The sequence below is a fragment of the Vombatus ursinus genome, unplaced genomic scaffold (genome assembly GCF_900497805.2).
Source record: "Vombatus ursinus unplaced genomic scaffold, bare-nosed wombat genome assembly UNPS02010193.1, whole genome shotgun sequence".
Classification (NCBI taxonomy): domain Eukaryota; kingdom Metazoa; phylum Chordata; class Mammalia; order Diprotodontia; family Vombatidae; genus Vombatus; species Vombatus ursinus.
This window is the reverse complement of record NW_020949971.1, coordinates 8,937,556-9,009,644: the sequence shown is the minus strand read 5'-3', so window position 1 is coordinate 9,009,644 and position 72,089 is coordinate 8,937,556. Positions and strand designations below refer to the sequence as shown.

The 72,089-nt window shown below is 43.1% G+C and overlaps 2 protein-coding genes across 3 annotated transcripts in view; one reads left to right on the top strand and one right to left on the bottom strand.

Moving 5' to 3' along the window:
- The window catches only part of IL2 (interleukin 2), a 6,697-nt gene extending 6,672 nt beyond the window's left edge, over positions 1-25 (top strand). Inside the window, exon 4 of the mRNA XM_027853745.1 lies at positions 1-25. This exon is cut by the window's left edge and continues 80 nt beyond it. Coding sequence (XP_027709546.1) covers positions 1-25 — 25 coding nt within the window.
- Positions 26-22,588: 22,563 nt separating this feature from the next.
- ADAD1 (adenosine deaminase domain containing 1) lies at positions 22,589-65,486 on the bottom strand. Of its 2 annotated transcripts, none has more exons than XM_027853750.1 (11): positions 65,309-65,486; positions 63,551-63,739; positions 58,944-59,111; positions 57,820-57,888; positions 46,803-46,928; positions 44,552-44,675; positions 43,117-43,287; positions 40,950-41,179; positions 36,819-37,056; positions 33,068-33,200; positions 22,589-22,848 (listed from the first exon to the last, which is right to left on the bottom strand). In XM_027853750.1, the coding sequence occupies exons 1-11, from the start codon at positions 65,481-65,483 to the stop codon at positions 22,735-22,737; spliced, it is 1,737 nt and encodes a 578-aa protein (XP_027709551.1). In that variant the 5' UTR covers positions 65,484-65,486; the 3' UTR covers positions 22,589-22,734. The 2 variants fall into 2 exon arrangements, with proteins under 2 accessions (XP_027709551.1, XP_027709550.1); XM_027853749.1 differs by having other exon boundaries at positions 43,117-43,254; positions 65,309-65,483.
- Positions 65,487-72,089: the final 6,603 nt, after the last annotated feature.

Here is a 72,089-nt window from a genome sequence, read left to right as displayed (position 1 = left end):
AAAACTCAGAGCATTAACTCAATGATTACTTACCTAATTGTCTAGGTGAAGTTATTTATTTAAATATTTAAATTTTATAATTTATTTCTGAATGTGTGGTTTACTATCTTTTACTGCCATTGGCCTTAGTTGTCAGAGAATGAACACAACAGATCTTATGATCCTAACCGTAAGCCCTACGGGCTTGAAAACTACTTTAAGTTATCATCTCAAAAATTATTTATTAAATTATAACTTGTTCAATGTAATGTCTGTGTAGGTCAGTAAAGTTATTTAATAAATTTGATGATGGATAACAAGTCTGGTTACTTTGTGTATTTGTCTCGTACACACAGAAGGCGCTCGGATATTCCTTGACTTTTTAAAAAATTAACTTTTTAAATAAAACATGGATCCGTTTCACTTTCCACCAGTTGGGTATGTTTGGGATAAGGAAGTGGGTTTTCTTCTCAGGATCTTGGCAATGAAAGGCAGTAAAGACACAGGACAATAACTTGAGGGAACAGCAATGATAAATGAAGGTTACAGGGAGAAGAGACCTAGGCATGTTTGCAAGCATCTGGGAAGGAACCAGCACAGAGGGAAAGTCTAAAGTTGGGATAAGAAGTGGGGGAAGGAAATGGAATGATTGATGGGACATACATCTAAAGCAGGGGTTCTTAACCTAGGGTCCATGAACTTGTTTGAAAAACATTTTTATATCTGTATTTCAATAGAATCGGTTTTATTTGTAACTCTATATATTTATTTTAACCATTTAAAAACACGATTTTGAGAAGCTCACTGGCTTCACCTGATTGCTAATGGGGTTCATGACACAAAAATGGTTAACAATCCTTGACAGAGGGAAAAAGATGGTGTGGAATTTAGAGCACAAATTGAGAGGGTGGCCTTCAGAAAGAAGAGATTCCTCACCTTATGAGACAGAAGAGGAGAAACCAGTCAACAGAAGCAATATGGTTGAGCAGATAAAAGTACTGGACTTGAAACCAGGAAGACCAAATCCCACCTCAAACACTTCATGCCTACATGACCATCTCTAAAATGAGGCGGTTAGACTCCATGACTGCGAGGGTCCCTAATCCTAAAAAGATGCAGAGAGGAATTACTGTATGGGAGGGGAGAGTTCATGATTCGAGGAGGAGGCAAGGTCCTCAGTTGTTCTAGGCGTGGGCTGGGATAGAGCTGGGGACCTGAGAGGAGATAAGGGCATTGAGATGCTCCTGAAGGGTGCTGGAGAGTCAGTTAGGGAAGACTAAAAACCTTGCAGCAATACACACCAGCTGAAATAACAGGAATGTATAGAGGATGCCTGTAATCCTGCCGGCTAAAATGAGGGGATGTTTGGAGATCTCTCATCCTCCTCTGCCAGTTGTCATTCTGCAAACCAAATCTCAGCTATTTTGTAAGTGAGGGTTCTTAACCTTCCTATGTCATGGACCCTTTTCTTTGGCAGTCTGGTGAAACTGATGGGCCTCTTCTCAGAATCATATTTTTAAATCCATAAAATAAAATACATAGGATTACAAAAGAAACCAGTAATATTAAAAGACAGTTATCAAAATGCTTTAGAACCAAGTTCATGCAATCCAAGATAAGAACTATTGCCTGGGGCCCTGGCCCAACACAGAGTGCTTAGATGGTAAGATGGCCAAGGAGAATGGCAGTATGTTATAGGAACCCACATGCTTGGACTGGCTGGAGAGAGTGGGTTAGGGAAGTATGCCCTCCTTCATTATAATCCACACAGCTCAGCCTAGGTAGGGCAGGAATGGCAGCCCACAGACCCGCTGTGAGGACCAAACGAGATGGACATGAAAACGTTCTGAAAAGGGGCCAACAACTGTAAGGCACTATAAACAAATGAAAAGGTCTTACTTCAAAAATTATCTTTCTATCATTTTAGAAAGTTCAACCAAATACTGAATCTCCATAATTCAACTATGCAATGTGCTTGTTTTCATTATTTCTAGAGATACAAGAGCATAATTGACTGAAAACTGGGGAAATGTTTTCCCTGTAGTTTCTTCTTGCCCATCTCCCTTGACATCCTATCTTGCCTCAGTCTTTAGAAGCTACTGCTGGCTCTACCCACCCAGAGAGACCATAACTCTGGCAAAAAAAAAAAGAAAAGAAAAGAAAAAGGTCTGGATCCAAAGCTAAAGTCAATTAGAGCTGTGACTTTAAAAATCCTCTCACCAAATACTGACATAACATAAGTGTTCTTTCACTGAAAGACTGTATTATTAGGAAAATTTCAAGCCAGGTCTTCATCTTCTTTCTCCATTAATGCATCGTCCTGGTCAAATTCCAGCACCATCCTATGCATGCCACTACCACGGTTATTTTCTCAACCCACACTTTCAATTTGGTCATCTTGTTCCTTATCTTCTTTAGAAAGCAAGTGTGTTCAGATCAAGTATTAAAACCCTCACTCTGTTTTTTAGGCAGGAGCTAGAGTGTGGGAAGAAATAGATAAAATCAAATATTCCCAAGTCAACCTGTTTCAAGCCTCCCTTAGATATTCATCGATTCTAAGTACTCTGTGCCAATCCTTATCACCTTTACCTCACACTCAACACCTGCCTGGAGTATGAGATGGCAAACCACTCCAGCATCTTTGCCAAGATAACCTCAACTGGCGTCACGACCGAAGATGACTAAACAAGGACTGTGATCTACTGGGTTTACGCCTCTGCCTTCCCTTACATAACCCTATTCTTCATCTCTATCATAACCACCATAAGCCCGCAGAGCTCCTGCAGGCTGTCTCCCCAGCACTAGCCACTCTCTTCCCTCTTCCCCATCTTGGCCCCTTGGTGAACCAATTCAGCTCCACACCGGCCTCCTCTCTTGACCTCCAGAATCTCCAGCCCCCTCACATCATTGATATCTTCCTTCTATACACCCAGCCAGTCTCAGCCTTGGTCACTGCCCTCGTTCAACACCTTTGTGCCCACACACACGCTGCTGAATGAAGATGGAGAAAACCAAACAACCATTCCAGCTGGGTCTACTACATATCTGTGCTACACAACCTCAACTGGGCCCTCACTGCAGCCAGGCAATCCTCCGACGCCCCTCTTATCAGCTCCCTCTCCTGCCCTCCAGAGGGGCTCTTCTGAACTTCAGTCAGATGCTTCTCTTGCATTCTCCTCCTTCACCACTGTCTCACGTGGTGAGGTAGCTTTACTCCTTAGCAAGGCTAACCCCTCCTGTTTAAGTGGTCCCCGTCCATCCTGTCCCCTCCAACAGATCACCCCTTTATCATTCCTATTCTGAGAGATTTTCAATCTCTTCCTTTCTATTGGCTACCTCCCTGCTGCCCACAAACATGCCCATGTCTCCCCTATTCTGGAAAAAAATCCCTCACTGTCATACTCTGTCTCTCCTGCCCTTTTAGCTAAACTCCTGGAAAAAGCCACCTACAACAGGTGCCTCCACTTTCTCTCCTCTCGCTTTCTTATCAGCCCCTTACAATCTGGCTTCTCCTCCCATCATTTCATTCTCTAAAGTTACCAGTGATCTCTTAGTTGCCAAACCCAATGACCTTTTCTCAGTCCTCCTTCTCCTTGACCTCTCTGCAGCCTCTGATGCTACTGAACACTCTCTCCATCCTGATACTCTCTCCCATTTCTCCTCCTACCTCTCTGACCACTCCTCTTCTGTCTCTTTACTGGATCCTCATTCCTCTCTTCTCCCTCTATAATGCTTCACTTGATGATCTCATCAACGCCTGTGAACTTCATGACCATCTCTGTGCTGATCATTCTCAAATCTACCTTTCCTACTCCCATCTCTCTTCTGACCTCTAATCTCATATGTTCAACTACAAAATGGATCTCCAATGGGATGTTCAATAGACATCTTAAGTTCAACATGTCCAAAACTGAACACATTATCTTTCTCCCTAACCGTGCCCATCTCCTACCTTCCCTATTAGTATGAAGGGCAGCACCATCCTCTCAGTGTCCCTCAGCCTCACACCCTAGGTGCTGTCCTAGACTCCTCACCATCTCTCACACCCCATGTCCAAACTGTTGCCAGTCTGTCAAGTTCACCTTTGCAACACCTCTCCAATAAGTCCCCTCCTCTCCTCTGACACTGCCCCCACCTGGACCACTGCAACACCTTGCTAATCGGTCTACCTGCCATGAATCTCTCTCCATCCTCCGTTCAGCCACTAAAGTGATTTTCTTACAGTCCAACCATGTCACTCTTATTGAATGAACTCCAGTGGCTCCCATTGACTCTAGGATCAAATACAAAATGCTCTGTTTGGCATCCAAAGCCCTTTATAACCTGGTCCCTTCTACTTTCCAGTCTCTTTACACCTTACTTCCCAAAGCATACTCTTTGATGCAGTGACACAGGCTCCCTGAATGTTTCATGAACAACACACTCCATCTTTCAGCTTAGGGCATTTTATCTGGCTGTCCTCCATACCTGGAACACTCTCTCTCTCCTCCACTCTGACTACTGACCTCTCTGCCTTCCTTTAAGTCCTGACAAAAATCCAATTTTCTACAAGAAGTCTTCCCTAACCTCCTTAATTCTAGTGCCTTCCCTCTGTTAATTATTTCCTATTTATCCTATATAAAGCTGCTTTGTATATATTTGTCTGCATGTTGTCTCCCTCATTAGATTGTAAGCTCCCTAAGGGTCTCTTGTCCCTCTTTGTATCCCCTGTGCTTAGGACAGGGCCTGGGTCAGAATAGTCCCTTAATAAATACTGATTGATTGATTGATTTCCCTTTCACTGTCATGCCAATTTTTGGCCTCTGTCAGTGTCCTTGTCTCTAAGACCTCCCTACCACATGCTAACTTGCTCTGATCTGGGAAGCAAGAAAACTTAACCTATAACAGACTCAGGATCTCAGCTATATTTGATAACTTGGACAATGGCCAGAAGTTGCATATTCAGATAAAAATTAACTGCCAACATTTCCCAAGCATTTCCCCCATTAGAACAAAAGGCCCCTTCCCTATCTCCACTTCTTGTTTTCTAGGTGTTCTAAAAAAAAGACACGACGCTTCCTAGCTTCAGAAAAAAAAAGAGGATTCATGGTGACTTTAAGAGAGGAGCTCTTTTGTGGTGGCAAAGAGCTGGAACTTAAGGGGGATGGCTGAACAAATTATAGTCTACCAGTGTAAAAGAATTCTATGGTACCGTAAGGAAATGATCAAGGGGAGAGTTGCAGAGAAGCCTGGTAAGACTTGTATGAACTGATGTGGAGTCAAGTAAGCAGGGCCAGGAGAACAATTTACACAATGTCCTACAAGTGTTAGTGCACTATAAGCTTTTCAGAGCTATTTTTAAACTAACCAGAGCTTAACATGGTGCTAAAACTTGTGGGAAACCCTATATAATAGCTAGATTAATGAACAGGAAAACAACTTGGAAAGATTTTAAGAACTCTGATCCCCACAATGACCGTTCAGGTTGAAACACGCTCCCTGATAGAGAGGTGCTGATTGAAACATGTATTTTTGGGAAATGGTGAATGCAGGAAGTGCTTTTGCTTCGTCCAGCATATTTGTTGCAAGAGCTTTATTCTTTTTTCTTTTCCAGTAGAGGAAAGGGATGTGGGAGGGAAAGAAAATTAATTTTTTGAAATTGAAAAAAAAAAGACATTTTAATTTTAAAAAGCAATGGCTTTAGGACCATTAATCAGCTTATAGCCGAGGGTCATAATTTATTTAAAATCATAACCTTAGAAGACTATGTTATTAGAAAAAAATTAATTTTTCTTGGTTTTGGTCTTCTGTCCTGTACTAATACAACTTCCTTCTTGTCAAATTCCATAACCACCCTTCTGCTCTGGCCAGTTATCCAGCAAAGGGGCCACTACTATTAACATAAAGCACTTTTAGTTTGTAGCAGCATGTGTAACCCTCAGCATTACCAGAGAGACCCAGCCTAGAAGAAGTGACCACTTTGCGTAACGGTTGCCCAGAGTTCACCAACGGCCATGCTGTTGTACTTGAGTAGGGTTTCATAAAAGCCACGCTAAGCCATGAGTCACAGAGAATGCGTGGTAATCGTGCTGGCAGTCTGGCTGGATGGACACTGTCTCGGACTGTTTAAACAGGGAGCCATGCCAAGGTGGGGGTCCCAGGGCCAAAGCATGGCGAGGAGCAGAGTCACAGTAACAGAAGAGATCAGGCACCAGTGGAAATGAGAGACAGCCAAGCAGGCTGGTAACCTGCCCCACTCAGTCCCTAACACCTTCCTTTCCCTCTTACCTATGCCAGCTTGATGAGCAGCTGTCACCTGCCCAACATTCACTTCTTGGTTCCCCACCCTCCCAAGAGATGACAGTCATAGATCTTGAACTGGAAAAGCCCTTAAAGGCCACCCACTCCAACTACCTGATCGTACAGATGACGAAACTGAGGCCCAAGACATGTTTAGTGACATGTCCAAGGTCGTAGGATTTGAACCCAGGTGCTCTTTTCATTAAAGCATGATGAGTAAAGAAGAGTGGGGCCTGATTATTCTGTTCACTATTACTGGCCACCCTAGACATCTGGCATTCCAAATAAACAGTCCTCTAACTAAATTCTGCCGTTTCTTTGCTAACAAATGCTACCCAAATGAGTGTGGTCAATGACGGCAGCTGGCAACATGCAGAGAAGGAAAGGAAGATAGAGCCTACCTGGGATTTGAAGGGACAGGAGACATTTTTCCCCTCCATGGAAGATGGAGTAAGGGGAAGAATCAATGGAAGAAGAGTGAATAAAGGAATCTTGAGTATTCTCTAGACATAGACAGAGATCCATAAGGACAAGAGAGCCCAGCCAAAGCCCCCACAGGCTAAGGCTGAGGAATCAGCACTTTGGTATTGCTGTAGCTAGTCAGTCCCTCTGGGGCTGCTGCCGCCCTGATTGGTTTTCGAGTTCTCCAATGCCATGGGGACCCCGTGGGGCTCACTGTCCCTTCTGGCTATTACATCTGGGACCTGCATTCCACTTAAACACCGATCACTCTAAATCCACGACGCCATGTTCAACCATTGGAGGATACTCTCCCTATAAATCAGAACACATTCTCTCTTTATGAAAGAGGCAGTATGCTGTAGCTCTCCTGGTGCTATTGCAATGGAACTTCTGCTGTTTGATGGCCTGGAGGTGAGCCAGAGTCAAATCTGTGGGGGTCCTATTTTTAAACTAGAAATATACTTGCATAGATGAGTACAGTTGCCCTTTGCAGGCACAGTGGTCAAAACTGACAATCTGGCTAACTAAATAAGCATATGCTCCTAAAATCATGTTGTAAATGTGGCATAGTAAAAATTTATTTGAGCGAGAGATATAGTCAGACCCACTGTGCATGTTTAGATTCCTTAAGAGTTTTTCATGCAACGAAGGAGTCAGGGGTGGGGGTGGAAAAAGGATGTTTAAAAGATATGACTGCTAATAAAAACAAAAGTCGACAATCAGATCAGTTTGTTTGTTTGTTTTTAGAATAACTGATAATCAAAAAATACCATTTGCTGACCGCTGGGTTCAGAAATGTGTCCCTATGATTAACATGGCATCACCTAGAATTGACAGCTAAATTTGACAAAGCAGTTTCTTGAAGTCCCCATGTTTGAAACAAAATATATTTGGCTGAGCATTTTTATCCACGGTCTTGAATAAAGGCATAGATGGCTTATCACATTTGCAGACCACATAAAACTATTCTGTACCTGCCAGAAAACGAAGGATAAAATGGAATAACGAGTTCTAAAGGGCAACTGAGCTCGGGGATGGAGCCCAGGGTGACCTACTTTGTAAATCTGAGCTTAACTACAAACAAAAAAAGATGGATGTTCAATAATAAAGAGGCATTTGAAACTTTCTTAAAAAGAAAGCCACACCTGAAGAGATTATTTGTTTCTTCAATACCCTAGACCACAGAAATGTGGGCTGAGGGTGGGGGAGGGAAGTGGAGGACAAATGCAACAGCCCAGGACAACAAAGGAAGAGCAGAGGGGCCAGGAAGACCAAAGTTTTCTTTCTAAATATACACAAAGAGGCAGCAGTGATGGCAGAAGTTGGGGGGGGGGGGGTAGGTAACAGTGAAGAGGAAGATCTGGGGTACTACAGACAGAACCTACCAAGACCCCACCTACAGGTGAACCTATAGGTGAATCAGCATTGTTGGTAGGATTACACTACAAAATGGGAGGGTGCATGAAGAGGGGAGGGTGTATAGAGGAGATAAGGGGAGTATGTGTTACACCCAGGTCAAATCAAGGGCTAACACTGAGGGGAAAGTGAGCCCTGTGGTCTCAAGAAGAAAAGAACCAAGGAGAATGGGTGAGGAGGAGGGGGAAGGGCTGAAAAGGGGGAAGGGGAAAGAGGCCTTGCTCTGGTGGAGGGAGGAGTTTCCCAGATGATTGCTCCTATGAGTGAAGGGAGATGGGGAACTTGCAACTGGATGTGGTCTGGGGAATTCAGTGCTTGAAAAGACCACTCTTCCGACCTCAGGGAGTGGGAGAGTGGCAACTCCTGGGGGCAACCGGCACCTGGGGGAGTGGAAGGGCACGGGCCCAGGGAGGAGATTTTTGAGGAAAATGAGGAAAAGAAGCTAACTGTGGGGAGGATATAGAGCAGTGGTGGGCAGTGCAGCCAGAGACTGGGACGGAGGGAGGGGGGAAGGTCCTATCAGAAAGCAGGAATTGGCATTGTTCTGGGAGGCACGATAGAAAAGGTAAATCCATGGGGCGAGCTCTACAAGGCAGGAGCAGAAACTCCTAGAGAGGAGAGTCCGCAAGGGATACCGTGGAAGGTTTGGTTCCTTGAGGAACACAGATAATAGATAGACACCAGGTAAATAAAGGGAATAGGAACCAGAAAATAAGGGTCTAAAGTAGACAAAAAGAGAAGATGGACAGAAAACTTCCCTGTAAAGGGGTGCAATAAATGAAATTTTTAAAACTATTGAACAGAAATAGTTGAAGAAGAGGAAAGGAAAGAGGAATTTACCTGACTGAGAGGGAAAAGGGGGGAGTAGGGTTGAGAATTAAAAAACCCGATAAAAGCAAGAAAAAAAGGAACTAAAAAGTAAAAGCCAAAAGGGAAAGGGGTAACAAATTTGAGAGGGGTCTGGGGGTGACAGGAAGAGAGGCAGTGGGATAGAGCCACCTTAAAAATGATTAAGCTAAAGTTACTGAAGGAATATAGTGCTCTATTTATAACAGAAGCGGCAAAAAAATCATAACTTGGGAAAAAAATCCCAATATTAGAAACAGATGGAGGAAAACATAAACCTAATTCTCACAAATGGATTAAAGAACCAAATGAAATGAACGCATTACAGACTGCATAAGATAACAAAACCCTACAATCTCTTGCTTAGAAGAAACATTTTAAAACAAAGATGAATACAAAACAGAAGTGAAGGGCCAGAAAAAAATACATTAAGTGAACCCAAAAAAGTAAGAGTTACAATAATGCCATCTGACAAAGCAAAAACAAACATTCAAAAAATTTTTTAAAAGCATAAACAAGGAAAGTGTATCATGTTAAAAGGAATCATACACAACAGGCCAATATTAGTAATAAACTTATATGCTACAAATGCCTTAGCATCCAAAATGATAAAGGAAATACTAACTGAGCTACAAGAAGACAGACAGCGACTTCAAAATCTCTCTCTTAGTTTTGGCTAAGTCTAACAGAATGGTAAAACAAAAGGGAAAATATGAAACTGAACAAATGCTGGAGTAACTAGAGTTAAAAGACCTATGACACCTTCTAAATGGGACTGCAAAAGAATTACATAATTTCTCAGCACCACATGGAATCTTTACAAATACTGGCCATGTACAAGAGCAGAGATATTGCACACAAATGTAAAAAAATAGTTAATATGTCTTTTATAGAAAATAACACAATTAAAATAGTCATTGGTTCAGGGACCACAAATAAAAGATACAGAACTGAAAGGAGGCTTAACAATGAAATCTTAAATAACAAGTGGGCTGAAAACAAGTCATAGAAATAATGAAAAATTATATGGAAAAAAAGGATAATGATCAAACAATATACCAAAATTTCTGGGATGCAACTACAGCAGTTCTCAGGGGAAAAAAATCACATTCTTACAAACATATATTAAAAATAGAAAAAGAGAAGATTAATGAATTGAATATACATTTTAAAAAATAGAAAGCTAAAAAATGAACAAACCTAAAATAAATGCAAAAAGAGAAATGTTAAAAATTAGAAAAGAAATAGATAAATAGGAAACAAAAAATGGAAATAATAAATAAAATCAAAAGCTGGCTCTTTTCAAAGACTTAAACCTTTAATTAATCTTATTAAAAAGAGGTCAGAGAATTAAAACAACAAAATAGAAAATGAGCAATGTGAAACCACAGCAAAACCAGAAGAAATGAAAGAATAATCAAGACATATTACGCATAGTTATATGCTAACAAAACTGACAACATAAAAGAAATATAGGAATACTTTCAAAATATAAAATACCTAAACTAACCAAAGACTAAATAGAGATCTTATATAACCCAATCTCAGAAAACGAAATAGATCTTGTTGTAAAGAAAATATCAAAGAAAAAACTCCTTGTCCTGAAGGGTTCACAAGAAAAGCCTATCAGACTTTTAAAGAACAAGTAGTACCCACACTTCACAAATTATTCTCAAAATTAAGAAAGAAATCACCTTAGTGGAATCTGTTTATGAGAGAAATACAATCATAATACCTAAACCAGGGAAAGAGAAAATGTAGAAGGAGAATCATAAACCAATATCATTAATGAATGATTTAAAAATATTAAACAAAATTCTGTGAAACAGGATACAGTGATTTATCTAACAAATTATTCATTATTGCCAAGTGGTATTTTTTTTAACCAGGGATGCAAAGATGATTCAACATTAGGAAAATAATCAACATAATTAATCACACTAAAAACTAAAACATCCAAAACCACGTGGTTATTTCAGCAGATGTGATACTCATACTCACACTCATACTTTTACACAGTATAATACTCATTTGTGCTAAAAATTTTACAAAGAATAAGCATAAAGGGATTTTTTAAATAACATAAAAAGTACCTACCTAAGACCAAAAGCATCATATGTAATGGGGACAAAATAGAACCTTTTCCAATAAATACATGAGTGAAGCAAGGATGTCCACCACTCTTCCCATTTTTTTTTTAACGTGATTCTGGAAATGCTACCAACAGCAATAAGATAAGAGAAAGAAACTTAAAGCACAGAGATATGTAAAGAAGAGATAAATTCTTCCACTTCTGCTGATGATAAATGATATACTTGGAAAATCCTACAAAATCAGCAGATATTGATTGAGACAATTAATAGCCTCAGCAAAGTTGTAGGCTATAAAATAAACCCTAAACAATAATCAACAGCATTTCTTTATTGTAATAACAAAGCACAAGAAGAAATAATAGAAAGGGAAATCCCATTCCAAATAACTACAAAATGCATAAAATATATGAAGATTGATCCATCAAAGAACAGAAAAGACTTGTACAGGTTTAACTTCACATGTTAGAGGAATATGCAGTGCTCATGTCTAGGCTGTGTCAATATAATAAAAAATGACAATACTACCAAAATTAATTTATATTTTTAATGCAATACTAATCAAATTACCAAGCGGATACTTTATGGAACTTGATAAGATAATAACAAAATTCATCTGGAAAAAGAAAAAATCCAGAATATCAAAGCAAATGATGAAAAAAGTAATATAAATTGACTAGGAAAAACTCCTTGTTTGACACAAACTGCTGGGAAAACAGGAAAACAGTCTGGTAAAAATTAGGTTTAGAGCAACACCTTATACCATATTCCACAACATATTCTAAATGGATACACAATCAAATTTAAAAAATTAATAGCTCTAAAAATTAATTTAAATTCATAAATACCTCTCACAGCTATGGGCAGGAGATATATTCTATAACAAAAACAATCATGAGATTTCACCTCATACCCTGCAAATTGGCAAAAATGACAAATTATAGCAAAAGTCCATGTTGGACAGGCTGTAGAAGGATAGACACACTAACACATTGTTGATGGAGTTATGAAACGGTACAATCATTTTGGAAAGCAATTTGGAATTCTGTAAATAAATTGACTAAAATGCCTGGACCCTTTGAACTAAAAATTCCATTACTAGCCTTTACTTAAGGAAGCCTTAGATGAAAAGAAAGTCCACACGTACAAAAAAAATTTATAGTATCACTTTTTACGATAGCAAAAAATTGTTAACAAAATGTATACCTATTGATTGGGGAATGGCTAAACAAATTGTGGTACAAGAATATAATGGAATACTACGGTGCTATAAGAAATGTCTATGATGTATGTGATGAATACAGAGAAACAAAGAAAGATCTGTGAACCGATATAAAGTGAAGTAAGCAGAACCAAGAAAACTTTGCTTTAAAAAAAAACATAAAAAAATCTAAAAATTAAAAAATAAAGTCTAAAGACAAAAATTATTATTCTAGGAGACATATTCCTACTTTACAGAATAGATGTGTCATTATACATAAGTCAAAAGAGACCATGTCCCTGCCTCTTACCTCTGGGTGATAAATTGCATTGACTCTCTATCAAATATAAACTGCTCTGCTTGACATTAATGTCCTTCACAACCTAGCTGTAACCTAACCTTCCAGCCTTATTCTACATTACGCACTGTCACATATGCTTGCTCTGATCAGCCAAAGTGACCTCCTTGCTGTTCCCCACACACTATGCTCCATCTGCCATCTCTGCTCCAGTCCTGGCCTCCCTGTGTCTGAGATGCATTCCTTCCTCATTCTCACTTTTTTGTATCCTAAGTGTTTTTCAAAACTCAATTCACCAAGTACCATCTTCTAAATGAAACTTTTCCTGAATCTCATCCAGGTGCTAGTGCCCACCCCTGCCCCCGATTACTTATCTTTATTTGTATATATTTACATATGAACATGCTGTTTATTCTAATAAACAATTGGGAATAATGTGAAAATTGCCTCTGACCTCCTTGAAGTATATACCAAACAGCACTATCTTTGGGTCAAAGGATACATGAGTAATTTAAAGAAAAAAGTATCCCATATTAAATACTCACAGCATACTTTTTGCAATAGCAAAAAAATTAAAAATAAAAGTGGATGCCCATGGAATGAGGAATGGCTAAACAGATTCAAATACATAAAGATGCATGAATAAAATCGGATATTATAATATTACATATTAAATATTTTAATAATATATTGTCAATATATTATACATATTTAGATAGGATATTATTAAATATGGGGAATTCAGAAAAGCCTAGGAAGATTCATGAATTGATGCAGCGTGAAATGCACCCATAAGGTTAAACAAGGCATTCACAGCTGTCCTTCCTGATCCCAGCTAAACACAGTGGTCAGGCACTTTGGGTGTGATGAAGACTGCTGATCCTGGTCACGTATGACTCAGCATTAAAGGACTCTTGACCTTTGAAGTGATGGGATTCCTTTACTAGCAGAAAGAGTAGAAAGAGATGATGACTCAGTGAACCTTTAAAAGGGAAAATGGAGCCTGAAGATGTCGGAGTAAAGACCGGGCTCGCCTGAGCTCCCTCCCAAACCCCTCCAAATATCTTTAGAAAAAACTCTAAACAAATTCTGGAGCAGCAGAATCCACAAGACGACGAAGCGAAATAAGCTTCCAGCCCAAGACAACTCAGAAGGTTGGTGGGAAAAGGTCTGTCACGCCTGGGCGAAAGTGGAGAATGGCCCAGCACAGGCTGTGCCAGCACAGTCACTCCCAAGGCCTTGGGAGTGACTGAGGGTGCTTCTGGAGCTCTCAGCCCACAGAGCGTAAGGGGGCTGAACGACCGGTCAGAAGGAGATTACAGGGAGCTCTTTGCTGGCACTGGGGGCAAGACTCTGTTGCTTTGCCCATACTCAGATCCAGGTTGCAGTCCTGTGGGGAAGTCCCAAGGTAAGGAGGAGCACTAGTACAGCAGAGTTTGCAGCCACAGTGCAGAGGGGACCTCCCTCACAGTTCCAGGGCAGAAAAGAGTGCTTGGGGTCACTCACACACCAGGGTACAGGCCAGGAAAGGAGTAAACACCTCTCGTTAGATCATACCACCTTGGAAGAACCAAAAACTTACAGGTCCCTAGAAGCATCTCTGAAAACAGCTGCACAAAACCCCTGAAACTTGGGACAGTGCACCCTCCACCTTGGAAGCAGAGCCATACTTGAACAAAGAGTTAAAAGTCAAGTAATGGGCTGGGAAAATAAATAAACAACAACAAAAAAAGAAAACCTGACTATAGAAAGTTACTATGGTGATAAGGAAGATCAAAACACATACTCAGAAGGAGACAACAAAGTCAAAGCTCCTACATCCAAAGTCTCCAAGAACAATATGAATTGTTCTCAGGCCTTTGAAGAGTTCAAAACAAATTTTGAAAATTAAGAGAGGTAGAGGAAAAATTGGGAAGAGAAAAGAGAGTAATGCAATAAAGTCATGAAAAATAAATCAACAGCTTGGTAAGGGAGACACAAAAAAATATTGAAGAAAATAATACCTTAAAAAATAGACTAGGCCAAATGGCAAAAGAGATGCAAAAAGCCAATGAGAAGAATGTCTTACAAATCAAAATTGAGGGGCAGCTAGGTGGCACAGTGGATAGAGCACTGGCCCTGAAGTCAGGAGGACCTGAGTTCAAATCCAGCCTCAGACCAAACACTTGACACATACTAGCTGTGTGACCTTGGGCAAGTCACTTAACCCCAAATGCCTCACCAAAAAAACAAAAACAAAAACAAAAACAAAAATCAAAATTGGCCAAATGAAAAAGGAGGTCCAAAAGCTCAATGAAGAAAATAACTCCTTAAAAATTAGAATGGAGCAAATGGAAGCTAATGACTTCATGATAAATCAAGAAACAAAACCAAAAGAATGGAAAAATAGAAGACAATGTGAAATATCTCGCTGGAAAAACAACAGACATGGAAAATAGAGCCAGGAGAGATAATTTAAAAATTATTGGACTACCCTGAAAGCCATGATAAAAATAAGAGCCTAGATATCACCTTTTAAGAAACTATCAAGGAAAACTGCCCTGATATTCTAGAACCAGAGGGTAAAATAGAAATTGAAAGGATCCACTGATCAGCTCCTGAAAGAGAGCCCAAAATGAAAAGTCCCAGGAATATTATAGCCAAATTATAGCCAAATAAGCAAATTCCAGAGTTCCCAGGTCAAAATATTGCAAGTAGCCCAAAAGAAACAATTTAACTATTATAGAGCCACAGTCAGGAAAACACAAGATTTAGTAGCTTCAACATTAAAGGATCAGAGGGCTTGGAATATGATATTCTGGAGGGCAAAGAAGCTTTACAACCAAGAATCACCTACCCAGCAAAACTGAGTATAATCCTTCAAGGGGAAATTAGACATTCAATGAGATAGGGGACTTTCAAGCATTCTTGATGAAAAGACCAGAGCTAAATAGAAAATCTGATTTTCAAATACAAGACTCAAGAGAAGCATAAAAAGATAAACAGGAAAGGGAAATAATAAGGGACTTAATAAGGTTAAACCATTTGCATTCCTACATGGGAAGATATTTGTAACTTATAAGACATTTCTCATTTGTAGTTAGGAGTATAAATAGAGGGCATAGGTGTGAGTTGAATATGAAGGGATGACATCTAAAAAATAAAGTTAAGGTGTGAAAGAGCAATGTACTGGAAGAAAGAGAAAGGGAGAGGTAGAATATGGTAAATTATCTCTCATAAAGAGACAAGAAAAAGCTTTTACAGTGCAGGGGAAGAGGGAAGAGGTGAGGGGGAGTGAGTGAACCTTATTCTCATCAGAATTGGCTCAAAGAGGGACTAACATACATACTCAATTGGGTACAGAAATCTGTCTTACCCTACAGGAAAGTAAGAGGGGAAGGGGATAAGAGAAGGGGGAGGGGGTGACAGAAGTCAGCGTAGATTGGAGGAGGGGGTAATCAGAAGCAAAACACTTCTGAGGAGGGACAGGGTGAAAAGAGAGAATAGAATAAATAGGAGGGAATAGGATGGAGGAAAACACAGTTTGCAATAGTAACTGTGAAAAAAATTTTGAAGTTTCTCTGATAAAGGCCTCCTTTCTCAAACATATAGAGAACTGAGTCAAATTTATAAAAATAAAAGCCACTCCCCAATTGATAAATGATCAAAAGATATGATCAGTTTTCAGATGTAGCTATGTATCACCATATGAAAAAATACTCTAACTCACTACTGATTGGAGAAATGCAAATTAAAACAATTCTGAGGTACTATTCTCATACCTATTAGATTGGCCAACAGGACAGAAAACGTAAATGACATATGTTGGAAGAGATGTAGGAAAAATGAGATGTTGGTGGGAGTTGTGAACTGATTCAATCATTCTGTAGAGCAATTTGGAACTATGCCCAAAGGGCCTTTGACCTAGCAATACTACTGGTAGGTCTGTATCCCAAAAGCTACTTTAAAAAAAGGAAAAGAACCTATATGTACAAAAGTATTTATAGCAGCTCTTTTCTAGGGGCAAAGAATTAGAAACTGAAGGGATGCCCATCAACTGGAGAATGGCTGAAGATGTTGTGGTATGTAATTATGATGGAATATTATTGTACTGTAAGAAATATTGAGCAGGATGCTCTCAGAAAAACCTGGACTTACATTAGCTGATGCAAAGTGAAATGTACTGTGAATGACTTAAGCAATTCTCAGAAATACAATAATCCAAGATAACTCTGAAGGACTTATGATGAAAAATGCTATCCATCCCCAGAGAAAGAACTGGCGGTGTCTGAATACAGGTTAAGGCATACTTTTGAAAATTTATTTTTCTTGAGGGCTTTTTTTTGTTGGCCTGTGTTTTCTTTCACAACATGACCATTAAGGATTTGTTTTGTATGACTACACATGTATAACCTATACTGAACTGCTTGCCTTCTCAATGAGGGGGAAGTAGGGAGGGAGGAAGGGAGAATTTGGAACTCAAAGTTTTAGAAGCGAAAGAATTATTTTTACATGTAAGTGGGGAAAAATAAAATACTAAATTAAAAAAAGAAAAAAAAAAGAGAAAGGGAAATGCCACCAATTCTTCACTCCTCTTAATTCCTTGGAACAAGAAGCTCTCCCTTGAGGAGGGAAGGGAAGGGAAGGGAAGGGAAGGGAAGGGAAGGGAAGGGAAGGGAAGGGAAGGGAAGGGAAGGGAAGGGAAGGGCACTCTTTCCCCCATCCCAGAAAAAAAATGGCAACCCACTAAGCCCATGCCCCATCTAGGTGAGGCAGATTCTGGGTTGGAGGCTGCCTCTTGAGTGAACAACTATTAATCCTGAGATGGACACATCCAAGCTTAGAGGCCATCTCGTGTGTTCACAAGGTTTGACAATCCTAGGTCCCTTGGTCAGAGCTCACTGATGACAAAGCAAAGTGTCTTCAGCAACTATTTCAGCATCTTGGAGCAAATGACCAGAAGACATCTAGCATGAAGGGGATAAATACAGAGATAAGGTGACATGTAAAATGCCTACTCAGCTAGTCCCACAAACTTCTTTAACTTCTGATGAGGCTTTAGTCTTAACTTCTCAGCAAATTATTGCTGCCCCTTTTCCCTTGTTACTAAATCCTGTTTTAAGACAGTCAATGCATGCCTGTCTTTTGTGTTTAGCATACTAAACACTGAATAGCCTTCTATTCCATCGTTTGGGAGGACTGTAGACATAAATGATAGCTTAAACCTTATGCAATTTTTCTCCAGGACACTGTGATGGGGACATAGTGAGGTGAAGTCACACACAGGACTGAATTTAGTCCAACCAATGTGCATGGGCCCAGAGAAGAAAGGAAGTCCAAAGTGGAAGGGGCATTAGGCATAGTGTCTCCAACTTAGCAATGGTTATTAGAGAAGTAAGCAGAGGAGAGTAATATATACAACAAATACCATCATGCAAATGAGAACACTAAAATAAAGCCTTATGCTTATGCTTATAATCAGTCCTGGCCCTAAAGAAGATATGAGGAAATGTACCTCCTTCCATTCACTGAAGAGATTTGGGACTGAGGGAGCAGAACATGGCGCATGGTGTCTCTGGTCACGGTGTTTGTTAATTTGGGGTTTGTTCATTATAAGGGGAGGTCGGGGGTATGTAAAATCAGAAATGACTGATGTAAAAGTCAAGGACATTCATTTATAGTTATATTTGTGCATGGATATGTAGAGGGGGGATGGGAGGGGAAAGGAAAGGAAGGGAGAAACACAGTAAAAGCAACCATTTAAAATTCAGTAGCAAAGAAAGGAGATGATTCAAGTCTTCCAAGGGACGTCTTTAGGAAATGTACACGCAATCAGGTAGGTAGCTTGGTAAGTACTGAGGAATGAAATTTAAAACCTGTGTCTCAGGATGAGGTATACATTTGGGTTTCACATGGGAGGGGTTTAGGACACAGGTAGGTTATGCACTTTTTGAATTTGACAATAGTGTTATTATAAATCATTACTTACAATAAATAACACAAAAGCAATCTTTAGGATTTAACTTAAATTAGATAACATAAATTTAGAGCCCCTTTCGAGGCCTTCAAGTCCAAACTCCTCATGTCACAGATGAGGAAAGTGACACAAACCAAGGCTAAAAGACTTTCCCAGGTGTCAGGGGCAAGATTTGAACTCGAGTCTTCCCGACTCCAAGCCTACTCTATCCACTGCACTGCTGAGCTGCCTTCAAAAGCATCTCATGGAAATGCTAGGTAATGAATACATTTCCATACTTGTCTACTGTGAAAGCAATATGAAATAACGTTTTAATTCTGTTGAATTAAAATTTGCAAAGCTGTTAGTATAAAAATTCCAGACATAAGATTTTTCAAAAAACCCCAAATAACCAGTCAATGATTACTGTCGATGAAAAGTGGTTCTCACATTTTAGAATGCTAGATTCATTTCAAAAGTATGCCTGCTGGTACCCTTACAATGCCACATTACTGCAGCTGTGAGCCACCTGGGCTGTGAATTGACAGAACAGCATTTCCTCCCAACTCATGCTTCTGTTGCAGCTGATAGGAGTTTATCTATAGTCTTTTTTTTTTTAATAAACACTTGAAATTTTACATTTTTAGATTAAACTAAAAAAAACTTCATTTTAAAAATCCAAGTTAATTTCTATCATTTGTTTTGTTGATGCTTCTAGGAGTGGGAAGGTCTATTATACTCAGTCAGGATACAAGAATGATATGACTATAATCCCAAAGGATAGAAGACACTATGCACAGTCCCATGTACCATCCTTAGGTCAGGGTTAAAAACACTAAGAAATGTTCAAAACCTATTTTAAGAGATTTCAACTTGTACCCATGAACACTTCCAGTAATGTAAGATAGAAAAAAATGCTGCATGGATACTCATTTTTAAAAATCATTATTAAAATATTACAGAAAGGCTCATGAATGTTACTTAGGAGTTTCCAATGCATTCATCCACACAAATTCACATTTAACATGCCTCTATAATACAGCAATTTCACTGTATTTTAGCCAAAATTTAAGACTAGGAAAAATGCGAGCAAATAAGAATGATATAATCAAATCAGAATTCTCTTTACATTTAGACAAGTTAAAACTAGTACTTTGGGGAAAGCATTCCTTAAAATATCTAAGTTTTAAATGGTGACACCAACCTTGGGAACAGGAAACATTTTCTGCCTTTTTATAGTCTCTGTCCATGGAAAGAGAAATCCAGCCTTGAAAAACAAGTTAGGTAACCCTCAAAGATGACTTGGTTGTAGTATAATTAATGAAAATACATTTTTTCAGGCAAGAAAGTATCTAAGTGATCAGGCTATCACTATTGTGTCTGCTATAACCATTAAGCTGAGCAGAGTAAGATTATAGTTGATACTTCACAGGATGCCATTTGGATCAAAAGGTCTAAAGAGGAAATTCACATATTTCCTGTTTACCCAACAATAGGCTGTCATATCTTAAATCAAGCCATAATTACTTTTATCTAGATTCATCTATTTCAGTTCCTTCTCAAAGAATCAAACTTGTTATTGAAAGCCAAGCAATATTTTCCCTTCTTATACAGTGAAAATTGAAGCTGACTAACGTGGGTATTTTCAGCACTTATATACATTTCTGGATTCACTGGTAAGCATAGAGAATCAAACATACACATACACATGCACACACACTACATTATGGAGAGACATAAGAAAAAAATCGTCTAAGAGTTCTACAATTCTGTATATAAAAAAACTGACCTTATCTAAAACAGAATACTCTTATTTCTTGCTGCACTTATCACTTGCCATACTTGTTACAAAAACCTCAGTTTCATTTGAGTTAACCCACATCTAAAGCCACACATTTGCAGTTTCCCGGCTGAATCTGCTTTGCCTGACCACTGTTCTAATTCTCACACCTTATTTCAGGGGGCCAAGGAAGATGTGATGTCAGGAGAAGAACACGATGTCAAAGAGAAGAAGGACTTGTGAATCCTTCACAAATACACAGTTCAAGAGAATTCATGACAGAACAGAAGGGTCAACTGATACTCTATCACACCCTTTCGCATTCCATTGTGTTGTTTAATGTCCACAGCAAAAAAAAAAAAACAGATAACAGTAAGAAAGGGGGCCCATGAGCAATGCTCTCAATTGGCCTTTCAAAAGATAAAACTGAGTAAATGGAGAAGACAGACAAGAATTTCTCCAATGAAAGGAAAACATACCGTTAACAGAAAGCTGGGAGCTGAAGAGGAGAGAAAGATACCAGCAGTTAGGGATTTTGTCCCAAAGGAAGAAAACCAGATCAGAGAATAAAGGACAAGGATCATTTGATTGAAATAAAACTGGCAAGGACCAGAAACTGTAATAATAATCCAAACCATTATCATCCACTGGAAAGAGGCCAGGGCTTTGGAAGAATGAGGTGCCTACCATTTCAAAAGAACATCTTTTGTCTACTCTACCATGTTTACCTAAATTTCATCAACCCCAAAAACCCTTTACTACATGCATTTTTACCAGTGAGTCTGTGTGTGTTAACAGAGGAGAATGGTGAAGCAGACCCTCCATAAAGCAAGCTCATAAGAAGAGGTATAGACCACGGATGACAGACGCTATGGAGCTAAGGAAGGTGAAGTAAAAGGGAAAGAGCAACAGGCCCTGACTTCAGGGTAAGGCAACTTCTAAGACGGGCCTATCCAGCACATGCACATACATATGTTAGATAAGCCCAATTGAAAGACTTCACTGATCTAAAATCGGGCTCTGCAGCTTGTGCGGCGGTGGGGACGGCACCAAGAGGGGAAGATTTGGGGGGAGGGTATACTTGGGCTGCCCTGGCTTCAAGGTTGGCCTCTGACACATACTGGCTGGGGGAACCCAGGGCAAACCCCTTAACCTCTAGCTACCCAGGAACCACCCAGCCTGGAAACGACAGGAAAGATCTCCATCGATCAGCCATCTGAAGCTCTTTATACCAATGAAATCACAGGGCCCAGCCAAAAACAAAAGTCTGTTACAGTATGTGGTATATGTGAGTTCAATTACCTCAAGGAACATGGTTCCCAGACATATGTGGGTGTATGTACATATGCATATGTGCATATATAGACGGCTAGACACACCTATATCCCTAATCTACCCATTGGGAGTTCCTAATTAGATTTCCTACTGGCATCTCAACCTACCTAAAACAGAACTTAAACCCAACTCTTTGCTGAATTTCCTTATTTCTATCAAGGACAGGACCATTATAGAGGAACTCCTGGGCCGCACATTTAGACACATGCACAAAGAATGGAGATCTCCTCCCAAAGGCTTCTAGGCCAGCTGTCCCTGCTCCCACCCATCTGACTCTAGCTTCCTTTCAAAGGGTCCTGTCCTCTCCTTAAGGGCAGGAACCACCTTTGTAATCCCAACTGAGCAGCCACACAGAAAGCACTTAATGTGTTTGCTGACTTCACAACTTGACCCCAACCTACCTTTCCAAGCACACAAACATCACTCCTTGACACTTCTTCCTGTAACTCACCTATCCTGTCTGTGCCATCCCTGGAATCCCTTCATGCTCACCTGACCTCAGAACCCCCATACACCTTCAGAACTCAAGGCACGAGGCATCTTCTGCCTGAGCCCTTCCCAGATTGCCCCAACTACTACGCCTTCCCACTCCCAAAATCGCCTTGCATCTATCATACGATTTTTGCCACCATATCCTCAGGGCCTACGCACATAACACAAATCAGTTGATTAAACAAATTGTATACTTTTTTTTAAATCCCTATTTTGTGTTTTTTTTTCTTTAAATAAAAGTTTATTGGAAAACCAATATATTGCAATAATGCACATTTATGGTCATCAGAAGAAAAGGTAAATGTTAAAAGTTAAAAAGGTGCCAAGAATAAGAATTCTCTTTTAGGCTTCAAGAGGGTGATGATTTTAAAATGATTGCAAAAAATAAATGCAGAAAGTCTACATATTGAGTAAAGTAATTGCTTTACTAAAAAAAAAAAAAACCTAATGGTTCAATGTAAACTGACATGAATTTTTACAAATTTTCAGCATTTGCTGGACATTGCTATTGTAAGACACTGATTTGAAAGCTGAACACTATCGATATCTTTTCTTTTTTAAAAACATTTTTACTCGTCAAAACACACCAAAAAGATACAAGCATTTGTACATGACAGATGGTCACATGCTGAACTGTTCAATGCAGGAAGACTTCACAATCCAGGATCCATACCCATGCTGCTGCAAGTACGACTTCAACAAGGTTTTGGCTTCCTGGTAGGACCCAGACATGCACTAAGGAAAGAAAAACATGCTGCATTAGAGGGTGATCAAATGGTAAAGGGGGAGAAGTTGGTGACTGGGAATTTCAGGGATGTTGTGAGAACATTAAGATCTTTAACTAAACAAGGTAAGCCTACTACTTCTTTAATTTAAAGGGAAGATGAGAATGTTCTTGGAAAATTCTTTTCCATTCAAAAAGATTTTTTAAAATATACCCATGCTCAGAAATTTTCTCATTCCCAATATAAACATACATCCTAAAATTACTCTTAGCTGGTTTTTAATCTGGTAAAGACTACCTTGAGAAAATGAGTCATTCCTCTTTGGGGCATTTGGCCTAATTCCTTCTGAGGCCCATGTGACTGCTGGTCACCAGCCACAGCTCATTTCCTCCGGCTTCCCCTAGGGCCACCACCAGCAGATTCATCTCCTCCTTCTTGTTACCAAGTGAACAGGCAAACCCTGTGGGAATTTCCACTAAGTCCCACCCTCCACCCGCTTTTTGTCATAAAGGACCACAGGAGTGCTGAGGGTGAGATGATGGGAGAATTCTGAGCTCAAAGATTTAATAAATAGATCAGAGCTCAAACTCCCTAGCAACCAATGACTGATACCCTTCAGATACCAACCTACCCCATCAATCTTTTTGGAATCTAACTAAATAGAAAATATTCTGGACATATAATGACAGATGATTCTCACAAAAAAAATGAGGACAAAAATAAGGATGATTCTCACCAAAAAAAAAAAAATAGGGTAATTCTCCACAATGAATCACTCACCTAACAAAGAACTGAATGTAAAAATTGGTTTTTGGTGCCTTCAGGGAATTTTCTGCAATTATTTCTTATAGAACTTAGAAAAGCAACCTTACTAATTTAGTACAGCTACAAAAAGTATGAAGGATTACAAAATCACACTACTCACTCCTGGAGAGAACGCCTAGGCAGACAGAACCTTCTAGCATTATTAACAATGCTTTAACATACCTATTCCAGCACTAAACTCAGAAAAGCTAATTTTCCCCATAAAACTGGGGAGTTCCAACAAATTAACTAGAGCTGACTAGATCTGAGACCTTGAACATGTCAACCTCTCCAGGCCTCAGTTTCATCTTACAGATGAGAAAATTCAATGAGATAATCTTTATATATTCTCCCAACTTTAACCTTCAATGATTTTAATACACAGAAACCATAAAAGCTTTGGCGACTCTGCTCATCTAAAGGATAATCACAAAAAGTTTTTAAAGCTATCTTCCTACATATTGAGAAATGTCTCAGGCAGTTCAGAATGAAGAGAGGAAATGGGGTGGAAAGAATTGTCTTGTGAATAATTTGTGCATTTTTGAGTTTCTTCTTAGACTAATCAGTTGGACATTAGAATTAAGTCATCATCTCCCAAAGGGATTCCAGTAAGTGAAATAAACTACGAGACAGAGAAACCGAGTGACTACATTTACATTATCCATGTAAGAGCTAATGAACCAAGCCCAGGTTTGACGCTGGAGGGTTAAAGTAGCCTGAGAGATTTAAGGCAGCACAATTACCATCTTAATACCTTAAATACATTTTCTTACTTTAAAAACACACCTGATTCCTCGAAAAGGGATTCATGACAAGGCCAAACTGCCATTTTTTTACTTAAAAGTAAGAGATGAACATCATTGTGGATACACGCTTGCAGAAACATGCAGGCGCGCGCGCACACACACACACACTTTTCATCCATGGAGCATTGTGGAAATAATGGCATAACCTCCCAAGGAGACTGCTTTCAAAGACATCTAAGTTCTGGTACTTCTTGGCATCAGCTGATATTGTCGAATATCCCCCCACCCTCCACCAGATCCTCTCTTTTTCCTTGGTTTCAGAGATGCCATACTCCCCTGGTTCTTCTTCCTCTCTAATGTGATCTCTCTCTCCTCATAATCTTCCCTACCCCTTAATGTAGATATTCTTCTAGGGTTCCCATTTTTGGCCTTCTTCAAATCAATTCAAGCATTGATTAAGCCCCTAATGTGTGCCAGGCACCAGGGACACAAAGACATTTTAAAAATTAAACTGCCTCTTCTCTGCTTACGTTGTACTTTTCTTTTCACACCACACTCTCTCCTTGGACATCTCATCCATTCATCTACCAGGTTTCAACTACTACCTCTATGAAAACAAATCCTGAATCTCTGTCTCTAGCACTCTCACAGCACAGCATTACGTTAACATCTGTCAGGGACCTCAAACTCAGCGTGGAGTAGTGGACACAGCACTGAGCCTGGAGTCAAGAAGTCCTGAGTTCAAATTCTGCCTCAGACATTTGCTAGCGGAATGACCCCTGGATAAGTCACTTAACCTTTATTTGCCCCAGTTTCTTCATCTGTAAAATAAGAGGGGTGAACTCAATGTCCTCGAAGATCTCTTCCAGCTGTAAATCTATGGTACTATATCCCAAACAGAGACCACCACTCACCATCTTTCCTCCAAAACCTGCTCCCCCCCCTTTCTGTCTGGGGCACCACCACATCTCTCATGTCTAGCGTTACCTTTCCAGTCTACCTTCTCAGCCACTTCTAATCCAATCCACAGCATTTGTGATTGTCCATTGTCTGATTGTCTTTTTTTCTTCCTTCCTTTCTTCTCTGTCCTCACTGCCACCAGCCCAACTCACACAGCTCTTCCTGGTCACCCATATGGACAATTACAACAACCTCCCTAAAATCAAAGGTTTTTCCATCTCTATCCTCCTTTTCTCCAATGAGTCTCTGTATGTGATGGCAAAACAATCCTTCTTCAACACAGATCTGATTAGGTCACTCTTCTCCCTAATGCATACCAAAGAAGGTTTTTGGTGTTGGTAGAAGAGCACCTTATTTAAAGTCAGAAGACCTCGGTCCAAATCTTGGTTCTGTCCTCGGGACCTGTGTGATCTTGGACAAAAACGCTAATTGGGCCTTAGATTCCTTTTATAAAATGAGGACTTACACTGGATTCCAATTCCAAATCTATCATCTTAAGATCCCCGCGCAATCTGACGCTACCCCGACTACCTCCCTGGTCTTATTCTCACGCTCCCACCTCTCAACATCCCCACACCCAGAAGACATCCTGGGCTTTCCTGGCTCCATGCCTTTGCTGATGCCATTTGCCATGTCTGAAGTCTCCTGTCTTCCTCTTGTTTCATAAATTCCTACCCTAATTTCTATGCCCAACTGCCATGCTGCCTCCTCCATGAGGTCTTCTCTGCCCCAGCTGCCACCCATCGCCTCCAAGGCTGGCCCTTAGATCTCTCAGAGGGGCGCTGTTGGCAGGGGACTTGCTCCCAAAGATCCAGAGTCTCATTCGTACAGATGCTCCCTCCATGGGCAGCTCTCTTCTCGGGTACCCTTCCCACAAATCTTCCAGAGGCCATCCTTCTGTGCACATTTCACTTGTAACAGTGAAGCCCCTCGGGCTGTCTAGCTGTTAGTTCTTGCTCTCACAAGCCTGGCCCGCTTTTGTTTGCAATCAAAGACTCTGGATATCTTTTACACCACTTCCTGCCTCACTGGAAGCATCATTAGAAACATGCTGCAGTCCACTTACGGCCACGTTCCACATGTCCACCGCCTTTCGGTTCTCCACAAGTCAAGTCATTCCAACCAATATCTATTACGATCTACAAGATGCCAGGTACTGTGCCGCACAAAAGCACCTGCTCTCAATGAACTTACATCCCAAGGAAGAAAACTCATGGTCACACACAAGGAAATGCAAAATATACATGAAGCAAGTTCATGAGGAAACATCAAAAACTGGAGGAATCAGGACAGAGCATAGGAAGTGGCCCTTGGGCTGGGCCTAGAAGTCAGGGTCACTCCAGGCATGGCAGAAGTGGAGAGGTTACACAAAGGCAAAGATACGAGAGACAGAACGTCATCTACAGAAAACTCCACAGATCCATTTGTATGCGAGTCAAGTCAATGAGCATTTCTGAAGTACTGACCAAGAGCCAGCAGCAGCAAGAGCAAGGGTACTTCTGGCACAAGTCCAAGGGAGAGGTGAACACGAGAAAGTCCAGGGAGTCAGACACGCAGCCGGAGTAGGAGGTGAGGTGAAGACGTGTGAAATCAATCAGGAGAGAAGTAGAAGCCAGACTGTGAAGGCCTTCAAATGCCAAAGGAACTTGAATGAAGCATGCTTTTTTCCCTTTTTCTTTCCACAATGTGGCTAATGCAGAAATACGTTTTCCATGACTTCATATGTGCACAACGGGTATCATATTTCTTGCCTTCTCAATGGATGGTGGAGAAGGTGGAGGAAGAAAATTTGCAACTGAAAACAAAAATTAAAAAAAAGATGAGCTTGATGTAAGCATCGTGTTGGGACCACTAAAAGGGTACCAATAAATTCCCAGATGTAACGGATCTGACCTCTCTTCCTATTAAATTCTGAGCCCAGTTCTTTGCCCTCCTGGAGTTCCTGCTCCATATAAATATACTGAGGGATGGACTCAATGAACTGTCTATTATTTTGGCAAGTCAGTCTGGACAACAAGCACTTTTTATCCACTTGGTGTATTGTGAAGCTTCTCTCTCTCTCTGAAGTAGTCTCAGGTCTCTCCGAGGAGGGAGGCTTGACCATAACGTGGGGATTTTCACCATCAGCACAGTATCACTCACAAGCAGGAGAACCCCTTCCTCCACCTGATCTCTGAGACCCTGGCTGGCACCTTCCACGAGGAGGCCCAGGATCCACTGCCCTCATGTATGCCTGCCCCGAACCTGACAAGGAGATGGGGGCAGAAGCCTGCTGTTAGGCTTACAGAGAAAAGTGCCCTCATCTAAATACATGCATGAGAGATGCTTGGTTGGAAAAGACTCTGCAGGGTCATACTGCATTGCAACGATTGTTTCAAATGCCTTTGAAAGGAAGCAAACCCATGGCTGTAGAAAACATGTCTCTATTCAAAAAAGATTCGGGAAAGTCTTATGAACATATGCAGAGGGACACAGGGAGAACCAAAACAACAATAAATACTGTAACAATGGTATGGTATTTATGCATATATAGATGTGTGTGTGTAAATATACACATACACATACATGTAGGTTAAAATAATGATTTGAGCATGTTTTCAGCGATGTCGCGAGGCACCTTGAACAAGGATGAAAGTAGCATCAAGGCCAGCTGTCACACTGACAGTAAATTATTTAACTTGAGAAGTCTACAAGCCAAGACTAAAGGAGAGGGAGAGCCGGTGCACACCTTTTTATTCACAGATGACTGTGCACTCAATGCAGCCTCTGAAGCCGAAATGCAACAAAATATGGATCAATTCTCTGCCACTTGTGCTAATCCTGGCCTGACAATTAATACCAAGAAAACAGAGGTTCTCCACCAGCTACCACTCTATCATTCCTATGTGGAACCATCAACTACAGCAAATGGAGAAATATTAAATGCTGTGGATAAGTTCACCGACTTGGCAGTATACTTTTCAGGGATGTACACACAGATGAGGCTGACACACACACACAGCCACAGCTAGCTCAGTGTTTGGGAGGCTCCAAAGGAAAGTGCGGGAGAGAAGAGGTATTAGACTGACTACCAAACTGAAGGTCTACAGAGCTATTGTGCTGACTTCATTATTGTATGCCTGTGAAATCTGGACAGTCTACCAGCGCCAGGCCAGGAAACAGAATCGCTTCCATGTGATTTGCCTTAGGAAGATTCTGAAGATCACCTGGCAAGATAAGGTACTGGACACTGAGGTCCTTTCTCGAGGTGAACTGTCGAGCACTCAAACTCTACTGTAAAGAATGCAACTCCAATGGACTGGCCCACGTTGTTCAAATGCCAAATGTATGTTTGCCTAAAAGATTACTTTACTGAGAACTCACACAAGGCAATGCTTACATGGAGGTCAGAAGTGGTGATACAAGGACACTCTCAAGATCTCGCTGAAGAACTCTGTAATTAATTATAAGACATGGGAAACACTGGCAGAGGACTGCCCAGCATGGCATACCTTTATCAAAGAAGGTGCTGTGCTCTATAAGCAAGGCAGAAGAGCAGTAGCTTTAAAGACACATGAGATGTGAAAACTCAGAGACATCTCCACTCCAAAAGTTCACATGGACTATTTATGCCCAACCTGCGGTAGAACCCTCCGAGCTTATATTGGTCTAATAAGCCAGTCAGATATACTGTACCCTTGACCCCAACATAGTGATGTCATTGTGACCCTTTTCAAGCACAAGGGATAACACCCAACCAGTGAGAACCATGCAGTGGAAACAATATTGTAAGGAAACCAAACTGAGTAACTGAAAAACCCTCTGTCCTATGCTCCAGAGCTGGAGGACTCCTACCGTGTCAAACATAGTTATTACTCTATCGGGTGTTTTTTGTTCCAATGCACTTCAAGATGATTCAATATGGAAGGAGGGGAGAAGTTTCACCCCATCCCTGAAATGAAGGATGTAAAACAAACAAAAAGATATCAATAAAACATGTTTTAGAACATTCCTCCTCTCCCATCACTCAGGATGTCTTCCTCCTTTATCTCTTCCTTCATCCCTGGCTCATATGGAGAAGCGACCCTTTCTGGCAAAGGCAAGCTCTTCTGCATGCACCCTTAATCCCATCCCATCTTCCCGTCCGTCGGACTGCTCTCACTAATCTTCAATCTCAACCTATTCACTGTGTTCCTGTCCATGTCTCCCTCATTCTTAAAAAACCTTGACCTGATCTGACCACCTCCACCGGCGAGCTAGAGCGCTCTTCCCCTTGATAGCTAGACTCCTTAAGAAAATCATCCATGCTCACTGCCTCCTATCCTCTCACTCAGTTCTGAAGCCTCTGTAATCTGCCTTCTGGCATCATCATTCAACTGAAACTATTCTCTGAATTGATCAATAATCTCTTAAGTATCAAAGTTAATGATATTTTCTCATTCTTCATCCTTCTCAACATCGATGCAACTTTTGACACTATCACCTTCTCTTGGATATGTCTCTCTAGGTTTTCATGACCCTGCTCTTTTGCTGGCTCCTCTCCTACCTACCTGAGCATTCCTCCTTAGTCCACTTTGCTGGCTCATCCACCCATGTCATATTCAAAGATATTCTCACTATAAGTGTAGATCACTCTTAAAGGTTTTAGAATGGGTTGGCCTTTCAACAGCAATGGCATCTGTGATTCCTTCCATTCTTGTGGCCCCTCCCTAAGCTAGATCTTGAACAGAAAGCCTAGCTTGGCTCGGTTTGCTGGAGCTGTTCTGCCCGACTTTATCTCTCTGCTTGCTTTTCATGTTATTTGGGGTCACTGAAGCATCATGAATCCAAGCACAAGGGCTTCCACTCTCACTAGATTTTTTCACCTATTGGCTGCCCCACTTTCAGTTTCAAATGTGAATGCTCTTGGAAAAAAATGTGTCTTAATTGGATGGACTTATTTTCTTTGCTGCTTGTATTTTAGAAGGCCAAACTATGAATCTTCCATGATCCTCCTCCATAATCTTTTACACAGCAATTTTGCATTCTAAGCCAAGGCTGCCCTGGGTTACCCTATCTGCTCTTGCCAAAATCAAACACTTGCCAGCCGACGGTTCTTCTGGGCTCTTTTGGCTTCATCACTGTGATGGCTGCTTTATAGCAGGAATTAGGTTTCTGTAGGAAAGATCTTAACCTGAGTCAAAAGCTTTACCTTTTTCCATTTTCTGACATCAATAGCATTGCTGGGTAGGTATGTGGAAGCTCTTGGAATGGTGTCTTTTCATCTTCATCTCTTCTTCTAATCTGACACTGGCACATTAGATTAGAGGCAGCTTAGTACCAGAATGGACCAGCTGCACCTGGAGTCAGAAAGACCCAAGTTCAAGTATGATCTCAGGCTCTTATTAGCTGTGTGACCTTAGGCAAGACACTTAACCTGTCTATCTCAGTTTCCTCATCTGCCAGGGCTGTTGTGAAGATAAAATGAGAAAATACTTGGAAGGTGCCTTGTAAACCTTAAAGCATTATATAAGTGCTAGCCATTATTACTGAATTTAATTATTTTCATCTAATTATATCATCTATTCACATACAAACAGCTGGTATAGAAATGTCTCCGACATCAGTAAACTACTAGTTGTTTGTTAAAATATATTAAAAAAAAAAAACCACCCACATAAGATACTGTTCTTTGCTCACCACGTCCAGCATGGTGAACTCTCTTTTGCAGAGAATACTGATGATACCTAGGGGTATGGCAATAATCTATAAACCTTGGCCTCTTCCATTTCCTAAACCCAAACCGTATTTGCCAATCTACTTTTCCTTCTCCTCCTTTCTGTCCACCTGAGCCAAGGAGCACCAAGGTCCACACTGACTCAGTTTGAAGCATCCTATTCAGCTCTTCATTTTATTTTCCCTTCTACTACACTCTTCGCAGCAAGTCTTTGTACAAAGACATAACTATTTTCATGATGGTCTTTTTGTTTATGCACAACATGAAGACTCAAGGCGGGATCACCATTATCCCAGACGTTCTTATCGCCTTGGGGCACATGATCAAATCAATTCCTCTCCAAGACCCTCCAAGGAAAACCTGTGCACCATCCTTCCAATTTTCTCGTCTTCCAGGCTTGTTTTTCAGCAAAAATGTAAATATGGATGTAATCCAGTTTTCCAATAATATATGACCTTGTTAGTCACTGGGCACTCCCTAAATGACAGCTGCCATACATTCTCAGGATTGTGATCAACTCCCTCCACTCTCTTCACCATTCTGCCATTACCACAGTGTACCAGCACTCAGAGTATGGCCAACTTCCTGGAGAGGAACTCTGCCATACCTAGCCACGTTGAGTCACCAGAACCAGACCACAAGTTTTTCAGAGATTTGGTTTCCTCATCTATAAAATGAAAGGCTTGGCTTCAAGGATCTCTAACAGCCCATTCCAGCTCTAATGACTCTAAGAAGCAGGGCTGACAGGGCCAGGACTGTCTTAGCCAGACTTCTTGTTTACCTCCAGCATCCAGCACCATGCCTTGAGTCAAGCAGACTCCTAAATGCTTACTGAATTTGAAATGCTGCTTTAAAAGAATCATTCATTATTTTGTAGAGTCACACCTCAATGTATGTCATTCAGAAGATATCTGCTAATAATCATGGTGAAAATTCCACTAAATCTGTGCTTGTGTTCTTATTTCTGTATGAGTTTTAAAAGTAAAATGGTCTACGTTAAAATAAAAGGGATTTGTACAAATAAAACTAATATAGCCAAGATTAGACAGAAAGCAGAAAAATGGGGAAAAAATTTATAGGCAATTTCTATAAATCATTCCCCAATTGATAAATGATCAAAGGATATGAACAGGCAGTTTTTGGATAAAGAAATTAAAGCTATCCATAGTCATATGAAAAATGCTCTAAATCATTATTGACTAGAGAAATGCCAACGAAAACAACCTTGAGATTTTATCTCACACCTATCAGATTGGTTAAAATGATAGAAGGGGAAAATAACAAATGTTGGAAGGAGTATGGAAAAAGTGGGACGCTAATACACTGTTGGCGGAACTGTGAACTGATCCAGCCATTTTGGAGAGCAATCTGGAATTATGCCCAAAGAGTTATAAAGCTGTGCACACCCTTTGACCCAACAATACCACTATCCAGGTCTATTTCCCAAGGTGATCAGAATCTATATGTTCTAAAATATTTATAGCAGCTCTCTCTGTGGTGTCAAAAAACTGGAAATCGAGGGGATGCCTGTGAATTGGGGAATGGTACACTGTGCTATATGATCGTGATGGAGTGTTACTGCACTGTAAGAAATGATGAGCAGGTTGATTTTAGGAAAACATGGAAAGACTTGCATGAAATAATGAAGAGAGAAATGAGCAGAACCAAGAGAACGTTGTATACAGTAACAGAAAAGTTGTTCAAAGAATAACTGTGAATGACTAAGCTATTCTGAGTATTATAAATATTCATGTCAACTACAGAGGACCTATGAAGGAAGATGCTCCAGAGAAAGAAAGGACTGATAAATGGAAGTATGCATAGTATGGCATACTATGGTGAGCTTGTGTGTGGGTGTAACATAGATATACACACACACATATCTATCTATAGGTAGAAGATATATCTGTGTCAAACGGAGGCCTTCTCTGGTGTGAGGCAGAGAGGGAGGAAGATAGTTCAGAACTTAAAATGTAACAAAAAATAAGAAATAAATAAACAGCCAGCCCCTTCCCCGCTCTCACCTTGGCTGCATGGTAAGTACTAGCTTCAAGCAAGTCTTCTCTTTTGGCTTCCTTGGCGAGAAGATTAAAGCGACTTAACATTGCAGCCTTACAAAGACGACTCGCCATGGATATACCACTTTTGAAGGGCGAACTAAAGTGGAGGAGAAATAAACATCCACTCCATGACTGATCGAATTATTAAATTAACTCTACTAACATTCACTGACATATTTCAGCACATATTCAATAACTGTGGCTGAGGCAATGAAAATACTCATAAGACACTTGAAAACATTTCATGGTTGCTGTAGCATTGCTGAGCAAGGACTCTCAAGGGAAAATTTATACCACTATTTTTTGGGGGGAGGTGAGGCAATTGGGGTTAAGTGATTTGCCCAGAGTCACACAGCTAGTAAGTGTTATGTGTCCGAGGCCGAATTTGAACTCGGGTCTTCCCGACTCCAGGGCCAGTGCTCTATCCACTGTGCCACCTAGCTGCCCCATCCCACTATTCCAAGTCCTTTCCTGGGCCTGTTTCCTTTTAGCATAATAATATATCAAACATACATATCAGAGAAACCCAAGTAAAACCAGTCTGCCCTTTATAATAAAGACTCTTAGGATTGTTTGAATCCCATCTCAGCCTGCTTCCTCCATTACACCAGGAGGGAGTGTGGCTGAGCCAGGTTTTTTGAGAAACCCTTTCTAGAGCCCCAAGGGTTCACCCCATCCAGCTTATCTGTTCTCTACGAGGAAGGAGTAAAGGTGCGTGAAAAGACAACCCAGGTTCTGGAAGTGCAGAACCCTTGTTTTGTTTTCCTTGCCATCCTACATGCCTATGGAGTATCTTGGGGCCAAGTCCTCTACCAGCATCCCCAAGGAGTCAGCCCCAGGCAAGGGAGTATAGAAGTATTCCTCCATCACTGAACATGGCAGCCTTGGGTGCCAGGAAAGGGTTCCAGCAGGGTAGAAGGCTCCTTTTAGCATATGTGCATGGAGCCTGAGAGAAAAGTACAAGAGAGGAGCATATACTTGAATGGCTCAGTACCTGTCAATATGATCTCATAACAGGAGTCGTAGGGGAAGGCTGAAGAAAGGGTTCCAACTGTGGATTCTCTGGAGAGGAGGGAACTTTCTCCATCAACACATATTAGGAACTCACCTAAAAGCCACAATCTTAGGAAGTGGCCAGGGGCATTGAGAAGTTAAGTCACTTGCCCAGGGTCACACAGGTAGGTGGGACATGGACCTAGGTCTTCCGGACTCTTAAGGCCACCTCCATCCACCACATCGTTTCTCAAATGGCATGTGCAATTTCAAAATGAGATAGCAGGACTAGGAGAATAAAGATTTAGAGGTGAAAGAGATTTCGTAATCTAATCCAGCTAGGCAGTGAGTGGATGAGGAAGAAGCTGGGGAAAGACTGAGTTCAAACTCTGCGTCAAACCCTGGGCCCTGGACAAGTTCTGTGACACTAAGCCTCTGCTGGGCGTCCTGTGATCAGATGAGATAAGATACGCAAGGAGCACTGCAAACCTTACAATGCCATAGAAATGCTAGTTATGATTATTAATCCAACTTCTCTTCTCATTGATGAAGAAATGTTGCCCCAGAGAGGTAAAATGGCTTGGCCCAAAGGTCACAGAGCTCCTGAGCTGGGTGGAACTCCCTGTCTCATTTATTAGGGGCACCTAGAGAAATAAAACTTTAGAAGAGAAGAAACTCGAAGCAAAGACAGACCCAGTGTCACTAAGCCCTAAGAGACTGGGGTAGGGAAAACAAAGCTGCCCTTGGAAAGCCTGGTATCCAGGCCAGGCTGGGGTCCACGTCATTGAGCTTTGCAACGTCCCCAAAGGGTCGACTACAAAGTACTCCGGGAACTCACAGGCTCCTGGGGCTTCCAATCTGTAGAAGAAGAAATTTTCTACCCACAGTTCTGTGAGGTAACCAGTAACAAACATGGAAGCCAAGGGTTAGAGGGGAAGCAATTTGTCCAGGGACACCACAGTAAAAAATAGCAAGCCAGTGTCCCCATTCCCAGTCTGGGGACTCTGTCCATTACATCCCGCAGCCTCTACAGAAGGCCATGAGAGCAAGTGGGGCATTCAGGAAAACAGCTCTCACCCCCCACCCCCAGTTACAAGGGGCACTGGAAAGGACAGTCCTCTAGCAGCCCTCTTAAAACAGAAAAATAATTTGGTGTCCTTGGAGTCCTAGAGTCTACCAGAAGATATATCTATAATGAGGGAGGTGCATTTGCAAAGACTGCAAGTAACCCAAACAATGTCCCTGGGTTCATCCCTCCATCCTGCTGTTAAAGCCAGGCCAGGTTCTGCAATCAAGACCCTGACTGACCACTGTTCCACTGTGGGAAGTTCAAAGGACCCAAGATTCATTACAGGGCACTTCTCAGCTAAGCACAATCCTTCTGAAAATAAATACTCGAGAAAAGAAGTAGCTAGAAGATGACAGCACCAACATTCTCATTCATCATCCTGGAGGAGGACAGGGGCAGCACGGCCTCAGAACCAAGAGGCTGGGATACAAATCTTGCCTCCACCCTCATCAGCTGTGTGACCAAAGGCAAGTCACTTCATCTCTGCGTGCTGGGGACCTGCCCCTCAGGGATGCTGGGAGGGGCACAAGAGACAGAGGATACAAAATGCTTTGCAGGCCTTGACATGCTACAGAGATTTCAACTATGACGATTATAAAAAATGCTAGTTTATCAAAATTCCATACTCATCAACGGAATGCTATAGAAGCTTCATAATTACAATAGAATATTTGGGGAGAAAGCTCATTAGTCAAGCTTACAGAAGACAGGAAAATCTGAAACTTCCTTTGTGTGATTTAAGCAGGGGGAGGGCAAGGGAGGATCCCTAACTGGAGGAGGAATAGATGACAGAGGAAAAAGACTGGTGAAAATTCTACAGGCTTTTAATCCTGTGAAACTTGCTACTTTCTACAATGGCACATCCAGCCTAGAGAAATGGCTTGATCTGAGGAAAAACACTGATTTCAGCTTAGGTTGCTTTTGCAAAGACATTTACATTTCAAAGACTCTAACTGACCACTACCTCAGAACCATCTCTAGCTTCACACATTTCTAAAGCAGCTTCAATTCCGACAGTCACGACCTTATTAAAGTGCTTACTACGGGCCAGGGGCTGGGCTAAGTGCTGAGGTAAAAATAAGTCCTGGCCCTCAAGAAGCTAGCATTCTATTTCAGAAACAATTGATATTTCTCATGGACTTCTAAAGCCTTCTGCTTTCTGTCGGGATGGTCTTATATGAGGTAACCGGCATGTAACACTTCATTCTAAGAGAAATCTTACAAGCAAAAGGCACACTGATTGTTTTTCAGAGTGCACAGCATCATCTAACAGGAAATAAAGCTCTATACTTAACTCAGTACATGCTATAGAACATTTTCATTTGAATAGAGTCCTAAAGCTATTGGTTGTTGTTTTGGAAGAGAAAATGGTATTTCTTTTATATATAATAATGTAGGTAGAAACTCTGAAGAAAGGATTTTCAAGATGATCCTATACATCTAGTGTTAATGATACAGAACAGTCACATTTCAGAAATAAAACGCCCTTTAACTTTGGAGGTTTTAGAGTGGTAGGAGATGACTAAGAAAAAACATATAGATATTTCACAATTTATGATCTATGATACTCCATACACAAAACTTGGAATAGGAATTCCAAATCAACTTTCTTGGCTTAATATATAACTTTTGGTAGAAATTAAAGATTCTCACCTTTCAGTGATTTTTCCATTTATTCCATCTACAATCTCCAAAGAAATGTCCCCTTGCGCCCAATTCAGACTCAGGGATTTATACTCCGAGTCTGGCAGAAGCGGATATACAGATGGTACTAAGCTAATGTTAGGTCTATTGACCAAATAAAACATAGGAAGCTTGGAAGTAAGGGCATCATCAACACGTTGCTTTATAGCTATTTCTAATCCTCTAGCATCACTGCAGCTTCCATCCCCTAGAAAGGAAAAAAAACTGTACAAACAGGAATGGGACAAGCAACAAACAAACAATAAGCATTTAAGCACCTTTATAGGCCAGGCACGGTGCCAGAGAAAAACGTGAAATAGGCCCTACCCTCCAGGAGCATCCATTTGAATGGGGGAAACAACATGGAACCCACACAAGCACATACAAAGCACACACCAAATGGAGATAAGGGCATCTTGGAGGGAAGGTTCCAGGCACCAGGCGGTATTTACCCTAATTCAGGGATTCTAAGAGGCCCGATGGCTTTCCTAGGACTTCTCCAAGCCCTAAGCTCTAACCTGGCAGACAGAACGATTCGGAGAGTTTAGGGCATCTGGGTACGTGAACTGGTTTTTTTGTTTTATTTTGTTTACCATCAATCTTGGTAACTGGACTTCAGCAGAACTAGTTTCCTTTGCAATCCCATGTATTTTGCTCCACTGCACCAAAAAAGAGTTTGTAGACTCCAAGACCAAGAACTGCTTACTCAGTACACAGACTCACACGTGAGCTCTGGGGAGTGAAGGCCTAACATAGACCAGAAACCAACTCTGAGAGATCACATGACAGGAGGTCCTGTCATGATCACTGTCCCAAGTGCCCATGAAAGACTTCACAGTCATTATCTTGGAGAAGCCAGATGGGGGTGGGCTCTGCCAAGCTGGAGAGCTCCTCAGATATGTGAGGCAAAGGACTACATCTGGACCTTGAGGCTACGATAAAAAGGGATGAATGGTAAACAGGCTGAGGAGAGAATCAGAGAAAGGGCAGGCATTGCATAGAACACCCTTTGCTCTGGCTCCCATCACTACTACATGCTAACATCTCAATGCAGCCATGACTGTATTCTGATGGGTATCCCTTCCAATGATGCAGGGCAAAGCCTATCTACCTTTTGGGCTCCTGTCCATGAATTCAGCACAGGAGGTCCAGAAGCATGCTAGCAAGCCTTCAGCAGGCTGCCTTCACAACAAACAGGCCCCAAAGGAGCATCAGTCATCTTTCACTCTCATTGCTTGGCCAAGTTTTCATTTTTTTTCACTTTTTTCCAGGCATATATGTCTCTGATGAAATACACGTAATTCCCCATTGGTGACATGTGGAAGTTTGCTCATGCTCACCACATATCTCTCTGGCTCCCTGGGCAATGCGCAGCCATGATGCCATGCCATACCATAACATTACTAGAAGAATATTGGTGTTACAGACATGGCTTCTGTTTCAGAGAAAAGTCTGTACTCGTTACAAGCACAACAATTCTAAAAGGCTGCACAATTTCCAAATGCCTAGGGACAAATGCATCAGAAATCCTGATGCTCTATGATCCTTTATCTGGATTTCACATGTAACACCTTCCCACCCCAAATCAGGTCAAGAAACAAATACAAAGCTTAAAAAAACATCAAAACAAAACAAAAAACCTTTTCCCAGAAGCATAGAATGGGAGCCCTCAAGTGTATAATGTGGGTACTACGTTAGCCAATGTTTCCGGCTGGATTATGAAAAGAGAGTGAGACATCTGAGAAGAGAAGACAATCTCATCGCGGTCTTCTCTGGCCAACCGACATCGGAGCCTCATGTTCAGTTCTGAGCAGCTTATTTTATGTGGAAGCCCCTGACAAACATGACCATGAGGAAAAAACACAAGAAATGAGAGGAGCTGGGGGTGTCAGGCCTGGCAAAGAAGATCTGGCCAAAGTAGAATGCGGTAACTTGTTTCCAATACCTAAAACACAGTTATGTGGGAACAGATTTGTTCTTTGTTATAACAGAAGGCAGCAATGGATCAGAGTTACCAGGAGCAAGATTCCTGCTCAATCTCAGGAATACAGTAGCATGTCAGTTCCTTGAGAACAGGAACTGTCTGTTTTTGTCTCTATATCCCCAGCACCTATGCACAGTATGATCACACTTCATACAATTTTTTTTTTTGATTGGGCAATGGGATTAAGTGACTTGCCCAAGGTCACACAGCTAGTAAGTGTTATGTGTCTGAGGCTGGATTTGAACTCAGGTCCTCCTGAATCCAGGGCCGGTGCTCTATCCACTGCACCACCTACCTGCCTCCATACAATTTTTAAAACTAAATTGGGAACTCTCACCAAGATGGTAGCACGTTCCTTTCAATTCTGCATCAGTAGGATTAATAGATATCTATACTATATTAGTGGCATCACCTCATGCCTTGGTTCAGACAACCTAGAATTTTTAACAAAGCAATTCTTTCCAGAGAAGAGAGAAAAGTGGGAATGTAAGCAAAGGAAAAGCAAGCACAGGCGTTCATCAAATGTTTCTCTGTTTCCTCTGTTCGTAGCTACCAAGAGTAGCAAGATATACCATACCAAAATAACCATATCCCGTCCCATCCTTACCAATTGCAAAGGACTGAGTCATTATTAAATGCTCATTAGCAGATCTAGAATTCATTAACATAAATGCAATACCTACGTATCGCTACGGAGAAAGACAGCTATCATCAAAGAGCAAATATCCCTCTCCACACACAAAAAAGTCATGTCCCTTCACTGGCTTTATCTCAAAATGTATTAGAAACCAAGGAGAAACAACAAGAATTTTAACAAATAAAACTTGAAGGAAGTCAAATAGCCAGTGACAAGAATATACTTTTGAAAAGCTATCATTATAAATAATTACTCTTTATTTAATAAAAAACAAAAAATGGCAAGAAAACCAAGTACCATCTTTATATATGGCGCAGGTCTATCACAGGGAAAAAAATTTCTTACAGAAGTTTTGTGTAAAATAAATAAAACTCAAAGACATCAAGAAGGGAGTCTAATGGTGGTGAAACTGCTTATATAAATGAAAAGAAATGGCCCCATCAAGATCAAACCCTGCAACAGAATGGCTGTGGCTCTCCCTCCAAGAAGAAAACAGAGAGGGGAGAGAAAAAGAGAAGAGAGGAGGAAGGGGAGAGAGAAAGGAAGGGATAGACAGGGACAGAGAATGCGCTTCCATATTCCCTGGGAAGTTAGTCTATGCTGGATTCTACAGAAGAATCCAATTACAAGACCTCAAACAATCCAAGGGAAGGAGGGCTTCATTTAAACCCTGACAACTCCATTTTACATTAAGAACATTCCTCGGGAATTCATGTCTTCAGCAATCTGCAGACATCTAGTGACTATTACACTCAAAAAGCACTTCCCAGGATGCAGCCTAGGTATCTTCTCTTTAAGGTCAAACACTTTTCTCTTGTTCTACCCTCCGCAGAGCTGGGAATCTGCAGCTCACCTCCTGCTACCTTTTCAGAGTGCTAAAGCTCTCCAGCTTCAAATTTAACCTGTTTCAAGGAAGCATTCATTCTTCTCCCTTCCAAAAGAAAGAGAGACTGAGAAAAGATAACGAAATATAGCCCTTCCTCTTGGCACAGAGGCGGAAAACAAGGGAGGCAGACTGTTTCCCACATTGCCAAAGCCAGGCCCTCAATCACTTGTCTGTGCTTAACTGGTTTTCCTCAGTTACAAAAGAAGGCAGAGGGAAGAATATTTAGAAAAGACTGTGTTGTAAAAAAACAAAAGGCATTTACATAACTTTCTTTTAAAGAAAGAAACAAAAACGTGAAACAGTTTGAACAAAAGCAGAGACTCAAAACATAATATATATGGCCAGCTACTGTAAATTATATATTATTAATTGGGTTAAGGTTTTCTGGCTTGGGCCTCATAACTCAGAGGCAGAGAGGGATCAGCGGCTACATTATTGTTTCTTACATGCTGCAAGCACCCAAGACTTACATCACTAAACTCCCTACATTGTTCTTCACACAGTAAATACCTCCTCAGGGTTTGTCGAACCTTACTTGGTCACGTTCTGGATTGCTTTTGGGCTCGTCAGACGGCCTTCAAGCCATGTGCTTACCCACAAGGATACTGTTGATGTAAATGGGCTGAATGAAGTGGCTGAGCAGGGCTCCCTGCACCCCGAGCACCTCCCATCTGGTCAGCTTGTCACTGGAGGACATGCTGCTCACTCGATTAACCACTTCTGCAGGGCAGTAAACTGTGAGGTAAATCTTGCCTTCCACCGCCACATGGAGACTCAGTTCCTCGTTAGCTTCAAATGCAGATAACGAGCGAGGATTGAGGCGTCTAAAAAGAGGACAGCAAGGGAGTTACTCTGAAAGCCTGTGGTCCAAAACAAGAGATCCATGTGTAACATTTTAAAAGGAAGAGAAAAAGGAAACGGTCAGGATTCAGAGCTGGCCCTTCTGGGGAACAGCCCAAGCTACACTTCCTCTACCCTGACTTCTTTTACCACCATGACCTCCCAAACACGGACAAGTGGCCTTGATTTCTAAGCCTGTCCTCACGGCCACCCCATGAGGGATGGAGGCAGTGGGGGAGTGCGACCGACATGGGGGAGGATCAAGGTGGGGAGGGAGGCTGCAGTGCAGAGGCTTTCCTCCTCACTCAAGTTAGTACCGAGGAATGAAGAGGAAACATGTCAGAAACTGCAGGTGCTCAATGTGGAAAGCAGAAGCGCTGGGTCTGAGCCTTGCCTCCATCACTGAGGCCTTGTCTCTGAGCCTCACTCTCATCCTAAGTAAAATGAGTGTAATACCTACCTCACAGGGCTGGTGAGCACCAAATGAAATGTCCTTCTTATCACCTAGTATTATTATTATTTGGACCAAGATAGCATGTTACAGTTGCCTGTCTGTCTTTGAAACCAGTGATAACAATGGATGAAAACCACAAAGCCTGGGAGGATGGAGCTCTTGGCCTCTCACAGCACCCAAAACAGAGAAGTCAGGTTCCATCCAGCCAGAGTGCTCCAAAAAGGGAATTTCCATGAACACCTCACTGAAAACCATCAAGCTAAAGGTATAATCACTGTCCTGACCAAACCACATTATCCTCTTGGGGGGGGGGGGGGGGGAACAAGAAACAGAAAACAAGAAAACGAAACAAGAAAAAGAAAAGGGAAAAAAGGGAAAAGAAAAATTGGAAACCAGTGCAGAGATGTAGTTCTACTTGCCATAACCACAGAAAAAGCTCAGAACTCTCTCTGCTCTGTCACATTCCCATGTAATGCACGAAACCCAATTTCTTCCACGTCAGGGCTCGCATCTAGAGAACCCGTCATCGCCTCCGCTTGTGACAACAGCTACTGGGCAGACAGCACTTTGACGGTTTACAAGGGACTTGAACCTCCCGCAAACCTAAAGAGGCAAGCCGTTCGCGATATAATCTTCTTTTGGCAGAAGGAGAAACAACTGGTTCTCCAGGGGATTACATGACTTGCCCAAGACAGGATTCAAACCCAGGCTCAACCTCCACCATCCTCATTATCCACAAGGCCACAAACACAGACTCAGATGTGCCTTTAGTAGTTAGCATGATTCTAAACCCAGAAAGTGCACTGGAGATGTATCTTTTATTAAAATTGGTATTTGTATACAGTCTGATTCCGCGACAAGTCATTCCTAATTTGCCTAATTCCCATGGATCACTTAATGGAAATAATATTTAAAGTAATGAATAATATTAGAAGAAACAAGGGTAGTCAGCCACATTCTTCTCGGGGTGCCTCTCTCGATAATACAACACACAGGATGCAACTGTGAACCTCTCCCCTTTCTCCTTAGACAGACTGAGCCACACCAGTTATCTCCTGAGCCTTTACTATCACAAAGGCTACAGGAACCTGCTGCCCTCCCTAGGCTTGGCTGTGACCACAACAGGAAGCGCAGTGCCCTCAGCTGCTCGGGCAGGGAGCAGTTTGCAACATACAAGGGGTCTTTGGTGCAACGAGAAGGGGAACAGGGCATTTCAGTTATTCTGGTAGTAGTAGAAACAGTAATAGCAAGAACAGTAGTGATCACAGAGGCAGGACTGAGGGACCAGTTTCTGCAGAGCAGGTAGGGAGAGAATTTAGGGCTGCTACAGCTCACAAGTCATCAACTCTGTCTGAGGAGAGACAGGGGTTACTTTAGGGGGTCCAAGCGGAGGACCTCTCAGTTACTAAAACAATTGTTTCTAAAATATGTGATCATTTTTTTTATAAACACCTGAAAAATACTTACAGTTGTGACTTAATTTGAGCAGATCCTTTTGGCAACTGGTTCAAATACAAATAAATGTTGATATTCTGCTTTAAAGTGAGGAGATTAGAGGCTGGTTCAGTACAAAATATTGACTTTTCCATCATAGCAGGGTTTTTGCTATAGAAGAGCAGAAGCTGTCTATAGAAGTACCTGAAATAAAGCAGGGAAATCTCATGAGAAAGAACCTCTCCAAGGACTCACTCAGCGTGTGCAGGAGTGAGCAAGTGAAGCTCAGCCTCTTGAGTATGGCATTCAAAGCCATCCACAATCTGGCACCATCTGACCTGACCGGTCACAGTCAATGCTGACAACAGATACATATCTGCCGCTCCCTCCCACCTTCAATAGCTCTAGGGTAAGATCCCATCCACACCTTCCAAGACCTGAAGGCTCCTTCCGTGAAGCCCACCCCAGGCAGACCTGGACTTTCCCTTCTCAGATCTTCCACAGCACTGTGTAACTATACCATTCTGTCTACATGCGCTATCCCATTCCCCTGCTAGACTCCTAAGGCCCCTGAGGCAGGTGCCATGGCTTACTCATCTCTGGAGCTGCAGCCCCAAATCCAGCACAGCACCCAGTCCAGTTGGCTCATGTGTCTCCCAACCTGCCCCCTCTCCACATGAAACTCCCCTCCCCCGCTTGCTCCACAACAGTTTTCTCCTCTGCCCACCGCAGCCTTCTTGTAAAAATGGCCTTTCTTCGGGCAGGCTCCTTTTCCCCTGTCCCTCTCTGCCTGGGAGAGCAGGGGTTCTGCCTCTCTCCCCTGCTGCCAGAGGCCACAAGGGTCTTTCTCCTGAAGCACAGGCAGATGCCCATGAGGGCACAGACAGGCAGAGTGCCCTGGATGCTCAACATGTCAGGCTCAGACACCATCATCACGAGGAAGCAGATCTACAGCTGCAATATGACCCCTCCAAAAATTCCTTTTACTGGGAAAATCTTCTGAAAGGCACTAACAGCTACATGAGAAGGCAAACTAATACATGCTTAGAAAGGAAAATAACTCGGTAGAATAAAATGATTTTAATGAATGTGTCACATCTGGTCTTCAACCCAAAAGGGACAAGTGTAAAATGAAGTGTCAAGCTATTTAAAAAAGAAAAATAGCTCAAAAATAGGTAATGACTCAAAGAGCATCAAAACAAAAAACAAGCAAAACGACCTCCTCCTTGCCCGATGAGTTGTTCTGAGTGACTGTAATACCCCCTCCACCATGGCAGTCTCAAGGTCACCCCACAAGTAACAGGAAAGGCCCACTGAGGCAAGAAAGACAATCAGTCTAACTCCTGCTGCCACCTCCCAGCCCCCACAGGAGCCCCACAGGCTACACTACAGACCATGAGCATCCACCCACGGCAGGCTGGCCCCACACACAGCCCGGACCCCAAAGCTTATCCCCTCGTGGCCTCACCTGAGCAGAGAGCGCCTGGCAGTAACCACAGCGTGGGTGTCGTGAAGCACACGCCCATCCGGTTTGATGCACTGGCTGTAATTGTAGTCACCAGTGCCCACAGCTACAACTTCATGCTGTCCAGCTGAAAAGGGACATGTTAACAACAGAAGCTCATTTTTTCCCCTTCCCTCTTCCCTTACATTTAGATCAAATACTTTAAGGATCCATGATTTTGAATGCTCATACACATTTAAAATGTGTCAAATAAAGGGGCCAAAAAAGATGCAAGAGTAGCAAGCTGTGAGAACCCGGCTTTCACGGCACCATCAATCTAACTAAAAGGCAGCACTGGGGTGAGAACAGATGATAAGCATCATTGTTACTGCTAATAATAATCATAGCAAAAAGCCCACATTCTGGAGGACTTTAAGGTTTGCAAAGAGTTTTATTTATATACATTACTGCATTTGAGCCTCACAACTACTCCAGGAGGTATTAGTACTGCCATTTAACAGATGAGGGAAATGATGGCAGTGGTGACTTGCCCAAGGTCACCCACCATAAGTGTCTGAGGCAAGAGTAGAAAGCAGGTCTTCCTGTTGCCAAATCCAGCATTCTGCTAAGAGAGGTAAACTTATCATCTCCTCCATCTGGAGAAGCCTTTTTCCTTGGCCCTAGGAGGCCATCCTTACTTCCACACTAACTAACTCCTCAAACAGTATTTACACTCACTGCTACCATTTCCTCTCCACCTTCATCTTCTTGATCATTCACCATTTACCACACTTCTCCCTATTGGTACCAGACTGTAATCCACCAAAAACCAGCTTCCTCAACATTCTCTGGCTCCTAGTGCTAACACATCACACACATGCCCTCCTCTGCAGAGACTGTGGGATTTCCAGCATGGTGGCTCTTTGACAGCACAAAAGCTGGGGCCCCAAAGCCCAAAATGACAGAAGCTCATGTTCTACTAGAGCGCTGCCACCACCTGGTTCCTCTCACCCTAACTTGACTTTTTACCACTTCCAACAGCACAATCAGCTCTGTGAGGCCTCACTGTCCTTACAACAGGGATACTACTTGATACTACTTTCCCTTTTCAAACAATGTCTTTTCCTCCCCTGACTATGCAAACCTTACCTGTCTTTTTCTTCGTTTTTTTTTTTTTAAGACCGAGTCTCCCCTACCTTGCCCAGGCTGGATCCCACTACTAATTGGCACAGGAGCTTCTGATCTGGGCTGACACACTCCTCTCAGGCAACGTAGGGGCTGGGCTCCTGATACTAATACCCAGATTTCATGCAAATGCCTCCTCAGCTTATTAACACACTGCAGCTAAGGACCCCCCAACTCAAGAAACCCTCCAGCCTCAGCCTCTCCAGCAGCTGGGATCACAGGTGTTTAACACTGTATTTGGCCTCAGGAGTCTCTCAAGGCCAAACTGGACTTAGCTTCTCTGTTAAGCCTTCCCTAAGTACTCCAGACCATAGGGCATCCTTCTCTGAATTTCTAACACTATTCAAATGGGTACCACATAATTTAGCAATCAACTGCCTGCTAGTGTTTCACATGGTATCTTGTCTCCATAAAGCTCTCTAAGAACAGGGAGCAAGTCTGACACGTCCGTCTCTGTAAATATTCCCACATACCTATTCTGTACTCCAATACTTCATTATTTCTGGGGCTCATCTATTTCTAGGAGGCTTAATGAAGCCAAATGAACAAAACTGGCCTTAGAGGAGTCACGAAAAGGGTCACAAGCTGTCCCAACAAAGCTGGAGACCATTCAAGTCAATGCAAACATTCCCACTTTTCAAAAACAGGAATTTTTTCTCTTTCAGTTTAAAATGAGAGAAACAGAATTATTCTAAGATGGTTTTGCATTTTTCCATGAGACCAGCTGATTAGCTCTATAGCTACTCAATACCTATGGGGTCTTATAGCCCTTTGAACACTAAAGACTTGCCAAGTGATTTCATCGCCTATTTTTGGTTCCATCAGACTGTGGCTCTCCCCACCCCTTACTGCCCCTTTCTTCCCCACTGTTGCTGACTTGACAGTGGTAGTGATGGCAGCAATGCTGGGGGGGGGGGGGGTACTGCAAATCCTACTGTCACCACATGGACTTAATCTGCAGGCAGAGAGTTAAAGGGTGCTAAGTACCTTTGTGAGGCAGAGGCCAACACATCTGTGACTTAATTAGGCAGAACAAGACGTGATGCTTTCCATCTTATCCTTTAAATCCCCATCCTCCAATCCGACTTACCTCTTTCAATTACAAAAGCAGCCAATGAGCTGCTACAATTCCAATATTCCGAATGCTTGGCAGTTAGACGATTAAAGGTATCCTTAACTGCCTCTGAGATCTTTGCATGCTGGATGTGCCTCCCTTCTAGGAAGAAAACATCAAAAGCAATATAAACTGGAATCTCAAACTGGCCCCAGTTTGGGGATCTTCAGCGTCAATTTTATTTACACTTTATCATGAACACGGCACAAACTCTGATCTGGGCTCTAGAATGACAGCAGCAATCACACACTTCACTTACAAGCTTTAACTAAGGCTCCAGTTGTAGCTAATGATACCAGGCAAACCCCACGTCAACAATGTTTGAAAAAGACATTAAAAGTTGCAACCTTTCATCCTTAAGTTAGTATCACTAAAGGAGGACTAAAAGAGGAAAACATCTGAGGCTGGCATTTCATACCTGCCTTAGGAAGAGCTTCAAATGGAACCAACACACAACTTTCTCACTATGGAGCCATGCCGACATCGGAATGCTAACTCACACAAATGGTAAGAGAATTAACCTGACAATACAGATCTGGAAGGCATCACATAAGGACTTCAAGTTCACAGCTCCCTAAAAGGGCTGGCTCCCTGCTCCCATGTCTACAGGTATGCAGAAAGAGCTTAGTGTTTTCCTTCACCCACTCCTCAGTAATATCCAATGGTGTCACACAGGCTCAGAAGGGGTCCCTGCACACCCAGGGTTATGTCCTGCTCAGTCCTGACGTCCGAGGCTTCCTTTCGGAGAGATGCCCTAGAGACAAGCACCAAACGTAGGAAACCCCACTTCATGGCACTCCCCCATAAAACCCCACTTTGCAGGGAAGTGTCCCAAGCAAAAGTGTCGGGTGGGGAACCCCACTTATATTATTCTCCTGGTTGGGTAGCAATTTGAAGGAAAAATAATTCCTGATAAACTGGAACAATCAGGAATCAAATCCAATACTAAGCTGGTAAAATAAACAAGGCTGTCTAGAAAATGCACCGGACCAAGTCCTGATCAGAAACTTCAAGGACAAAAAATTACAATGAGTTCTCTTTCCAGTCCAGGTCAGCACAGGGAGACAGACAGGCATATGGATCCTAAGGAATGGGACGTGCCAGAAATGCATCACGCAAAGCCTTCCAGCGCAACATCAAAGCTGCGTGCCAGGTCAAGAAGCAGTCTCAGAACCACACCAAGGGAAGAACCAGTGCCAACTAACATTACCTACCTCCAAGTCACACATCCAGGGCAGACTTGATGCGCCTAAATTATTGAAAAGAAACAAGATAAGTTCAAGGGGACTGACTTGGTCAAGCACTGTATATTACGAAAACATACCCAGGCGATGAAATCCAAGGACCTGAACACCTGAATCATAATAGATGGCATGTGCGTGAAGGTCCCTGGAGGAAAAACAGAAGTGATTTTGTGAAGAGTGTACTGGAGTTTACCTAGACAGAAAGAAGAAAGAGCTGACCACTTTGGAAGAAAGAACACAAGCCTGGCAAAGGCACAGGATATAGCAGTAAAGGGAGACTTCACGTATCCAGGCGTCTACTGGAGCTTTTTCTCTTAGCCAAAAACAGAGCAGCTAATAGCTTGACATGCCTTAGTAATCATTTCATCCCTCAAAAGACAAAGGCACTAACGAGGGGAAGCTTGATCGCAGACAGGATTTCCACAGGCGTGGAGTAAATGCACAGCTAGGTGGCACAATGGGTAGTGCTCTGGGCCTAGAGTCAGGAAGGCCTAAGTTCAAATCTGGCGTCAAACACTAATTGTGTGACCTTGGGCAAGTCACTTCACTGCTGTTTGCCTCAGTTTCCTCATCTGTAAAATTAGAATAATAACTGCACCTACTCCCCAGGGTTCTTGTGAAAATCAAATGGCACCATTGTGAAGCACTTAGCCCAGTGCCTGGCACACAGTAAGTGCCATGTAAATGTTAGTTATTAGCTACATTAAGCTATAACTGGTTGCCAGGGCGGAATGATGGGAACTCTGGGAAGAAGTCTGTGATGGACAAGGAGAAGAAACATGAGTATCATCTGACTAGACTCTGGGAAAATATATTTCAAAGGGAGCAGAGCAAAGATAGGTGGAATCCCATGGAACTAAACTGCTTCAAGGAAGTCAGTCTGAAAGGCATGGGAGATGCTCAATTAGAAAATTCTAAGGACAAAAAAATGGGAGACCATTTTAAGGAGGAGAAAAATGTAATGTGGCTAAAGAGCGAGATGCAGATACACAGGGAAACTCACCAAACAATTTAGATGTTTAAAAGAAACATACCGAAGATGGCAGTCAGGCCAAGTGATGGAGAACAAGTGTGAACACAATACACAGTCCTGTAAAAGGAGTGTCAGGCACGCTGACATTCAGAACGCGCCAAGGCTGGGGAGCAGAGAGGACAATAACAACAACGATGGTGATGGAAATGTCCTCAGCTACAAGGCTTTCATGGCAAAGACTGAGAAGAGGGGCCTGCAGACAAGGAGAAGCTGAGGTGCTCAGTTCGTATTCTGCCCCTGTTGTCTCTGCTCTGGGAAGGAGAGAGAACAGCTAACAAGGCATTCCTACCGTGCAGAAGCGGTGACAGGGCCCCTTACGGCCCGAGGGTTCCAGTTCTCTGGCCCACATGGGCCACATCCTCAGGGTCCGAGAGAACAGGCAGCCTTTGCAGGGGTAAGAAGAAGATCGTGGGAAATGGGAGAGGAGATGCGAAGCTGGAGAAGGGTGGGGGCCCCATTTTCCAAAAGGAGAACAAACTGCAAACAACAGGTCTGTGATCTTGTCTAGAATGGGAGTGACCAAAAAGACAGCGACCAACACCTAGAGAAGAAAGAGTTGATTGTAAAGAGCCCACATGACTTCATTAAGTACGTGAAATGCCCGAGTAACCTCCCTTTCATTCTAACAGGATTACTTAACTAGTAAATGAGAGGGATGTAGTGTGCTTAGAATTTCAGCAAAGCTTTTGATAAAATAACTCATGATATTCTTGTGGAAAAAAAACAGAAATGAGCAATAGATGATAGACCCAGGACTGGTTGGATGGACACTCAAAAAACATTTGCTAATGGTTCATGATCAGTGTGGCAGGAGTGCGATGGCTCAGGGACAAGCGCTTGGCCTTGTGCTATTTCACATTTTAGCAATGACTTGGATAAGGGCCTGGATATGCTCATCAATTCTGTGGATGACACAAAGCTCAAACAGTCAGTTGACCCATGGAACCATTGTGTCAGGATCCAGAAAGGATTGTCACAAGCTGGAGCACAGACAGCAAGCAAAGTGGCTCACTCAGAGACACAGAGCCATTACAGAGCATTAGGACAGCGAATTCGAATCCAAGTCTTTCAGGCTCCAAAGAGCTTGCTTGCTCACTCGCATACACTCTTCTTGCCACACCCACCCACAACTAAGAAAAACTGGAAGGAGAAATACCATTTTAAAAACAACAAAATGTAATAAATATTTACAACAAAACAACAAAATGTAGTAAACATAAATAAATAAATATTTAGGAGCAAGCTTACCAAGACAGATGAAACACTCATATACATGCAACTAGAAAAGAAGTTTTGTGAAAATAAAGAACTAGATGTGCATAAGTGGGTCACATAAATGTACGTTCAGATAACAACACAAGCCAAATTATCTACACATTTCATGCTATATCATATCACAAATATTATAGGCAAATGGATATTAGAAACCACCTCATATATCTAATAACTTTCAATGTGAATGGATTAAAAATCCAACAAGAGTTGGATAAGGAAAAAAAAACCTCACAATTTGTTGCTTATAAGAAGCATACTTTAAAAACAAACATATACACCAAATAAAAATGAGGGGCTGGGAAGAATTTACTATGCATCAAGTCAATCCAGTATAACCATCAGAACACAGAAAGCAACAGAGGTGGAGCAAAGCAGGTGGAACGCCGGCACTGGGGAGGGAGGCCACCGATCTGGCTGCAAACCCCAAGACAGTGAAAAGATCTGTGAAACAGGGCTGAAGACACGGGATCATGCCAGACCATCAGGTCCAGGCTCCCAGGACAAGCTCGGCACTTCACTCAGCAGGGAACCGAAGGAACCAAGCCGATTCCGTGCCGTCAACAGCATCCGCTCTCTGACTTCAAGTTCTCTATTCACATGAGTTCAGGAAACAGCACAAAATGTTCTGGCACAACTTGCATTTGGTGCCCTTCGATTTTGTCGTGCTTTGGCCCATCACAAAGGAGGAGCCCTTGCTGCTCAAGATCATGTCACTTAATTAGCTGCCCAGCATTGAAAGCTTTAACTTTCAGCGTCCTTCGGACTGCTGAAGGGCCTTGGATCTGATTTGTTCTGCAGCTGCACACCTTGCTAATCAATCCTTTCACTTAGATTGTTGCTGTCATTCAGCCGTGTCTAACTCTTCATGACCCCATGAACCGTAACTGCCCACGGGGTTTTCTTGGCAAAGATAACGGAGTGGTTTGCCATTTCTTTCTCCAGTGGATCCTTTTGTCGGGAAAACGGGCTAAGTGACTTGTCCAGGGTCACACAGCTAGGAAGTGTCTGAGACTGGATTTGAACTCACACCTTCCTGATTCCAGGCCAAGTGTTCTATCCACTAAGTCAGCAGCTGCCTCCTGAATCAGATTTCTTCAGTTTCAATTTCACTCATTACAGTTAGCAAGCCAGCAAGGAGACTGAGAGAGCGACCCCAAACCCCAAGACAGCCTCTCAGAAGAACTTCTTAGAGCACTCTAGTCAATTTTCCACTGAGGGGATTCTCCATGACAGACTGCCCCAGAGGTGGGACTGCCCCTCAGTCTTGATCTCAATTCTTCCAAGCTAAGGTAAACCCCTACACTGTTGGGGAAGTCCCCTTAAGGGAATAATGGGATCTTGTAGTAGCACACTGAAAGGAACCCCCTGGAGAAATTTTTCATATTTTGGGACCACAGGAAACTCCCAGTTCAACCGGGAATGACAAAAAAGTGTGTTACTAAGTGTGAAATTTGGTCTAAAACTGCAAGGGATTCAGCTAATTATTCTGGCTCTGACTCAGCACTTTTTATTATTATATATTAAGGAAATAGAGACTGGCCATCGAACACCCTCTCTCTCCCCCCAATACCCCTCGCCCCCCTTTTGCTGGGATGCCCTGTTAAAGGGTCACGCTTTGTTTCTTAAAAGGCCTACTCTGACTTGTCCTGCTCTCCATCTTAAACTTCTCCGCCCACCCCTTCTTAGTCTCCTTCTACCATAGGAGGAGATTTAATTTCTTTTGAACAAGACAGACTGATTGTGGGTATCTTTCTTCTCCAAGAAAGATTTAGGCCAGATATAACCCTGCTGAGAAACATTGTACACTATCAACCTTTTGGTCCCTCTGATCTCTTCACATGGAGAAGAGATACTCCTAAATCTGATGAACACCTGTGGCTGTTATAACCCAACTTCAGGCCTATTTAAAGGTCACATATAACCCTAGCTGGGGACACATGGTTGACAATGGAAAACCTGCTCTCCCCTGGAGAAGGAACTACCCTCACAGAGGCAGCAAATAGACGTGCCCCAGCTTATAACTCTCCGGCCAGCCCAGGGGGTCTTCCCAACTGGCTTTTATAACACACACAAAGGAACCCTAACAACCCAGCTGACTATACCAGACTATCACAAACTAGGGAATCCTTAATTAGGGGAATAGAGGCATATGCTCTCTGCCTTGAAAACTGAGGCAAAATCAAAGAAACTTTTCAAAAGGAAAATGAAACCCCTAACCACTTTTATGACAAGTGATATAAAAGTGCTAAGCGGTACGAAGGGTTAGACCCAATCTATGAGATGCTAGTACACGAGCAGGTGGGGAACCTGCAGCCCCAAGGCCACATGCAGCCTTCCAAGTCCTCAGATGCAGCCTTTTGACTGAGTCCAAGTTTTAAAGAACAAATCCTTTTAACAAGGGGTTTTGTTCTGTGAAGTTTGGATTCAGTCAAAGGGCAGCACCTGAGGACCTAGAGGGCCACATGTGGCCTGGAGGCCAGGTTCCCCACCCATTAGGATCACTAATTCTGCCTTTGTTAATCAATCCCAGCCAGAGAAAAAGCAGTATTCTGATAAGAGCTGCCCTACAGAGATGAAAAAGGCACAGGCAAGCTTGAAAGCATTGCCCAATGAAATATAAAAGAAGAAACAAATAAAAGGCAAAACCTAAACCAAAAATGCAGACTACTGTCACTTTTGCTAAGGGAGCATCAGGAAATCATGAGTGTTTTTATTGTTACTAGCTCACTCATTGGGATGAGGCACTTCCTGGTCTTAAAGCTACAGTTAACTTTGTTGCTAAAATCCTTCTTAAAGAGATCGTGCTTTCAGCTTTTCTCCCAAGTGCAGTGCCAGCATCTGCTGCTTTCTACCCTGAAACAAGATGGTGAAGCTCGGAGTCGAGGGGTTTGGCTGCACTGGGCACCTGGTGACCAGGGATGCATTCACCTCAGGTGGAGTAGGCTTCGGGGACATCAATGACCCCTTCGTTGACCTTAACGACATGGTTTATATGTTTCAGTATGATTCTACCCATGGCAAGTTCAAGGGCCCTGAGAATGGAAAGCTGGTGATCAGTGGAAATGCCATTAACACATTCCAGAAGCAGGATCCCTCCAATAATAAACAGGGAGATGCTGGAGCAGAATATGTTGTAGAGTTCACTGGAGTCCTTACCACCACGGAAAAGGCTGGGGCTCACTTGGTGGAGCCAAGAGGGTCATTCTCTCTGCCCCTTCTGCTGATGCCCCAATGTTCATGATGGGAAGGAACATAAGAAATACGATAATTCCCTTAAGACTGGCAGTAATGCCTCCTGCACTACCAACAGCTTGGCCCCCCGGCCAAGGTTATTCATGACTACCTTGGCATTGTGGAAGGATGCATGACTACATACAGTCCATGCCATTCCTGCTACCCAGAAGACAGCAGATGGTTCCTCTGGTAAACAGCGGCATGATGGGTTAGTGCTGCCCAAAACATCATCCCTGCTTCCTCTGATGCTGCTAAGGCTGTAGGCCAGGTCGCCCCTGAGCTGAATGGGAAGCTCACAGGCATGGCCTTCCGTGTTTCTACTCCCAATGTATCTGCTGTGGATCTGACCTGCCCCCTGGAGAAACCTGCCAAATGTGATGATATCAAGAAAGCGGTAAAGCAAGTATCAGAGGGACCCTAGAAGGGCATCTTGGGCTATACAGAGGGCCACGTTGTATCCTGGGACTTTAACAGCAACATCCACTCTTCTGCCTTTCATGCTGGTATTATCCTCAACGACCATTCTGTCAAGCTCATTTCCTGTATCACAATGAGTATGGTTATAGCAACCGTATAGCAGACCTCATAGTCTACCTGCCTCCACGGAGTAGAGTGGAAAGCCAGGGACCATCATCCCCAGCCAAAAAAAGGAGATCCACCAATGGGATGCCTACATTCCTAACCCACACCCCTATACTGAGGAGTCTGTGTCCCATTCAAATCCTTGTCCCAAAGCACCCCTGTAGCAGGGGGGAGAAGCCTAGAGTCCTGTATTGTGTACCATCAATAAAGTTACCACATTCAGTGGGGATAAAAAAAAAAAAAAAAAAAAAGGGAGAGAGATCAAGCCCAGGTATGGTCCACCAGTGCATACAGATTCAGAAAAGGAGGTCTCATTTCACTGGCTCAATACTCTCTCAAATTTATTTTTATTTTGGGATAACTCCTAAATTCATACTCCATATCACCCCAAGTTCAGGTCAGGTTAAGCATACGAACAAAGAACTTAAAATCCTCACTGGTAAATTATGCTCTGAAACCCGCTTAAAGTGGCCTGAATTACTTCCTTTTGTTTAATTGTATCTACAAAGCAGACCAAAGTGGGAATTACACCTCTCTCCTTTTGAAACGCTCTTTGGTCACCCTCCTATAAAAGCAAAACCCTTCTCCACAGTATACACTTCATCACTGGGAGAAGATACGTCTGTTGCTTCTTCTAGGTAGAAATTACAAAACAGAATGAAGGAACTTTATAAAGCAGGAACTGCAGTACAGACCAGACCATCTGACTTCCCACTATGTGACTTCCACCCTGGAGATAACATTCACATCAAGAATTTCCAGCAGAACTCAACCTGCCAGGAAAGGCCCATTCCAAGTACTGCTGAGCAGCCCAACTGCAATCAAGATCTCTGCACATGAGAACTCTAGATCAAAAAACTCTAACAGTAATTGCGGGAATGAAAAATCGCCAAATATGGGAAAATGGATACTTTTTACTCTACCATTTGCTTTGTGCCTCACAATATTTCTAAACTGCTTTATTCTTTTATTAATTAATGCATTCCTAGTTTTCAACAATCACTTCCATAAGCTTTTGAGTTTTAAATTTTCTCCCCCTCCCTCCCCAAGGCAGCGCGCAATCTGATATAGGCTCTACATATACACTCCTATTAAACATATTTTCACATTAGTCATGTCACGATATGTTTTCAACCTCTCACATGTCCTTGCCGCTGTTTAATTCCACTTAATTCCGCGCCTTGAAGGAAGACTGGAAAAACCCTGGTACTATTAGTAAAACTCATGGTGACATGGGACATGCTTTCCCTATTACTCCAAATGAGTCTCTGTAGGCAGACAAGACAACTCCAAAGTATCTAACTGAACCCTCTGGACCTTTTATATTGGCTTTATGTCATTTTTTTTCCTAGGCAATGGGGTTAAGTGACTTGCCCCGAGTCACACAGTAAGTGTCACGTGTGTGAGGCTGGATTTGAATTCAGGTCCTCCTGACTCCAGGGCTGGTGCTATATCCACGTGAAGGCTGTAATCCAGGCCTTCGTGTCATTTATATGATCCTAAGAGAATTACAGATGACACAAAATCGAGGCCAATCACTCTTTCCCACCTTTACCATGACTGTTTAACTACAAAACCTAAATTAGCAAAACTATAGTTCTCCACAAAACTAGGACAATCTCATTACCAGTAGATAGTTCTCTTGCAAATTTTACTTTCTGTATTGTCAGAAACAGAAGCCCCAGCAATCCACTGAACTTTGGGACTATCCGTGAGTGCACACAATATCCTTTGCCAAATACTGAAAAAAGGGAAACATTTATCTGTGCTAGAACTACCATTTACAACAAAATAGAGAAAGTGGACTAGCAAACCTAAATATACCAATTTTGAAAATCTTACTTATAATGGTTCCAGTTTTACTGGCTATGACAAAAAACTTCAAAATGAAGATTTCCTCCCTCTTCAGATTTCACATGGGGATTAGTACCCTTTGATTTTTTCAATGTATTGATTGGTTTTGCTGAATTTTTTTTCTCTTACTTTTTCCTTTCAAAATTATTTGTCATCAGGGATGGGACTCTGGAAGGGGGTAGAAATTCAGGCAATATAAAAATATCAATAAAATTCATTTTTTAAAGAAAGGTGTTATTAGACCTTCCTCCTTAGTGGATTATGGTGCAGAACACTGTCAGGCACAGCTGATGAAGTACCACTGAGCTGAGGGGTTTTTTCTTTTCTTTGTCTTTCTTTCTTTTTTTTTTTTGGTCTTTATTTTTGAGACTGTAACCTATGTGAAAAATCTGAGAGGTCAGGACATGTCTTAAGGACCTAAGGGATCCTCTCTTCTTAGATCTGCCTCTCTGGCCTGTGAGCCTGAACACCAATGCCTCTGCTTTTCTTTCTGGCATTCCTAATGAAGTTGTATCCTATCTGCGATAACTGTTCCCTCCCATATCTTTATCTGTCTCTGATTCTAATCTGGCTCCCAACTGGGCCTTTCCCCTCCCTACTCAGTATATTCATGACTGTACACTAAACCAGCTATTATTATCAAAATAATTATCAACATGGCAGCAGCGTAGCATTACGTACTTTCTGTCTAATAGGAGCTGAAGAATGAACTGGTTGGCTTCAGTGTTCCTTCCAGGTTATCGATTTCTATTGCTATGACATGACACACAGGGCCAAGTACTAGCTGGTCTTGCCACGGTCCCAGTGTGCATTTTCCCCCAGTCTAACAAATACTGAAGGAGGTCCTTAGTCCATGAAACAGAAAAGGGCCAACTCCTTTGAATCCAGTTTCTTGGGCCAAGAAGAAATGGTAAGGTAACGCCTTACTGCTTTCTGCCCAACAGTCATGTGACAGTGTTCCCGAGTCACTGACAAATCACTGCCACTGGGATGCAGGTGGAAAGATGTCAGACAGGTACGGCTCAAGAAGTTCTAGAACAAAGGTTCTCAATCTGAGGTCTAGGACTTGGTTTGGGTTTTCTATTTTGATAGCTATTTCAATATAGTTGGTTTCCACTATAATCCTATGAATTTTACTTTATGCATTTAAAAACATGATTCTGAGGAGTTTCTAAGCGTCACTAGACAGCCCAAGGCACACAAAAATGGTTAAGAAGCACTGCTCTGACAGTAGACTAGAAGTGGATGAGCCGGCTGCTTGCAAACCCCTGTTTGCTCTTTGGCCTCCAGCATCAGTTTGGTCTAAACCCCAGTAACTTTCAGAGAAGTCAAAGAAGTCCACGTGAAGCCAAAGTCCCTCTCCCCTCGGGCTGAGGAAGCTAACCCATCAGTAGCATTAATTCAACTTCTCATACATAACTCCTACAGAGTGAATCAACCTTCAGTGTCCGACCCCCAAAAACTCAATGTCAGCAGAAGCTTCTCTATCAGTCTGGAAAAGCTTCAAGACTGGTTCACTAATAGACCACCACAGCTGCCATTCGAGGACCAGCCTAAGGGCACCACGGTCCATCACCACAGTGGCTATAAGGAAAAGAAATTTTTGGTCACATCAAATCTTAAAAGCTCATCTACCAAATCAGAGCAACCCTATCCTTCTCAGCAGATCCTCAACTCAATGAAAATACAGACCTTTGCAGCAAGTTTGTACATGCAATATTTCTTTAGGTGGTGCAGCTGGTACCCAACAAGAATATAAGGACTTTCGTACCGTAATGCACCTTGGAAACATAATTCGATTCAGCTGAAATGATAGGGTCTGCGGGGATGAGAGGAGGACCTATTGAAAGAAAGAAGTTAGGAAACATAAGGCCCTTAAAATTTTAAAGGTGGCTGCTTCATATATGTTGTAACATGGTAGTATATTAAATATCATGGCAAAAAATATTTTCCATAGAGAAAAATAGTATTTAAACAAGATCAGAAAGCTAAAGCTATTTTCTTTCTTATAATTTGCAGCTTGTTAATTTATAGTTTGATAATTTGCACTTTATTAATCATAAAACATCTACACACACATGAAAAACAGTAATACAAATGAATGTTCATTTATTACAGCAGGTCTCTGGGGGACAACAACTGGGCCTACTTTGCAGCTAACTAAAGCCTCTTTCATGGTTTTTGGTGCATCTTAGAGCCAAAGTTTTCTGGTTGCTTCTCTATAATTTCTAGTTCTCCGGCGTTGTTCCTCATAGCTCATGAGTCATCATTTTTGAGAATCAGGTCAATATGCGCCATGGTAGGGAACCATTCAGGAAGGAGGAAACAGTAGTTTTGGAAGCTCTAAGAGGCTTCATTAGGGGCTTGAGGCCAAAATGGTCAAGCCTAGAGAGCTACAATTATAAGGAAGAGAGGAAGTAACCAGGGTAATACAGTACCTGCTACTCTGACCTTCATTCTGATCAACAATATAATCTCATGTATATATACTGAAGGGATACCTGGCTAGAAAAATAACTTCTTAAAGGAGGGAGAGAGAGAGAGAAGGAAGAGATCCTGACTATACAATTCCAAAGAGTCCTCTGAAGAAACCAACAGAGCTATAGTTAGCTCTATGATGAGCTCAGATTTTTTTTTTAAATACAAAAAATAAAGGAGATTTAACCAAGCCTGACCATAAAAGAGAGTAGCATGAACCAGTAATAAAGACAGAATAGGCACAGGCTTGCTCGAGAAGTCCCTCACAAGAGGCTCTCTACCCCAATGAAATACCAGGCCCAGTCCCTATTTATGTATTTATCTATGGGAGGTGGGGAGGAGAGGGGGTATGGCCGGAGGAGACAGCAGGGGACAAAGGGAGGGAGAGAACTACTACGTGATGCCCCGAGAACTCACCTGAGGTTTCTACGTTCCTTGGCTCGGGATCATCTAACTGCAGAAGCTCATCCAGGGCGAGCTTGGCTGCATTGGATCTAGACTCTTTTTTATTCTGTCCCAGTCCAGTTTTATATTGAATACCATCCACCACAGCACAAAAGGCAAAGTAAGGACCCATGATATTACCTGAAAGAAATATCCAGGGACACCGCATGATTTTAAACTGTGAATCCAACTACCAGAATCTGGTCAAATGGGTCAAAAGAAAGCATTATTGATATGAAAATAATTGGCAATTTATTTTTCCCATTTAGAAAAATTCTTCTAAAAATAAGACAGCATTAAGTTCATACTGCTGTTTAAGACAACTTGAAGAGATATCTCAGTAACACTCATGGGATTATCTTTAGCCATTCACCTTTCTTTACTTAGAATCTCAGCGTCAGAAGGAATCTCAGAGGCCATACAGACCCACTCGTTCCTGACTGAGAATCCCCTTGACAACATCTCCAGGAAATGGTCACACAGGCTTTGCTTCAAGACCTGCAGGGAAAGGAAACCCCCTAACTCCCAGGGCAGTCCCTCCTACATTCAGCTAAATTTAACTCCATGTGGCTCAATGTTTAGAGTACGTTAACCATGTATGCCAAAAGGTCAAAGTCTGGGTATTCGGATTCCAAAAGATACGTCCTATACATCTCTCCAACCTTGGTCTTAGATCCTTGGATGCTGCATCACTGGAAATGACCTACACCATCTGCCCTTCTAATTCATTCACGATTAAAGTCACAAAGAAAGTCTTTTGATGTCTGACTCCATGAATCAGTCTAGCAAATTATTTGATATTGGAGCGAGGGAGAGAAAAGTCAAGGATAACATCACGGTTACAAGCCTGGTGAGGCAATTGATGGAATTAGAACAGCAAATGGTTAATAACGGGAATTAAATGGTGCACACTGACTGCATCCTGTGACACAATTCTGGAGATAGCTCAGTTCCCTTTCTATTCAATTTTGGGTCTAGTTCAACTTCTGTCTTGTGAGAAAACTATTCAACTGTGGGAATTGAAAGAAAACCTTGTATTGTTTGAACCTACCCCTGGCTCGGAAGCTGGACCAGCTGGCTCTCCCAGCTGCTTAGAGACCCTTAACTAAAGACCTAGGTTATGCTGACCAGAAACCCAGCCCAATCCAAAGACTTACACAAGGAGTTTTCTCACAATTGCACATCTCAAACAACTCATGTCTTATCTGAAAACTGGCCCCATACAATCAGTTATCGTCTCCATGTTCCTTTCATTGTTTATAGACACCTCTTTTTCCAATTTCAGGGAACTGCACCTATTTACTCTCCCCCTTCCAACTTGGAAAGCGCTTAATCTTTCATCCAATTAGAAAGCAGATTATTACTTAATGCTGTATTTTTCCTTGTAATTAATTGGTCTTGATTGTTTTTAATATATTAAAACCTGCCTCCTCCAGTATTCGGGTTCCAAGCGTAAGCTAAGGAGATCCGGTCCCGGTTTGTTGGGCAATAATTGCTGTGCATCGCTTAATAAATCAATAAGCTCAGAAGATCAAACCTTTGTTTTCTCAGTCATTTCATCTTTCACCCATCACACGGGGAGACTAAAAGGTAGCGCCCTCAACAGAAATAGGGAAGAGAGGTGGATTGGGGATCAGGGGTGGGGGGAAGATGAGTTCATTCTGCTAGATAGAGGTTCCTCTACTTTCAAAATCCAGGCACCTTGTACTATTACTACTTATGTTTTGTCAAAGCCTGTGTCACCCCTACCATCCACCCCCTCTCTTACTCACAAAAACCCCCAACAATTTTAAGACTGAAAAAATTTGAGGAAAATGTAAGGTGTCTCATATCAAAAACAAGTGACTTGGGAAAAAAATCAGGGACAGATGATTAAAGAATCATTGGGCTACCCAAAAGCCATGATGAAAAAAAAAAAAGGAAGGGAAAAAAAAGAGCCTGGACGTATTTGAAGAAATCATGGAAGAAAATTATCCAAATCTATTAGAGGACAAAATGGACACGGAATCCACTGATCTCCTCAAAAAATCCCAAGTGGCCAGAAAGAAAAGAGTTCAAGTCTCAAAGAGCCTCTGTTAGGATCACTCAAGACATACCAGACACTACTCTAAAGGTGGGGCCTACACACTGGTGAATGGCTTCTATTCTCATGGGGGAGCCGGGTACAAGAATCCCTTCAGAATCCTAATATCATTGAGGGTCATGAAATGGGTGGAAAAGACAGAGTTAAAGAAGTTAAAAAAGGACCAGTGAAAGATGGGCCATTTCAAGAAAGAACAAGCCGCTCCCTCCTCAGATATCTAAATCCTGGGATTTTGGGAGTGGTTGTGTTACATTTTGATGATATTAAAGGGGTGGGGGGTTTAAGTACACTAGGAAGGCAAAGGAAAGGAACATCTCTCGTAGAACCGGGGCACACAAGCAGAAGATGACAAAGACAGGATCCTTTTCCCCCCTCTCTCTCCTGGGGCACTTTTTGAGACACGGCGGGAGGTGAGAACCCCTACCAAGAGGGGCTAGCTGATGCCAACTTTCACTGGTCTCTCCGATCCCTTCTCACTACGTGAGAGTCTCCAGGATAATTTTCTATCACAGATCCGAACGTCAGGCTCAGTAAGACACGCCTCCTCTTCTTATTGATGGGATTTACCCAACAGAACCCACAATTCAAGGGATTGCTTTCCCTTTCCCATTAGCATCCCTCCCCGAAGGACGAAGCCAACACATCAGGTTCTTCGGATCCCAGAGCTTTTTTGGAGGTTTTTTGGAGGTTTTTTCTGGTCCAGTTCACAAAGCACTCCTGGTACAGCAGCACTTAAGGCAGTCCTCTTACCGAACGGCCCCTCCTGCCTTCCGACATCCACTCACCAACAATGGGTAAGTGCCATCGTCACAGTCTCTGCGGTATTGAAAAAGTTCCCTCAGGGGCCAGCAGGCAAGCAGCCCTCCTGTGTTCTGCAGAGTCTGGGCCGGGAGGTTGAGCCCCGATGGAGCGCTAGCTCACCCAGCTGACCCAGAGGCAGCTCTCCATCACGCACACCAGCTGAGCACTGCACCTGTCCCCTACCAACTCCTCCAATTATTTCTGCCCACCCTGATTCCCAAATCATTTTGTATTTACTTATAGGCATATATACATATGTGCATGTGCATACATGTGCACGTGCAGTTTGCGTATATGTGTGCGTATATGTGTGTATATATACAGACATGTGCATATATGCATGTGTGCATACACGTATACATATGTATGTGTGTGTACATGTTTTTTGTGTCTGTGTGTAGTTAGTTTCCTCCAGCTGAACATAAGCACCTTGTGGGATGGGCCTTTTCCAGGTTTTGTCTTTGAATGCCCAGTGCCCAGTAGGTGCTTAATAAAAACTTGTTGAATGAATGAGAAAAGGAAAATGAAATTAAAGAACTGACAGTGTTACTACACCACGTGCCTGCCTTGGAAGGTATGGTAATTCAAATGCTGCTTTGTTATCGAGTTCCCTGATGTTGCTAAAACAAGTGACCATCATCAAGCTCCCTACATCACGGGGTACTTCCTGCACCCCGATCATGGTCCGGACACTGAGGATCCACGCAGAGATGTCTCCTGCACACGAGCAGAGATGTCTCCTGCACACGAGCAGAGACTTTACACCCAGAAAACAAGCACTTTAGCCTAACTAACCACAAGCTGTGGATTTTAACACCGTATCCCCCTTCAGAGCCTGAGAAGGCTAAAACCAAGACTGCAACCAGAGGACGTCACACTTGGCTGCTCTCACAGCACAACGATCCAAGACAATTCCTAAGGACTCATGATAAAAATGCCACCCACCACCAGAGAAAGAGCTGGCGGAGTCCGAATGCAGGTCAAAGCACCCTTTTTTGAACGTTATTTTTCTTGGGGGTTTTTTGGACTGTGTTTTCTTTCACAACGTGACTAATATGGAAATGTTTTGCAAGACTGCACAGGAATACCCTACACCAAATTGCTTGCCTTCTCAATAAGGGGGGAGAAGAAAGAGGGAGAGAATTGGAAACTCACAACTTGTTTTCATGTAATTGGGAAAAAATAGAATATTTTTAAAACAATGTTAAATAATTTTGTTTAAAAGGATGTCAAAGCTGCTCAATGTTATCTTGCAAAACCTTCTGCCTAACCTCAACAGTGTGGTAACCACAGCAACAGGGCCACTGTATTCAATTTAGCACCACTGGTGGTCTTGCTTTAAAGACACCTCCCAGGGAAGAAACCCAAGAAATTGCAACTTGGCAACTGCCTTGGTAGGTGCCATAAGCCGCCCCCTAGCCCACCTCCAGAACCACAGCTGCTGACAACCCAAAAAGAGAGAGATCTGGTCCCCAGAGTCCCTGGCCCTGCCAATGGCTCAATCGATGGAAAGGACCCTCAGAGGAGGCTTTCCCTCTGACTTGCAGCTGAAAACTCCCCAATGCTTCGTGTTTCCCCAGAGGAGCTCTTCTCCTTGTGCCGAGCACATGCTCAGCCTCTAAAAAGCACTTCCTAAATGACATTTCATTTATTCATTCTACTTTCTGTGACAAGTACAACCTTGGCAAACACTTGCCTGTTGTTACTGTTTCCTTAAGGTCAAGTTGCACGCGCTGCATTTGTGCAAACTGATGCAGGGCAGACACTGGATTGATCTCTCCACGTTTGTACTTCATGATGAATTCCTTGGGAATCTTCTTTGGAGGAAGGACCACATTTGGATTAGGTAGGACTACTTTGGAAAGCAGTGGTTCTGGAAAGTTACCTAAAAAAATAAACAACAGCTTAAGTCAGTTTAAAAGCAATGAAGAAGCAGAAGAAAAAACCTGATGCCCTCCCCTCAAGATTTCTTTTCCTCTAATCCCAAAACCAATGCTGACATTAGATCTAGATAGATAAAATTCAATCACACACGCTCTGCTAATTTAGACAACAGGGTGCCAGTAAACTATTCTGGTTACTTGCAAGAAAGGTAATGATAAATATCAAGATTACCTCATTCAATTAACAGAGTTACAGAATTCTACTACTGGAAGAGATCTGGTGCTCTAGTCCATCTACCACATTTCACAGATGTGGAAAATGGAGCTCAGAGATTTCACCCACAAAGTGGAAATAATACTTCTACTTCAAGGCGTGCACTTTAAAATACAATACAAATACCACTTCTTTCCCTCCTTCAAACTTCCATCTCTATCTCCTCTGCCCCAATTCCACCCTACCCTGCCCCATCCCTTGTGTACAAGAGTGAGGGGATCAGAGAATCTCAAAAGGTCCAGGGTCTCGTGAGGTCTGCATTCTAGTGGGCAGCCCTGGCTCTGGAGTCGAGAGGCCCTGGGCCAAGCAATGACATGACCTTGGGGAGGTCACTTCCCATCCCTAAGCCTTAGGGAAAGGCCGAGTCTCTGACATTCCACCCAAGGACTCTGGGTTTGGTCAGATCTGAACACCCCCCCCTCCCCCGCCAATAACTGCTCTATCATCCAGTCTCTCTCTTTCCGTCTTCACAAGGAAAGCATGAGACTCTTTGTCCACTGAAATCAAAGAAGACTCCAGCTATCACATTGTGTTCACTGACCACGACAGGTCACCTGGCCAACCCCTTCTTGATGAAGCAATGCTGGCTTTCAGGGACAACGGCTTCTTTAAGTGCTAGCAGTCATATCACAGGATCATAGAGGTAGGGCTGGAAAGAACCTTAAAGGTCACCTAGTCTGAGCTCATTTCACAAAGGAGGAAACTGAGGCCCAGGAGGTTAAGCTCACACAAGGAGAAAGCATCTGGAGCAGGAAGTGAATCCAGGTTCTCTGAAGTTCAGGCTCTTTCCACCGTGCCATGCTGTTGCTCGAGGCACAGCGAGACCAGCCTGAGGGAGTTTGCATGCCCTCACAAACCTGACCGGGAAGGGCATTCAAAGCCAGCAGAATTCAGGCTTCTGGAAACCCAGAGGGAATAGGTAGTTACTGAAGGCTTTTGAGCACAGAAATAACCAGGTGAAAGAAGAGCTTCTGTAAAGTAAACTCAATAGAGTCTACAGAGCAGGGAAAGGACGGGGAAACGACTGAAGGCACCAAGAACCAGCTTGTGACAGGAAATTCAGGAGTGAGCAGGGCTGCCACCCGTGGCTGGTATCTGGTCACAGAAGCCAGCTGGGCCTACGATGTTACGACAGCAAATTTCTGGTTATCATTCTGGCACCGAGAGGTCTAAGAGAGGGGACAGGCACCTGCACCATGGGGGTGGCAGCAGGGTAGCGAGAAAGAGAAGGTCAATCAAAGGAATACAACAAACGTTAGCGAGTTTGAAAGAACCAGGGATGGCTGCAAACAAGCACCTGTGACTTGCGTGACCTTAGAAGCCAAATTTGACACGCTGTAATTCTCCGATGACGAATATCCCGGAGGAGGATTCACTGCTGTTGAAGAAGGCTGAACTGGCAAGTTCTTTTTCAACATCTGAGCGAAGCTAGGAACCCGGGAACTCTGAAACCACTCATTGTTACCAGACATTTTCTTGGGCCTGGAAGTCACGAGAAAATCAGGATTAAAAAAAAGAGAGGAAAAAAAGTTTGCCGAGGAAGCAAGAACAATTGAATAAGCACTACTAGGCACCAGGCGCTATGCCTGGCAAAGCCACCAACTTAAAAATCAATGGTAACATCACTCCCAGAGCACCTGAAAGCATTCCCAGGGGACCCAAGATCTCATCAGCGTCAGCATTCCCTCTGCCAGGCCTGGGACTGCTCCTTTTTGGTGATTCTCACCCAAACCCTCTTGACGAAGCCTTTCAAAGAGCAGGGAAACTGCCCAGGCAGGGACGCGGAGTCAGCGGTCCAGCATCCTCCAGGGAGGGGGCACAAACCATGGCTTTCCTGATGCTAACAGTCCGTGCCCACCCTTTTACAGGCAACACGACCCTTCTGCATCCGAAACCTTTTAACCAGAAAGCGGAGGCCTGGAAGTTCAAGTCTGGCTTCCACGTGCCTGGCACACACATGGCGCTTAATTAATGCTGTTTCTACCTAAGACTCGGAATTGCAAAGAAGGCAGGGCCCCGGGGGAGGGGTCTTCTCTCTGTCCATGGAATCTGGAGTCCGGGCGCCCATCTTTCACTTGCACTGGGAGCCTCTGAGCAGAAAGGGAGAGAGCCAGCGCCAAAGACCCGGGTTCAAGTCCGGCCTCTGGTCCTGGTGACCCCAGGCAGGGGCCTGCCCCTCTCCGGCTCTCTTAGCACACAGTAGGCGCTTCTAAATGCTCTTCCGTCCAACCCCCCAGGGAGCCCAGGAGACGCCGCCACCTGCACGTGCGGAGAGAGTTCCCTCACCAGGGAGGTCCCGCCTCGGTGCAGCCCCACCTTGCACGCCCTCCCGCCCACACCTCTCTGGCTGCAAACTCCGACCCCCGGCCTTCCCCGCCTCCTCCCGTCCGCGGCCGGGCCCAGCCGCCAGCTTCGTGGGCACTGTCTCAGTTTCCTTCTGTGTAAAAGCGCTGGACGCGGAGGGCCGCCGGGAGGCGGGTCGGGCTCTGGGCCTCAGTTTCCCAGCCGTCGAAGGAGAGGGCCAAGGCGGCCCGGAGGGGGTCGGCTGAGGCGGGATTCCAACACAGGGCCCGGGGCCTCCAGAGGCGGACGCCGCGGCGTACGGCCCGCCCCAGCCCCCCCCCACCCGCCGCCGGCCCGCTCCACCTTGCCTCGGAGCCACTGCCCCCGCTTCTTCCTCCGCCGCCTCCGTCGCGGACGCCGCCCAGACCGAGACCCGGGTGGAAGGTGGACGAAGGCAGCCCGGGGCGCGAGGCCGCGTCTTTCAAATAGGCGGGCGCCTCCTGCGGGGCCGGGCCGCGCTCGCGCCGGCTCGCCCAATCACTAACCGCCTCCCGCCCGCTTCGGCCCGCCCCCGGCGCCATCGCGGCCAATCAGGCTTCAAGCGCTCTGGCTCGCGGCTTCGGCCCGCCCCTCCCCGTGCGAGAAGCACGCGATCGCACGAGGGGGGCGGGGGCGGGCGCGAGGGCGCGCGCGCTGCCTCCGGCGTCGCCGTGAGCGCGCTCGCGGACGCGCGCATCCCGCCGCCGCGCTCCAGACTGCGCTGCCACTGCGTGCGAGGAGCCCTCCACGCGTGCTGTGTGCCAGGCCCTGGCGAGGCTAAAAAAGGGCAAAACCCCGCCCTCCAGGAGCAATCAACCAATCAGTCAGTCTTTATTAAGCGCCCGAAGAAAGGCGGAAGCAGCCCCTGCCCTCAGGGGGCTCGCAGTCTAGTGGGGGAGGGGGACAAGCTTCCTGCGGGCAGGCCAAGTACGGAACAAGCTGGATGCGGAGTAAATAGGAGGTCTGGGGCGAAAGGAAGCCGCCGCAGCAAGGGGGCTTGAGACCCTCTGCAAACCCCGGCCAGGCACCAGCATCCAGAGGGACGCTTTCTGGGGAGTGAGCAGCGCGTCAAGAGGGGTGTGCAAGCATCCCTGGCCCTGTGAGAGCCGAAAGCAGCTAGTGTGCGTGCAAATGCACGTGTGCAGAGGATGAAGTGGAGCCGGGGAGGGCGCTAGCATGACGGGGATTGGGAAAGACTTCGTGCACAAAGTGGGGGTCCTCCGAGGCCTGCAGGGAGCCGGGAGGCGGAGACGAGGAGGGGCGGTGTTCCAGGCAGGGACCGGCCAGGGGAAGTGCCGGGAGGTGGATCCCAGCAGAGATCGGGCCTTCTTGGCCTTTCCCAGTCTCTGCTCCCAGTGCGGGTACCACGGCCAGAGCATCCCTTCTGCGCTGCCCCGCCCTGCACCCCTTTCTTTCTCAAAGCAGCCCCAGTGTAACCGGGTAACCCAGAGGAAGAAGGGAGATGAGCAGACAGAGAGAGGAGGACCGAGCGTGCCCCCTCCAAACCAAAGACTCTGGAGCACGTGCGATGCTGCAGCTGCGGAGCTGGTCCAGAGTCCGGAAGAATGCCAGTCCCTCGACCCCATTGCCCCGCCGAGAAAGAAGAACGCCAGAGTCCTTCCAAGCAGGGCTTTATTGTGGTAAACGCAAACGCAGTCAAGCAGCTCGGGGTACTGGGTGGGTGGGTGGGTGGGTGGAAGGGGAATGGGGACTCACCTAGATCGGAGCTGAAAGGGGCTGTGGCATAATCTTTGTGCTATGCACGCAAAAAAGGCTTGCGTCTGACCTGTACTGGCTCTTCTTGAAATATCTATATTAATATTTTGAAATATCTTGCTATCTTGAAATAGCTATACTTTTACCCTCCAGAGTTCCTTCATTACCATATGCATAAGATGTAAATGGAGACTTTGACGTCGCCTAAGTTGCTATCAGGCATTGAGAAGTCTCATTGCGCTTGCAAAGTCTTGGTTGACCACAAGGTCGCTGGTGATGGGGTGGGCTGAGGGTCTTAGACCACAAGGTCGCTGGTGATGGGGTGGGCTACGGAATGGTGAGGTTGCCTATTCAGCATAGGGGAAGTTGTCTGCTCAGCATATAGGGCTAAGAATATAGGGGAAAGGGTTGCCTAATCAACATATAGGCAAAGGATGGGGCCTCCCTGCTCTGGGAGAAAAATAGGACTTTACTGTTCCTACTCCATTTTCTCCATTTCTTGTACTCAGGTAATTAGACGAAGGCCCAAGTCATCATTGGCTGCTTCAAGCTGATGAGGGGCAAAGGTAGGGCACATCAAAGCGGGGTTACCGTAGGAGAGCAGCAGGAAAGGAGGCAGTAAAGATATCAAGGGAAGTGGGATAAGGAACAGCTGTGAGGACTTTGATTTGAAAGAGGTACTTGGCACCCAGAGGAGACACGATCAGAGAGGGGCGGACCAAGGAAGAGGGCCAACACGTTCCTTCTGATTGGCCAATCCAGGCTTTAGGCCTTTCTCAGCCTTGGGGGTTCAAAATGGTTTGGGGAGGGGTCTACTTTTGGTCAATGGTGCTCCAAAAGGCGCCACCTGCACACCAAGGGAGGTATGGGAAAACTTTACTCTTCCTCAAGGAGTGGGAAGAGATGTCCACTTGGAGTACACATCCACAACTGGGCAGCAGTAGGAGCAGTCAGAAAGACCTGATGGGGCTCTTGGAACACCTATGAGTTGACCATTGAGAGAAAACAGCATAACATAGGTCCTTGGTTAAAGGCACACAGAGATGGTTCAGTTTCCCAGCCATGCACGGCTAGGTTCAAACAATACAATAAAGTTTTTCTCATAATTCACAAAATTACATAATAACATTAAGTCAGGTACAGATTAAACTACTTCAGAAGGCTCATAATAGACTAGTTTTGAGAAGGGAAATTTCCATGTCACCAAGGTAACTAAAAAAATTTAAACGTAAACTATACAAATCAATACAATCATTATCACCAACGTTAACTAACATTAAGTTCCTTGTATTCCAGTAACCTCTTCCCAATGTCTATTTAAGCAGCACCTTTTGTATCCCAGATGTCTCATGTCGTTAATCTGGCCCCTAAATATCCTTTCTTTGACAATAGGTTTTATTCTTAGGACAGTTCTAAAATGAAGTTCTGCTTCTCTGATTCAGATCTAGAAGTTCCCAGATAATTCTGACTTAATATAAATTAGTATAATCACTTAAATTTGATTCTCCATTTTTGAAACTTCAGAGAATTTCAGTTTATATATCATCTGCTGTTTCTGTCCTTACCTAAATCCTGTATCTGGTATAAGGATCTTTTAAAATGTGAGGGTTCAACCATAAAATGAGCTCTTCTGCCTTTTAAAAGTATCAGATTCATAAAGGAGAAATAATTTCACTTACTTTTACCCTATATAGTTAGACATATATCACGTTACATCTTTGTCTTATTACTTGGTCTAATCATTTTCTCCTTAGGAGGATGTTATCCCTGTATTATTATTATTTGGCCATAAATATAGGTTAAAATTGTAAGCTTTTCATTCTTGCATCCTATTACAGTAACTCAGGGATATACCAGTATCCATCTCTTATTTAATAGATTTAGTATTGTACTTACAGAACTTCTCAATTATAGAAATTTGCTATAAAAGGAAAAAGAAGAATTATGTCATATATCATGACAGAAGAAAAAAGCTTCCTTAGGTCTGTTTGATTTCAGGCATGAGTCATGTGTGACAGCCAGTCTTGTAGTCACTAGATGTTAAAAGCAGCAGGTGGGGAATTTTCCTTTTCAGAAAGGAAGTAGCACAATTGGGAAATAGAGTCAGGAAGATCCTACCTAGGCTGTGTCCAAGGTTGTCCTCAAAACTCTTCCCAGGCACAGACATCTACCTTTAGCAATTCTCAGCCTGCAGCACATGCCATTCTACTATTGGCTTCATGATAATTCAGACAACTATGCCTGTAATCAAAGCTCAAAACAATAATAAATTGCAGTCCTATAAAGCCTTGAGCGGCACATTCCAATAATCAGAGCTTCAGGTGAATTTGGCTTTCAAGGATCACACATCCTAGATAATAAGTATGTCATGTCACATTGATAACAGTAAGTGACTGATCACAGAAAAATACTACAGCTCTTGTGATCCCTTTAAACAATGGGAGTATCTTAAAGTGAGTCTTAAGCAGTTTGCATAAATTCTGCACATGTTCTTATTCCAGATTAAAATAATATTAGATTTCCCATTAAAGTAACACAAAAGAGCTTGTAGGTTACTGTCTGTACTGGAATCTCATTCCTTAAACAAAACAAGAGGTTCCTAACTTTAACTTCACAGGTTGATGGATTTATGTCCTTGTTTCACAAGCTTGTTTATTTTTCTTTAATTATACTCACTCTGGAAGAAAAAGACACTTAAGGAATTGAAATCTTATACATATGAATAAGTTCAGACACTAATTTAACTCTTTCACACAAGAGTTTTTTTTTTTTCTCTTTTGCAAGGATTTTCATTTGTTCAGTAGGAATTCTACCACACAGAAAACTTTTGCAGAGTTGATAAGAACTTTAAGTGAAACTTTCTCTTAAATATGACAAAACTTTGAAGTTTATCCTAGTCCAATGCAAACCAGAAGGACCTCCTCTGGGTGATGGGGAGAGAGAGACTGACCTGATAAGCTGGAATGGAGTTGAAAATAGAAACTTGTTTGAGTGGTCCAAGAAGGAGAGTTGCTATCCAGTGCTGTGAGCTCCCTGGTAGGAGACAGGAAGGTCTATAAAATGTGAGGGTACAAAAGGTCGCAAAAGAACATAAGCATTCTGGTAGAGAGGTGGTGTTGTGAGAGATATGGAGTTTCTGGAAGGGTCATATATACTCCTTGTAAGACTTTTGCTAGAGAGCTGGTCCCCTCACAAGATGACAACCACCATTTACTGCTGAGTGGCCCAACTAAAGAAGCCATCAAAGGAATAAGTAAGGTATAGAAGACTGAGTTATGAAAGTCTTTGGTACTGAGAGCCAAGTTCCTGGAGGCCAAATGACAGAAGACAACACATGGGAATGACCATGTCCTAGAACAGGCCTGCCCAACTAGCAGCCTGAAAAGGGATTTCAGGCAACCCTTGAAAAATGTAGAGGATTTTTCAGGGGCTGCCCGAAATCCTCTGGTGGGCTGCAGGTTGTGCTGGGCTGTCCTAGAAGCTGAAGAGAGCTACTAGAGGGCAGAGAGAAGGAAGAAGAAGAGAGTAGCATCCATTGACACAAAGTGAGATATGCCGAAAAGAGCATCATGCTACAGACAAAGGGACCCCAGAAGGGAGACATGAAGAAACCCTAGATCTCAACTTTTAGTGGAACCCGGCCCAAGAGAATTCTGTACTAGAATGCAAGTTGTGGAGACTGTACATCTTTCTAGAAAGAGGGGTACTCACTATGGGGTAATGGTGAGCATGTTCTTGAGGCCGGGAACTGGAATGTGAGTCCTTCCTGTGTTCATTTGTTATAAATAAAACTTCTGATCTTTGTGAGATTATGAGGTACTCTTGGGGAGTTCAGACACTGACTGCCCAGGTCATCTGGGAGGGAGTAATCAGGCTTTAGAGGTCCCTAAGATGTTCCTTTTTGTTGGGGGTGGTGTGAGACACAGGATGTACTAGGATTTCAGGTATCCTAATTATTAACTCTAGGAATCTGTGCCTTCATTAGAATAGGAAAATGAATAGGCAAACTCTCGAATGAAGAAACTTATCAATACACAGTT

Excerpts from the sequence above, each read along its gene's own strand:
- ADAD1 (XM_027853750.1), bottom strand. The coding sequence starts at position 65,483 with ATGTCTGGTAACAATGAGTGGTTTCAGAGTTCCCGGGTTCCTAGCTTC. Across the intron at positions 63,740-65,308 it reads TAAGGTCACGCAAGTCACAG|GTAACTTTCCAGAACCACTG; the intron begins GTGCTTGTTTGC and ends TTATTTTTTTAG. Across the intron at positions 44,676-46,802 it reads TGCTTTTGTAATTGAAAGAG|CTGGACAGCATGAAGTTGTA; the intron begins GTAAGTCGGATT and ends GTCCCTTTTCAG.